This window comes from Podarcis pityusensis (genome assembly GCF_964106645.2).
Source record: "Podarcis pityusensis genome assembly, chromosome: 1".
Taxonomy (NCBI): domain Eukaryota; kingdom Metazoa; phylum Chordata; class Lepidosauria; order Squamata; family Lacertidae; genus Podarcis; species Podarcis pityusensis.
The window spans coordinates 1,037,112-1,109,200 of NC_138028.1; positions in this window are offsets into that span (position 1 = coordinate 1,037,112).

The window sequence follows — 72,089 nt, forward strand, 5'->3', positions numbered from 1 at the left end:
TTAGGACCCTGCTGTGCACTGTTGTAACAAGTCCACAGACTAAATGGTTGCAAGCGTAATTGCTTCCAAGTGAAGCTGGAAAATAAAATTCAAGTGGGGAAGAGGGAAGGAGAGGCCAGGTGGGATAGTTGCAAAGAAATACTTTGGTCATGGAGGCCGATGGCATCTCCTCTGGTGGGAAGGCTTCTGCAATTTGTGTGAGCTACACAGCTGGCTCCAGGGCAAGGGGAGTCAGCCCACTGGGTCTGGATTAAAGGCAGCTGAAGGCTGCCAGAAGGTACAATTACAACTGGGGAACACTGTCCTGTGAGCGCTCCAGTTGGAGAACAGCCTCTACCAAAGGTGTCATGGGCTTTGAAGACGCTCAAACTCAGGCCGAAAGGGAGAAACGTGCTGAGAGGAAGGCACGCTTGGCAAACCCTCACCGTGATCAACTCCCACCTGGAAACCAATGTCCCCATTGTGGAAGGACGTGTAGATCCAGAATTGGCCTCCACAGTCACTTACGGACTCATTGTTAAAGCCGTGTTTTTGGAAGACAATCTTACTCGGCTACGAGGGATCGCCAAAGAAGAAGAGAAGAAAGAAGGGAAGAAGAAGAAGAAGAAGAAGAAGAAGAAGAAGAAGAAGAAGAAGAAGAAGAAGAAGAAGAAGAAGAAAAGAAGAAGAAGTCGTTTTTGGATGCTGGACCAGGCTGTGAGGAAGAAGATTTGAGGAAGAGCGTAAGAACATAAGAAGGACCTGCTGGACTGGGCCAATGGCACATCTAAGCCTGCATCCTGTTCTCACAGTGGACAATGAAATATCCCAAAGGAAACCAGCAGGCAGGATTTGAGCACAAGAGCCTTCTCCCCTCCTGTGTTTTCCAGCAAGTGTTATTCAGAAGCGTTGTTGCCTCCAGCTTGGAAGGCAGAGCAGAGCCATTGGGCTCAGTAGCCACCAGTAGCAGCCTCTCCCCTTCCATGTATCTGTCTAATCTTCTTTGAAAACCATCCAGGGTGGTGGCCTTTGCTGCCTCCTGTGGGAGGGAGTTCCACCGTTTGACTAGGCACTGTGGGAAGAAGGATTTGTTTTTATCTGTTGCAAGACTCCCAACATTTAATTTCATGGGATGGCCATGATTTCTAGAGCTATGAGAATGAGAAAAGCTTTTCTCTATCTATTTTTTCTGTGCCATGCATAATTTTTTTAACTTTCATCAAGTTGCCTCTCCTTTCTGAACTTCTCATTCCTGTGATTATTTTGCTGAGGCCCCTTTCTTTACCCCAAGTAAAGAATCATGGCAAGAAAAATTGATGGACTATGCAGAACTGGCGAAACTGACACATAAGCTACGGGACAAGGATAACTGTGACTTTAAGGATGAATGGGAACCCTTTACAAAGTATCTGAAGACGCAACAAAGCGAACTGGACTCCTTGGCAGGTTTTGAATAAACATTCACAAACTTTTTATTGATAATATTCAGCTAAATAGTTTGAGGATCTATACAACTTTGTAACATGCAGAAAACAGCAGTCTCAGAGAAACCAAAGACTGGAACTGAGGGACGTCGGAGGGTGGGTTTTGTGTGGGAGGGGGGAGGGAGGAAAAATGGAGGGGAAAACAAGGATGATATGTTTTTGGATAATATGTCTTGTTATAATTTTGAATTAATTTAAAAAAAAAAAAAAATTCCTGGCCCCTTTCTGAGTCTTTTCCAACTCTGCAGCATCATTTGTGAGGTGAGGTGACCAGAACGGCACAGTCTTCCAAATGTGGTCACACCGTAGATTTGTATCATGGCACTATGATTTTGGCAGTTTTATTTTCAGTTCCTTCACTCATGAAAGCATCATCATAATCTTCGTTTTATTATTTGTACCCCAACCATCTGAATGGGTTGCCCCAGCCATTCTAGGTGGCTTCCAACATATATAAAAAACATTGCACATTCATGTGCATTGGAAAGATGTTCTCCGTCACAGACCATGCCATTCTATGCAGACATGCAATGCTGATTTTGTCTCCACTGAGCTACAATTTCCCTGCATCGCCTGTCACTTTGAAACTTTGGAAAAGACTCTGCAGACCTAGTAAGTCCCAGTATGTCTGGCAGAACTAATTATGTGCCTGTAGTGGCATGTTCAGCACCTTTGGACTGGACAGAAGAACCCCTGATCCAAAACTGATGAAAGGTTAAGCAGAGGAGGTGGGGAGGTCTCTTGATCAGGAGGCCACATTTGGTCTCCTGCACCCCTGAAAGGTCACCCTGTGCTGCTCTGTTGTTGCTCGGAGGGGCTGGCTGGTGATGAACTCCCATCTATCTCAGGACAGGCTTCATCAGCACAGTTCAGCAGCAGTTTCATAAATGTCAGCTGTGAAAGCTTACACAGGAACACTCAGCGGTGCAGTAAAGCAGTCAGCTGGCCTTTGGACAGGCAGCAGAGTATTACATCTGAAAGGTCAGAGGACACCGTTCCATTATTAGCGGGAGAGCAGGGAGGGCGGCCAGTCTGGAGGCAGCGCTTGAGTCAGCACCACATGGAGAAGAGAGGAAAGAAGGAAGGAAGGAAGGAAGGAAGGAAGGAAGGAAGGAAGGAAGGAAGGAAGGAAGGGTTGCAGTTTCAGAGAAGCAAATAAAGGCTGTCCCAGCGGAAATGCAAAAAGAAAAGAAAACCAACCCAGACTGCAATAACGTCTGGCTTTTTTAAAGGTTGCAACATTTGGGACTTTTTAGTTTAGGTAACAGGCGAAATGATAGACGTTTATAAAATTATGCAAGGCCTGGAGAAAGTGAAAAGAGTATCGGGATGCTCCCCTTCTGGCGGAGTCCCATATAAACATCGGCACACATCCAGTAAGATACGTGCATGCAGAATCAGCAGAGATCAGCAGAAGCAGCGTTGTGTTGGAATTGTAGCATCAAGCACTTTTATTTACAGCAAATAAATAAAAGCAACTGTCGTGTGAGCGGATTTCTCACACATCCTCTCTGTCGGAGAGGAAGAGCAAAGAGTGGAAATTTATCAGCCTGACTTCCGTTTACACAGACATCCATAACAAATTAAATCATCCGGTCATGTGACCTCTGCGACAGTAGCAGTGAAAATACTGACAAAGAGAAAAGTTTCTCTCCTTTTCTGTGGTGGCCCCCCGTCTGCGGAATGCTCTTCCCAGAGCGGCTCTCCTGGCGTCATCATTACATGTCTTCAGGATCTAGACAAAAACATTCCTCTTTAGAACTTCTGCTTCTTAATGTGACTGCATAGGAGGGTTATCAGCTGTGGGGGCGGGATTGTTATCTTGATTATTATTATTATTATTATTATGCTGTCTGTTATTATTTATTTTATTTATTCATTGAATTTATATACCGCCCTATACCCGGAGGCCTCAGGGTGGTTCCTTCTTATTATGCTTATTATTATTATTTTATTGATGCTCCGTAAAATGTGTTCTAAATGTTGTACACCACCCTGGGATCCACTGAGAAAGAGTGGCATACCCTAGAACTTGTGGACTTCCAGTGAAGATTCAGGACAGACAAAATAAAGTCCTTTTTCATGCAGTGCAAAGTTAGACTATGGAACTCGCTGCCACAGGAGGCAGCTATGACCACCAACTTGGATGGCTTTAAATGAGGATGGGACACATTCATGGAGGAGGAGAGGGCTACAGATGGCTCCTAGCCATGATGGTTCTGCTCTGCCTCCACAACCGGAGGCAGCAATGCTTCTGAATCCCAGCTGCTGGAAATTGCAGGAGGGGAGAGTTGCTCTTGGGCTCAAAACCTGCTTGCAAGTTTTCCCACAGGCATCTGAGAAAAGGATGCTGGACTCAACAGGCCAGGAGATTCTCCATTCATGTCTCCATCTCCAGATGCCCTCAGCATGACCACCTGAGACCTTTTTGCACAAGGCACAGTTTGCATCACACATAATTGTAGCCTTAGTTGTTTTGCGACTCTCTTTTTATTGTTTTGCAGCCCACCCTGGGGATGGCAAGCTGCCTGCTGAGGGGCAGAAAGAAATCACAGTTGCTCAGCAGGAGTTCTGTTATCACCTTAAGAATGAAACACGGCAGGCCTGTTGCCTTGAGCAAAGTTTGAGGGAACCTGGCTTGTTAAGCCTGAAGAAGCAAATACTGTAGACGGGGACATGGTAGTCTTTTTCCAGTACCCAAAGGGCTGCTCCATGGAACAAGAGGTCCAAGACCTCAGTTGATCATTAGAAGATATTCCTTGATGCTAAGAGAGGTTTGACCATGGAACTGATTCCCCGGAGGGAGGATGGTGGGCTCCCTCTCCTCAGTGGTCTTCAAGCCAAGGTGGACATTCATCTGTTGAGGATGCTCCATAATGAGCAAAGGGTGATGGGGATGGTCCAGTTGCCTTCTTCTAAAATTGAAAAATGTGAACCAGTCCTGGCAGGTTCTGTGAACTTTCTGACAGTAAGAACTGTTTGACAGTGGAAGAGATTCCCTCGGAAGGTGACAGACTCTCCTTCCTTGAGGGTTTGTGAGCAGAGGTTGGATGGCCAACTGTCAGGGTTGCTTAAGTTGGACGAGATGTCCCTCCACCTTCCTTCTGAAGAGTTGGGTGGTCACAGCAAGCAACCAGGGTCTGGCCAGGCACTGCTCTGGCTAGACTGGCTCTGTGAGGTTTTCCCACACCTGTGCTGGCATCTATGTGTCCTGGGAGACAGAGGGGCGATCAGAGCCAGCTCCACGTCAGGACGCACCAGACCACAAGACGCACCTAGTTTTTGGAGGAGGAAAACAAGAAAAAAAATATACCGTATTTTTTGCACCATAACACTCACTTTTTTCCTCCTAGAAAGTAAGGGGAAATGTCTGTGCGTGTTATGGAGCGAATGCCAAGGGATGGCGGGGGGGATCTGCTGCAGTCGTGAGCAGAGGATCCATGGTTCCCCTTCCTTCCCTCCTCCGTGGCTCGCTTTGAAACAGCAAAGCGGGAGAAGAGCCGCTGAGTGGGGAGGAGAGAGGGACAGAGAGCCTGCTTCTTTAAAGGAGCAAAGCGGGAGAGGAGAGGAGCCTTCTCCTCTTATACCCCTCTTCTGCATTATTAACAGCATCCTTCTCCACCCACCCCACATGTGTCCCTTGTCCCTTGAGTGCTTTTCCTTCCCTCCCCACTTAAAACGTGGTTACAAAGCACAGATCCACATGGATCCTCAGGATTTTTGCACTGGGTCACCCCAAATTCACCATCAGATCACATAGCATGTCCATGGCTACAGTTTGCACCAAAAAAATCATGCACCCACTGTTTCCTGGGGCCGCAGTGGTGCAAAAACGTGGTTACAAAGCATGGATCCACATGGATCCTCAGGATTTTTGCATTGGGCTACCCCAAACTCACCGTCAGATCACATGTCTGTGGCCACAGCATGAACCACAAAAATCATACATCCGCTGTTTCGTTTAGAATATTTTTTTTCTTGTTTTCCTCCTCTAAAAACTATGTGCGTGTTATGGTCGGGTGCGTGTTACAGAGCGAAAAATACGGTATTCTGAATCCCAGAAGCCAGAACAGCAAGAGGGATCGCTGCGCAGCGATCCCTCTTGCTATTCTGGCTTCTGGGATAGCTGTGCAGCCTGCATCCACTCCATAAGACGCACACACATTTCCCCTTACTTTTTAGGAGGGGAAAAGTGCGTCTTATAAAGCAAAAAATACAGTATTCTCACTCACCTCGCCAGAAGAGGGAGGCTCCTTACTGCCAACAGGAGGTGACAGAGTAAGGGTGTCAGATGTCCTAGTCCCAGAACAGTCCACTGGCCCTCTCTGGGATCTGGATTTCCACCCCTCGGGCCCCTGAGCTGCTTCCCAGGACCAGGCACCTTATTTGTGTTTTTCTTCACTGCATTTATAGCCCACATTTCCCTCCAAGGAACTCAAGGTGGCGTACATGGGTCTCCCCCTCCTCATTTAATCCCCACAGCTACCCTGTGAGGTAGGCTAGGCTGAGAGGCAGCGACAGGCCAAAGGTCACCCAGTGACCTCCATGGCCAGGTGGGAGATTTGAACCCTGGTCTCCCAGGTCCTAGTCCAACACTGCAACCACTACGCCGCACTGTCTCTTTCTGACTCCTTGAGGTCTCCATGCCAACTCCTCCATCCTGCTAGTACTCTCCTCGGGGTACTTCAGCTCCCCTCCATTCCTCTCCTGACTCTGAACAATTTAGTGTCATCTGTGGGATGTAACTGACCTGGAGCAGTCAAGTACAACATTCCTTGTTTTGCTAGAGTGGACATGCAAGGGAATGTTTGGTCCAGCCAGTTGAAACTTCCTGTTCCACCTGGCCTGGAGCATCCTTCCTTGCATGGGACTAGGGGGTGGGCATGACCTTTCCAGACCTGCTCAAAGGCCAAGTCATGCAGCCGCTTTCTCTCTTTTCCATCTTCCTTTCATCCTGCAAACTTCCTGTACTGCTGGCTGCCAGCCAAGCAGTCTCTCAGGTTAGCTCCCATACGGGGTAAACCTGTTTGTCCATGTTTGTAACTTTAAGACTTAAGCCTGCCTTCAGGGATCACACTGCGATCTGCCTGATTGTGAGTAAAACTACTTTTTGTTACTTATGAAATAGACTGTGGTGTCTTTATTGTTTTAGGAGGGATTCAAAAGGGGTCTTACCAGGAATATTAGAACATATCTCAATCTGGACAAGCCAGAATTGCCTGGATTGCTTATTGTCTTAAGAAACTCACACCAGTTTGCAACCAGCTTTCTGCTGCATAAGAAGGGGAATGTAAAGAGTTTGGATTTGATATCCCGCTTTATCACTCCCCTTCAGGAGTCTCAAAGCGGCTAACATTCTCCTTTCCCTTCCTCCCCCACAACAAACACTCTGTGAGGTGAGTGGGGCTGAGAGACTTCAGAGAAGTGTGACTGGCCCAAGGTCACCCAGCAGCTGCAGGTGGAGGAGTGAAGACACGAACCCGGTTCACCAGATTACGAGTCTACTGCTCTTAACCACTACACCACACTGGCTCTGCTAAGTGAAGAAACTCGCTAGCGTGAGTTAGGCAGGGTAATAATAATCAATATATCCTCTACTGCCACCCTCAGCATTCCCACATCATCCACCCGGCTCACTCGCAACTCTAGATCATTTATGACCAATTCAAAAAGCACAGGTTGTCATACCAAATTTTGTCAGCCTCCACTTGCTTTGTTGTTGTTGTTGTTGTTGTTGTTGTTTAGTTGTTTAGTCGTGTCCAACTCTTCGTGACCCCCTGGACCAGAGCACGCCAGGCACTCCTGTCTTCCACTGCCTCCCGCAGTTTGGTCAAACTCATGCTGGTAGCTTCGAGAACACTGTCCAACCATCTCGTCCTCTGTCGTCCCCTTCTCCTTGTGCCCTCCATCTTTCCCAGCATCAGGGTCTTTTTCAGGGAGTCTTCTCTTCTCAGGAGGTGGCCAAAGTCTTGGAGCCTCAGCATCAGGATCTGTCCTTCCAGGGAACACTCAGGGCTGATTTCCTTCAGAATGGAGAGGTCTGATCTTCTTGCAGTCCATGGGACTCTCAAGAGTCTCCTCCAGCACCAGAATTCAAAAGCATCAATTCTTCGGCAATCAGCTACCACTCTCCATTTGGCAAACTGTCAATTTATTCCTCCTCTCTGTTTCCTGCAGCTCCACCAGCTATTCTTACGGTCTCCAACAGGTAGCACAGCCAGGTGGTTTCTCAGGCAGCCTCTGATGGACCTTCTTGCTGGGCTTGGTGAGCTCCACTTCCAACTTTTGGAAAACAAGCCTGTTGCATTTGTTTTCCCAAACTTTCCTTGGGAAGTTTATTTTCCCCGAGAGAGAAGCGTGCTGCCCGCCTCTCCCTCCTGCACGGCCTGCCTTTTAACCTTGCTGCTGCAGGCAGAGCAGAGAGCTTGGCTTTGAGTGCCTTCCATTATGAGGGCTAAGCCCCCGAAAGGGGAAGTGATCAAGGCCGGCACTGGAGCAAGAGAGGACACTTTGAAGACCGGAGAGCTAAAAGCAGCGTAATGAAATACAATGAGTTGGAGCAGAGGGAGCTCAGCAGAGCGAGAAAAAGCATCGGAAGAGCCGATCGATACCTTGAGAAACAAACCCTCACGAGGGGGGGGGGGGTAAGGAAAGGGGCTAAACTGCATTTGGACAGCAAAGGGGGGGAGGAAAACAGAATCCAAGTGGGAATCCAAGTGGATGTTCTGTAGCTTTTGAAGAAGTGAAGGCGTATTATGAACCCAGAGTGAAACCTCCGAACAGCTTTGAATGCATGGGTGTGTCGTGCTTGGGATTTCTTATGTCCTGAAAATGCTTCTGTGCTCCTCTTCCATGCAGCATCCAGATGCTCAGAGATGCATTGTGGTGATGCGATGGAGCGCAAGGAAGCCTTCCTCTGTTTTTCAAACCACAGGTAATGATTCCTGTGGAGCACTAATATCTCTGACCAGCTAGGAGTGGCTGAGTGTTATTCAATAGGTGGAGAGGGTTGGATTTGCAGTTACTCTGATCTGGAGATTTCTGAGTCGATTCAATACTTGCATGGAGGGAGTTGCACATCATTAAAATTATATAATTCTGGAGTTGGAAGGGACCTCGAGGGTCGTCTGTACAATGCAATACAGGAATCAAAACTAAAGAATCCCCAGAAGGTGGCTGTCCAGCCTCTGCATAAAAACCTCCAAGGAAGGAGAACCCACCACTTCCCAAGGTCATCTGTTCCAGCATCAAACAGCTCTGACCCTCAGAAAGTTCTTCGCTGTGTTTAGGGCTGTATAGAAGTTTGATAAATAACTTTAATAAATAATAATAATAGTTGGAATCTCTTTCCTTGTAACTTGGTTCAGGTTCTCCCCTCTGAAAACATACTTGCTCCACCTTCCACGTCTTCTTCTTCGATCCCTCATAGCCAAGTAAGATTGTCTTCCATAAACACGGTTTTAACAATGACTCTGTAGGTGACTATGGAGGCCAATTCTGGATCCACACATCCTTCCACAGTGGGGACATTGATTTCCGGGCAGGAGATGATCATGGTGTGGATTTGCCAAGCGTGCCTTCCTCTTAGCATGTTTCTCCCTTTCGTTCTGAGTTTGAGGGTCTTCAAACCACATGACACCTTTGATCAAGGCTGTTCTCCAACTGGAGAGCTCACAGGCCAGTGTTTCCCGGTTGTCAGTGTTTATACTACATTTTTTTAGATTTGCCTTGAGACAGTCTTTAAACCTCTTTTGTTGACCACCAGCATTGCGCTTTCCATTTTAAAGTTCAGAATAGTTGCTTTGGAAGACAATAATCAGGCATCCGCACAACATGACCAGTCCAACAAAGTTGATGTGGAAGAATCATTGCTTCAACACTGGTGATCTTTGCTTCTTCCAGTACTCTGGCATTAGTTCACGTGTCTTCCCAAGTGATGTGTAAAATTTTTTGGAGACACCGTTGATGGAATCTTTCAAGGAGTTGGAGATGGCGTTTATAAGTGGTCTATGTTTCACAAGCACACAGTAAGGTTGGTAGTACATTCCACGTAAGAGCACCCCTTCAGCTATTTGCAGAAGGCTGCTGTATCTCCTCTCGACTTTCTCTTCTCAGGGCTAAACAACCCCCACCTCCCTCACCCGTTCTGTCTGATCCAGCTGGGCTTATGAAACTCCAGACACATTGTCAGTCCCCGAATGTGCAGTCTGCACATTCCGAAAGAGTCTGCAGCCCAGATTCCCGGAGATCTGGAGCCTGAAGGCCCCCCCCCCATGCTTCTGCAGTCGGAACATGTGCCCACTGGCCTTGGCTGTGCCCACTCATTAATCCGCCCCTCCTCCTTTGCCATGCACAGAGCACTTTCTGCTCTGCAAATCCTCTTCCCAAGCCCCTGTGCCACTGTTTGCTTTTCAAAGATTACCCGTGGATACAGACTCTTTTGGAGGCTTTGAGCCTGGGGCTACTTGGCAGGCTAAAGAGAGCCAGCCTTGCTATTTACTGACTCATAAACAGGCTTCAGAACAGGCACAAAAGTGGATTGATCTTCCTGGGAACTTTGGAGTTTATTAATGCTAACTGGAGGATGTTTCGACCGGCGTGTCACTCAGGTTTCAGGCCTTTGAGGAGAGGAGTGAATTAGCTCTTCCCTGCGTGGATTTGTCACAGGCACCTCTGCCTTTAAACAATCAATGGGAGCAAAATGAGGTAAATGATTTATAGAGCGAAGCAGGGCGCGTTGTGCGCTTCCAGCTTCCTGCTTGGGTTTTGCAAATGGACCTGGGAGAGATTCGGGGTCACCTCCAAAACCTGCTCTGTGCAGTTCATGCTGCTCTTAACTCTGGATTTTGCAGCCTGTGATTGATCCCATCCTCCTCCTCCTCCTCCTCCTCCTTTTCCAGTGGAGATCAAGAGAGTGAGGATAGAAGGGCCTTAACAGAAATGAGAATAAAAGGAGGAGAAAGTAGAGACAGCAGTGAATAGTATAAATGTGGGAACATTCCCCCATAGAATCCTCAAATTGTAGAGTTAGAAGGGACCCTAATCCCAAAAAATCTAAGAGAGGTATTTTTGTATGCAACCGCAGCGGCTCGTATACTTGTGGCCAAGGGATGGAAAGATCACGAGGCTCCAAAAATAACAGATTGGCAAATCAAAATACAGGAATTGGTGGAGACGGCTCAACTGACTAGTAAACTCAGAGGAAACTCAAAGCAAAAATTAGCAAAAAAATGGGATGTTTATAAAAAATATGTTCAAAAATACAATAATAGTTTTGACTCCGTGCTAGCATTTGAGTGATAAAGGAGATAGAAGGAGGTGGACTACAATTAAGGATTTATTATGTTTTCAGAATGTATTAGAAAAATTATATAGAAAGGTTTATTGTTTTGTGTACATTCGAATGTAAGATAAAACATATGCAAAGGGACTTGACAGGAAGTCAAAGCTGAAGAAAAGACTTTGGAAGATAAAAAGGGAAAAAATATTTACTTTCATTATTATCATTTTCTGTGCGGGTGTGGGTGTGTTGGTGTCTGCACATTTGTGTGTTGTTGCATGCAATGTTTGGGAGGAAATAAGACGGCAAAAAACAAATAACAAACTAAATATCGATGTATGTAATTTTTATTTTTATTTCTTAATTATATTTAGTGGTAGTATGGCTGTATTGTTTTTTGTAACATAAAACCATACAATAAAAAATATTTTTTTAAAAAATAGAAGGGATCCTAATCTGGTCCAACCCCTTGTAATGCAGAATTCATGGCTAAACAATCCCTGACAGATGGCCATCCTACCTGTGTTTAAAAATCTCCAAGGAATGAGAGTCCACCACCTTCTGAGCAGCTCCAGACATCTGAAAGTTCTCCCTGAGGTTCATCTGGAATCTCACTTGTTATTTGAAGCCTTTGGATTAAGTCCTCCCCTCCAGAGCAGGAGAAAACAAGCTTGCTCCCTCCTCCATGTGGCAGCCCTTAAGATATCTGAAGAGGGTTCTCATACCTCCTCTTGGTCTCCTCTTTTCCAGGCTAAACACACCCAGCTCCTTCAACCGTTCATCATAAGGCTTGGTTTCCAGACCCTTGACCGTCTTGGCTGCCCTCCTCTACATACCTTAGAATCATAGAATCCTAGAGTTGGAAGAGACCACAAGGGCCATCGAGTCCAACCCCCTGCCAAGCAGGAAACACCATCAGAGCACATATGGTTGTCAAGCCTCTGCTTAAAGACCTCCAAAGAAGGAGACTCCACCACACTCCACCTTCCAGCTTGTCAACATCCTTCTTAAATTGCACAGTATTCCAGATGTGGTCTGACCAAGGCAGAATAGTGTTACCTTGAAGGAAATCAGGCTTTCACCTTCTGGTTAAGGTAAAGGCTTGTTCAAGACTCTATTTCTGAAGACAAGGCAAATGCAGAGGAGAAGCCCAGTTCTCTGAACATCTTTTTATAGAGATGACAAAGTTATCACAAGCAGGCTAATGAGAAACCACAAGAAACTAGCTTTCCACACTTCCTTCACCCTTTCACCTTTTCTCCCACCTTCATGTTGTCTTTCTCTTTTTCCATCTAAGGGAAACAAGACTTTAAAATAGAAAATAGATCAGGACAGTCTAAGGACATTTCAGAACCCAGAACCAAACATTCCACTTCCACATATAAAAGTTGTGGTGTCCATGTTTTCTTAATGTGTTTTGGAGGGTCTCCAGGGAAATTTTAAAAAGAGAGAGAGAGAGAGAGATGATTTTTTTGTTTCATAAAATTTATATGACGCTTTCTTGTAAAAAGAAACCTCAAAGCAGTTTCCAAAGGATAAAACAGTAAAATCGAGAAAAATTCACAACTCTACATTAAAACATGCAAAGTTAAAATACTAAAACAGATTAAAATTGCCTCAACTGTCCAAGCATCTGGATTGGCTTTTCTAAAGAGGAATGTCTTTAGCCGGTGCCAAAAAGTAGTGATGTATGGAAGTGAGAGCTGGACCATCAAGAAGGCTGATCGCCGAAGAATTGATGCTTTTGAATTCTGGTGCTGGAGGAGACTCTGGAGAGTCCCATGGACTGCAAGAAGATCCAACCTCTCCATTCTGAAGGAAATCAGCCCTGAGTGCTCACTGGAAGGACAGATCCTGAAGCTGAGGCTCCAATACTTTGGCCACCTCATGAGAAGAGAAGACTCCCTGGAAAAGACCCTGATGTTGGGAAAGATGGAGGGCACAAGGAGAAGGGGACGACAGAGGACGAGATGGTGGGACAGTGTTCTCGAAGCTACAAACATGAGTCTGACCAAACTGCGGGAGGCAGTGGAAGACAGGAGTGCCTGGCGTGCTCTGGTCCAGGGGGTCACGAAGAGGCAGACACGACTAAACGACTAAACAACAACAACAACAACAAAAAGAGAACAGTGAAGGCACCTGCTTGATCTCAATAAGCAGGGAGTTCCAAAGGGTAGATGCTGCCACACTAAACATTTAAGTTCTTACAAATGTGGGGCGCATATTATGTGGCAGCTGTAGAGGTGCCAAAGTTAACAAACGTTCCCAAGTCTCTTTTCGGGGAGGTCACTTTGATGCTGCTAACAGCGGTTTGGCTTCACCCCATTGTCTCTTGACAGACAGATGCCAATGCATTTACAGTGGTAACTCTGGATGCGAACGGGATCTGTTCCGGAGCCCCATTCGCATCCTGAGTAGAACGCAACCCGCGACTGTGCATCTGCATGTGCGCAGGTCGCGTTTTGTCACTTCAGCGCATGCGCGTGACATCATTTTGGGCATCTGCGCATGCGCGAGCGGCGAAACCCAGAAGTAACATGCTCCGTTACTTCCGGGTCACCACAGAGCGTAACTTGAAAACGCTCAACCTGAAGCATATCTAACCCGAGGTATAACTGTATAGTTACAGGTAGGTAGCCATGTTGGTCTGTATCAAAACAAAATTTTAAAAATTCCTTCCAGTAGCACCTTCGAGGCCAACTAAGTTAGTTATTGGTATGAGCTTTCATATATCTGAAGAAGTGTGCATGCACACGAAAGTTCATACCAATAACTAACTTAGTAGGTCTCTAAGGTGCTACTGGAAGGGACGCGGGTGGCGCTGTGGGTTAAACCACAGAGCCTAGGACTTGCTGATCAGAAGGTCGGCGGTTCGAATCCCCACGACGGGGTGAGCTCCCGTTGCTCGGTCCCTGCTCCTGCCAACCTAGCAGTTGAAAAGCATGTCAAAGCGCAAGTAGATAAATAGGTACCACTGTGGTGGGAAGGTAAACGGCGTTTCCGTTCTCTGCTCTGGTTCGCCAGGAGCGGCTTAGTCATGCTGGACACATGACCCAGAAGCTGTACGCCAATAAAGAGAGATGAGCTCCACAACCCCAGAGTCGGTCACGACTGGACCTAATGGTGAGGGGTCCCTTTACCTTTAAGGTGCTACTGGAAGGAACATATTTATATTTATGCATGGGATATATTAACTTCATAAATATAAGCCAAAGCATTCTAAATCTAATCTATGTTATGCAGCACTATGTTATGTATTTTTTGGTTTTTATTTGATCAGGTGAAGGGCAATATAGAAACAACAACAACATTTCCATTGATTTAGGGCAGCAGAAAATTTCCCAGTTCAATATTTTCCAGAAAACCCACAATCACTGAAGGGGAGCCAGGCCACTGAATGGCATCAGTGAGGCTAAGGGGGGCATTATTGTCTGGCCAGCTCAGGACCTCCATGCTCACTGCCCAGGTTTGCACCCCAGGAAGTCACTTCATTGGGGATAACATAGCAGTTTGACTTCACCCCCAGAGGTGCACTCCAATGTCTCTCGAGACAGATGGATGCCAACCAGTGGGTCAGTCGCTTGTCAGAATAGCAGGCTGCTTCCACCTGTTTTCCCCAGAGGGGGCAGTTCCTTCCGCCTGCCCTATGCTCCAGCGGCTGCCTCCCCCCTCAGACTGTCAAGGGATGCTCTCGCGGGGGCCTCTCCTGCGCTCTGTTTGCGGCAGCTCCCACATTGCAGTCATTGCTTGTGACACGCTGCCACCTTGTATTAATCCATCACCTGTGCAAGAGGGAATCAGCAGCAGCAGCAGCAGCAGCGGTGAGAGACAGAGCGCCCCTCTCTCCGGCTCCTGGGGCAAGGTGGGGGTGATTGGCTAATGCACACCTGAAATTCAAGCCCCAGAATCTTGTCCCTGTCAGGCACTCCTCACGTCAGCTTCATTTTAAGCTGGGAGGGCAGGACGAGGCTAAAAATAGCCAGTGGAACAGGTGGGCACTCAGCGCCTCGGCTCGGAGATTGGATATTTGCGGTTGCCTTGGATCCCATTTCCCTTTAGCCATCAGCATCGAGGCCAAAACTCTGGGCTTAGAAGGCGACGGCAAGTTGGGAATCAGCAGGGGGGAGAATGCACCGCCTCTGACTTGCATAAAATTGCAGAGTTGGGAGGGTCCCTGAGGGTCATCTAGTCCAACCCCCTGCAATGCCGGAATCTCAGTTCAAGCATCCATGACAGGTGGCCATTCCATCTCTGCTGAAAAGTCTCCAACGAAGGAGAGTTCACAACCTCCCAAGGGAGTCCATTCCACTGACGAATGGCTTTTACCATCAGAAAGTTCTTTCTGAAGTTTAGTCGGAGTCTACTTTTTTGTAATTTGAAGCCACGGGTTCGAGTCCTACCCTCCAGAGTTGGAGAAAACAAGCTTGCTCCCTCTTCCATGGGACAGCCCTCACGGTATTTGGAGATGACTGTCATATCTCCTCCCAGTCTCCTCTTTTCCAGGCTAAACGCACACAGCTTTTTCAACCATTCCTCATCAGGCCTGGTTTCCAGACCCCTGATCCTCTGGGTCGCCCTCCTCTTCCAGCCTGTCGATATCCTTCTTAGACTGCAGTGCCTTTCTGTACCTCTTGAAAGGCATTGAACACAAGGAATAAGGTGGTGTCGGGTTGTGGTGCCTGAACTGCTCTTGAGTTATAAATCTATCCCTGGCAGGAAGATCCCAAGGCAAGCCTGAGGTGCATCAAGCCAAAATGTGGACTAATAGGTGCACCTCATGGGCGTTTCTGGGTGCCCAGTATCTCCCCGTCCCCTTTGCAGTCCTCCAGAGGAAGAGAAGGAGGAGTTTGGACTTGATATCCCACCTTTCATTCCCCTTAAAGGTAAAGGTAAAGGGACCCCTAACCGTTAGGTCCAGTCGCGGATGACTCTGGGGTTGTGGTGTTCATCTCGCTTTACTGGCTGAGGGAGCCGGCGTACAGCTTCCGGGTCATGTGGCCAGTATGACTAAGCCTCTTCTGGCGAACCAGAGCAGCGCACGGAAACGCCGTTTACCTTCCCGCTGGAGCAGTACCTATTTATCTACTTGCACACTGATGTGCTTTCAAACTGCTAGATGGGCAGGAGCTGGGACCGAACAACGGAAGCTCACCCCGTCGCGGGGATTTGAACCACCAACCTTCCGATCGGCAAGCCCTAGGCTCTGTGTTTTAGACCACAGTGCCACCCGCATCCCTTTCACTCCCCCTGAGGAGTCTCAAAGCAGCTCACAATCTCCTTTCCCTTCCTCCCCCCACAACAAACACTCTGTGAGGTGAGTGAGATTGAGAAGCTTCAGAGAAGTGTGACTGGCCCAAGGTCACCCAGCAGCTGCATCTGGAGGAGCGGGGAAGTGAACCCGGTTCACCGGATTACAAGTTCACCGCTCTTAACCACTACACCAAACAGCACAACCATGTCCTTTGATGAGTGGCAAGTGGACCTGCAACTGGGCTGCTGTTTCTGCCAACATTTTGTACATGCTCTGGAATGACATGACGCCCTTAGTTTCACATGAGCCCATAGTGTGATGCAGCAGCAAAAGAAGGCTAATGTTATTCTAGAGTTCATCAACAGAAGTTTAGTGTCCAGGTCAAGGGAAGTCACAGTCCTGCTCTATTCTGCCTTGGTCAGGCCACACCTGGAATACAGTGTCCAGTTCTGGGCACCACAATTTAAGAAGGATGTGGACAGCCTGGAAGGTGTGTAGAGAAGGTTGATCAAGAGGGATTCTTGGCTGTGATTCTTGCACTGCATGGGGGTTGGAAAAGATGACCCTCAGGACCCATTCCTGCTTCTGGTAAGGCAGGGCAAGAATGGAACTTAGCAATTATGCCAGATACTCTTTTAAGAGAATTGGAGAAAATAATGGAATAGAGGGCTACCAATGGCTACTTGCCACAATGATCTTTCTGCAATGCTTTTGCATACCAGTTCCTGAAGTTACTCTTGTGCTTGAATCCTGCTTGCTGGTTTCCCAGAAGAGGCATCTGGTTGGCTACTGTGAGAACAGGATCCTGGACTAGATGGGCCTCTGGCCTGATCCAAAAGGCTCCTCCTATGTTCATATATTCAGTTGTTCATTCAACTGTTAGATTTGGGGTTTTTTAAATTAGTCCTAATGATGTAGTGCCAGCTTTATTTTTGTTATCCACTCTGACCCTTGGGGAAAATATTTGTGGCGGATACCTTAATTCTGCCTCTTTGCTCTGCTTGCACAGATGGACAGACCACTCTGCTACGGGTCTGCATCCTTTTATGCGCCACTCGCTTCTAAGTCCAGATTAATTATCTGCATGGAAATTCTCGCTTAAGTGCAGGTTTCCGAACACATTTCTCTCCAAATATGCATTCCAAACCCTTTCCCTCTAACGTGTGCATTTTAAACACATTTTGATTATGATCATTATTGAGCCAAGAACTGCTTTGCAGTGTTCAGAGAAATGTGAAATCTGATTTCATAAGCTCTATTCCAACCCACCCTTGGAATACCAAAAATCCTTTCTTCAAGGTGCGTTCTTGGAACCAGCTGACCACACTCCAGAACCTGCCCTCCTTTCCCACCTCTGTCCAGGTAGCATGGGAAAAGGAACCGGCTCCTGAAAGCACCATCATATTTCAAGGCTGCTTGTTTGTTTTGAAAGAGAGTCCTCTTCCTCCCTTCCCCTCCCTCCTCCCCACACAGTGATGTTCTGGGGCCAGACGACATCACAGCAGAGCTGGGAATATTATATCAGCATTATATCACTGGGCTTTGTGACAGTTTGCATGAGTTCTGGTGATGCATCTCTTTGTCACTTCTTTCCACGGACAAAAATTGTCATTTGTTACTCTCTGTGACATCTGGCAAAGCTCTTGGGTGAAGCGCAGAGCTGGTGTGCTTGAGGAAATGTGTCAGATGCATCTGTGGTTTTGCATAAGAACAGCTTGCTGGATCAGGCCAATGGCCATCTATCCCAGCATCCAGATCTCACAGTAGCTGAACAGAAATCTTCAGGAGACCAGCAAGCAGGATTCGAGCCCAAGAGCCTTCTCCCCTCCTGTGGTTTCCAGCAACTGGCATTCAGAAGCATTACTCTCTCCAAATGTGGGGGCAGAGCAGAGCGTTCATCCTGGCTGGTAGCCGTGGACAACCCTCTCCTCCTCCACGAATTTGCCCAATCCTCTTTTAAAGCCATCCAGGTTTGTGGCCATCTCTGTCTCCCATGGGATGGAGTTCCCCACTTTGACAGTGGAAGGGGGCAGTGTTCGTGTCTTCTCTGGCTCAGGAGTTCAGGCAGCAGCCCCACTCAATCCAGGGTTGCTTGGGAGCAGCGGAGGAGCAAGCCGATCGGGCGCCTGGGGCAGAGCGCATGGCCTACGCCCAAGGACAGGGCCAGCCGCCCGCAGGGAGGGGCCAGCTGGGGCAGGGCGCTCTGTGGGGTCTCCTCCCACTCAGCCACCCTACAGCTGGCTGTAGGGTGCATACCGCTTGGGGCAGCACGGAGCCTGCGGGTGCCCAAGCCACCATGTCACTCCCATGAGAGACATGTGGCTCAGGTGCGCTGCAGTGAGTGCCACTCGGCATTTTGTCACCTCAGTGGTGACACCCAGGGTGCTCCACCCCCACTGCCAGTGCCAGATTTACGTATAAGCTAAACAAGCTCTAGCATAGGGCCCCACTCTCTTGGGGCCCCCCCAAAAAATCAAAGGGAAAAAAACCTGGATGTATATTTCCAAAATATAATATAAAAAACAAATAAAATAAAGCCTACATACAACAACAGTGTTTTGTGTTGTGTAGGCTCCTATGATGTCCGTCATGGGCCCCGCCTGCTAGCCTGCTCCCTCAAATATCACTGGTTTGCTCATTTCTATATATAGGGTGCCTACATTCTGCATGTGCAAATGACTTCAGATACCTATTGGGTCCATAAATTACCATATAGCATGTATTCAACACAAAAAAAACAGCAACAATTTGTTGTTGACAAAGGACAGCTGGACATAGAAAGGGCCCCGTTACCTTCAGTAGCTGAGGGCCACCTTCAAAGCTGAATCCGGCCCTGCCAACCGTACCCCCCCTTCCTCTGCCCCTGCTTGGAAGCTTCAAGATAAGAGCATTATGTCTGATTCATGGCACAACAGCTACAACCATTTCTGGACTGGCAAATCCTGGAGACAGCAGATCCTGCGCTGGCTACTTCAGTGACAAGGGAATGGTCTCCCTCAGGAAGCTGTGGACTCTTCTCATTGGAGGTTTTTAAGCAGAGGCTGGATGGCCATCCGCCAGGGATGCTTGAGCTGAGATTCTTGCATTGCAGAGGGTTGGACTGGATGACCCTCGGGGTCCCTTCCAACACTACAATTCTATTCTTCTAAAACGGGATTGCTGCAATGTTCCCTAGATGGAGCTTCCCTTCTGCCTGATCCAGAAGTTAGTGCAGAAAGATGCAGCACAATTGCTGACAGGAGGGAGGCCTTGCCACTATATAACGCCTGTGCTCAGAAACCAGCACTGACTGCTGAGTTGCTCCTGGGCCAAGTTCAAGATGTTACAATTTGTTGTTGAGTCGTTTAACCGTGTCCGACTCTTCGTGGCCCCCTGGACCAGAGCACGCCAGGCACTCCTGTCTTCCACTGCCTCCCGCAGTTCGGTCAAACTCATGTTTGTAGCTTCGAGAACACTGTCCCACCATCTCGTCCTCTGTCGTCCCCTTCTCCTTGTGCCCTCCATCTTTCCCAGCATCAGGGTCTTTTCCAGGGAGTCTTCTCTTCTCATGAGGTGGCCAAAGTATTGGAGCCTCAGCTTCAGGATCTGCCCTTCCAGTGAGCACTCAGGGCTGATTTCCTTCAGAATGGATCGGTTTGATCTTCTTGCAGTCCATGGGACTCTCAAGAGTCTCCTCCAGCACCATAATTCAAAAGCATCAATTCTTCGGCAATCAGCCTTCTTTATGGTCCAGCTCTCACTTCCATACATCACTACTGGGAAATCCATAGCACTAACTATACGGACCTTTGTTGGCAAGGTGATGTCTCTGCTTTTTAGGATGCTTTTTAAGATGAAGAAGAAAAATGTTACAATTAATGGCTTTAAAAAAGAATTGGACAAATTCATGGGGGAGGAGAGGACTGTTAGTGGCTACCAGCCAAGATGGCTGTGCTCTTCCTCCACAGCTGGAGGCAGTAATGCTTCTGAACTCCTTTTGGTCCGCCTTGGGTGTCACCTCTGAGGGGGTGACAAAATGCTGTGCTGCCCTCAACATCTGTGAGAGACACTTTGGCTTTGGTGCAATCAGGCTTCCCACTGCCTAAACAGTCCACTCCCCCTTAGCTGTAGGGTGGAGGGCAGACTCCTTGTCGGAAGGCATGCGATTGCCGTAAAAAAAAGTCAATAAATAACTTACGCTCTCCAAAAAGGCTCAAGAGCTCTAACTCTGGCTGCTCCCCCAAAATATGAAATAAAGTCCAACCATTTTTGCAGGCAAAAAAATAAGAATTTCAATGGGGGCGGGGATGTGACAAGAAATTTTCCTCACCGGGTACCACTTGACCTTGCTATGCCACTGGCCAGGATCCCCACTCTTCCAGCAGAGATTCCTTGCTGCAAACCTCCAGGCATTTCTCAAAGACTTTTCTGCGCCAACTGATGAATGCAGCTGTTTCCGATCAGCAAATCATTTTAAAGATTCTTGCGTTCTGTTTTTAATGACGTTTTATGCTCTTAATGCTGACATTGCAGTTTCTAAAAGGCAGGATAAAAATAACTTTTACAAATAAATATTTGCCTTCGACCTAACATGAGCAGCTTCAAATAATATGCTAAAGTAGAGCTCTTTGAGGAATCTGATCTTTGCCTCTGCACAGAAACTGCATGGACCACTGCAATACGCTCTATGTGGGGCTACCTTTGAAGGTGGCTTGGAAACTACAACTAATCCAGAATGCGGCAGCCAGACTGGTGACTGGGAGCGGCCGCCAAGACCACATAACACTGGTCTTGAAAGACCTACATTGGCTCCCAGTACATTTCTGAGCACAATAAAGTGTTGGTGCTGACCTTGAAAGTCCTAAACGGCTTCAGTTCAGTATACCTGAAGGAGCATCTCAACTCCCATCATTCAACCCGGACACTGAGGTCCAGCTCCGAGGGCCTTCTGGCGGTTCCCTCCCTGCAAGAAGTGAGGTTGCAGGGAACCAGGCAGAGGGCCTTCTCGGTGGTGGCGCCCGCCCTGTGGAATGCCCTCCCATCAGATGTCAAGGAAATAAGCAACTATTCGACTTTTAGAAGACATCTGAAGGCAGCCCTCTTTAGGGAAGCTTTTAATGTCTGTTGCTGTATTGTTTTTAATATTTGGTTGGAAGCTGCCCAGAGTGGCTGGGGAAACCCAACCAGATGGGCCGGGTATAAATAATAAATTATTATTGTTATTGTTGTTGTTGTTGTTGTTACTATTATAGAAACTGGGCCAAAAAGTAGTATAGGATCATAGAGTTGGGAGGAATCCCAAGGGTCATCCAGTCCAACCCCTGCAATGCAAGAATCCCAGCTAAGCATCCAAGACAGAGGGCCATCCAACCTCTGCTTAAAAACCTCCAAGGAAGGAGAATCTGTCCCCATCCAAGGGAGACCATTCCACTGTCAACCGATTCCACATTTCCGAAGTCACAGGAGGAGACCACCCCAGTTAACCCAACATTGCTTGTCATGTGAATGTTTGAAAGTTTTAGAGAAATTTATAGTATCCAAGTCTCTCCATCCCACCACCTTTAATCTACTCACAAATGTTCCCGACGGAGTCCGGATGCAAATAACACCAACGGGAACTAGAGATAGTTACAGAATTTTGATTTAAAATGCTGGTGGTTATATTAGCTTCCATGGAGGCGTTCTACTCTCTGTTCTGTTTCTCCAATACAGCAAAATGTTCTTGTAAGGTTTTATTATTATTATTATGATCTTAATTTCTAAATTTCAGGGGGATAACACGTCAGCCTTTGACTGCCCACATAATTTGATTTAAGGGAAATGAATTCCTGCCCTTGTAATTTGTATCCAGAGTCACTCATAGCAGCTTTGAAATCTTACCTCCCATTTAAGAGATCAGTGTGACACTGACATTCTCACCAGAATTAAAAATGAGCACCATGGAAACTTGGAAGGAAAGGGGGAAATCCATCCACTCTGCCGAACTTTTTCAGAACCGTCACCACCGTGTTGAGTATCCCACACTGCGGAGAACGGAGGAAATCGTTTGGGGAGAGCTGAACGAACGCAATCCGCCTCCATAAAACATGTCAGGGCAGAACATAAAATAACAGTGAAGTTGTGTCAATATTATTGACCTTTACTAGCAAACCCATGCTCAAGGCCAGTCTTGCAAGGGAGAACTTAGCAGGGTCAGAGTTGACTCCTACTTGACTGCTTAACAAAGCAGCTCAAAATACCGAGGCATCAAATCACACACAACGCGGCATTTTCTTTCTGATGCCAGGCGCGTTGAAGAGTAGGCCAGAGCTGTTGTGAGGCAGATGCCTCACGGAATCTGTAGAGCTGGAAGGGACCCCAAGGGACATCTAGTCCAACCCCCTGCAATGAAGGAATCCTGCTCACAGCACTCAAACCACCAACCTTCTGGTTCACAGTAAGCTGCACTAACCCATTGCAGTGGCAGAACTGTACAGAGGTGTCTGTGGGAAACCCACAAGCAGGATTTGAGGGCACCACAGTAAGTTCCTCCTCTGGTTCCAGCAACGTTGCCCCTGACTGTGGAGGAAGCAGGGCAGTTGTGACTAGGAGCAACCCATAGCCCTCTCCTCCTCCAAGGATTTGTCTAATCCTCTTTTTAAGCCATCTCAGTTGGTGGCCGGGATGCGGGTGGCGCTGTGGTCTAAACCACAGAGCCTAGGACTTGCCAATCAGAAAGTCGGCGGTTCGAATCCCCGCAATGGGGTGAGCTCCTGTTGCTCGGTCCCTGCTCCTGCCAACCCAGCAGTTTGAAAGCACAAAGTGCAAGTAGATAAATAGGCGCCACTCTAGCGGGAAGGTAAACGGCGTTTCCGTGTGCTGCTCTGGTTCGCCAGAAGCGGCTTAGTCATGCTGGCCACATGACCCGGAAGCTGTACGCCGGCTCCTTTGGCCTATAAAGCAAGATGAACGCCGCAACCCCAGAGTCGGCCATGACTGGACCTAATGGTCAGGGGTCCCTTTACCTTTACCTTTAAGTTGGTGGCCACCACTGCCTCCTACAAAGGCGAGTTCCACAGCTGAACACTGTGGACTTTCTTTTATCTGTCCTGAATCTTCCAACTTTCAGCTTCACTGGATGTCCCCAAGGAGTTCTATCATTAAGACACAGAGAGCAAAGGTTTTCTCCATGCCATGCATAACTTCTCTTGAAGCATTGCAGCTTGCGCCCAGTTCTCCAATCTGTTAAGGCCATTTTGGATTCTGAGTCTGTCTTCTGCAGCATTAGCTACCCTTCCCAGTTTGGTGTCATCTGCAAATTTGATGAGCATCCTCTCAATTCCTTCATCCAAGTCATTTATAAAGACATTGAACAACAACAGGCCCAGGACAGAGAACCCTGCGACACCCCACTTGCCACTTTTCCCCAGGATGAGGAGGAACCATTGATGAGTCCTCTTTGGGTTTGGTCAGTCAACCAGCTACAAATCCACCTAACAGTTACATCATTCAACCCACATTTTACCAGCTTCCTCGTGAGAATATCATGGGTGACTTTGTCAAAAGCCTTACTGAAATCAAGATACACTGTGTCTACAGCATTTCCCTGATTCACCAAGTTTATAATTTATCAAAAAAGAAATCAGATTGGTCTACGAGATAGAGCAGAAGAAGATATTGTCTTTGGGCTGCATAGGTTTTCTGAACCTTTGCAGTGGAGGCTGGAATGGATTCCTGGGTGCAGCCCAGTTCTGAGACCCAGCTGGGTGCTGAGGACTTGGCAGCAGGTGGGTGTTGAGCACTACCCCAGAAGTTCATGGACTTTTCCCTCATTGGAGGTTTCTAAACAGAGGTTGGACAGCCATCAGTCAGGGATTTTTGAGCTGTGGTTCTTGCATTGTAGAGGGTTGGACTAGATGGCCCTTGAGGTCGCTTCCAACTCTACTATTCTGATTCTATGAACCCCACTGTGCACACCCAGGTCTCATGAATGGAGAATGCCAATCCACATCATCCCACCAGGGGCCACTCAGCCTGCCTGCCTGCCTAGGGCTCTTGAGGGCAGGTGATAACCATCCATGACCATCCTCATCGAAAAGGAAGTGCAGAGAATTGCACGGCACCAAATCCTCCCAAGGGATGTGGAAAAGAACATAAGACGAACCTGCTGGATGAAGCCACTGCCCCCCTGTTCTCACAGGGGCTGACCAGATGCCAGTTAGGGGAAACCAGCAAGCAGAGTTGGGGCACAACTGTCCTCTTCCCTCCTGTTGTTTCCAGTGACTGGTATGAAGAAACATCTGAGTGTGGAGGCAGATTGTAGCCATCATGGCCAGTAGCCTCTGATGGTCTTCTTCTCCTTTATGTTTCTGTCCATTCCTCTTTCTAAGCCACCCAGATGGATGGCCATCCATGCCTCCTTTGGGAGCCAGTTCCACAATTTACCTATGCACTGTGTGAAGAAGGATTTGCTGAGGAATATTCTCTCAGGCGCCTCCAGTATTTTATCACCGCCACTTATGCAATGTTCCTCTGTGTACATTTATTTATACTGCAAGGGGAAGGCATTGTGTTGTGCCTCGGCTGAGGGCTTGCATAGCGCAATTTATTTATTTCACATTCTCTTTGGCCGACAGAGCAGCGGAGCGTGAATTACACGAGGACAAGAGGCAAAGGACAAGGATTTGCTCGGTAAATTACAGGCGGCCGGCTTTGCATCCCACCAGGGAGCCGTTGCGGCAGAGACGGACAACTTTTTCCTTGCGCGCTCCCTGCTGACTTGGCCCGGAGTTAAGAGCAGCTTTTGGCTCCATCAAATGGGAACACGGTCTGAACTTTTAAGGCAGAATGAGATCCTTGTCACAAGCTGCCTTGGAGGAGTGATAACCGCCGTCCTCCACAAAGGGAACTCTTTACACTGTGCCATAAATCCGGCGCAGTAAAATAAAGGAAAGCTGTTTGGCCTTTCCTGAGAAAGGAAATGGTGATGAAGATGATAATGATTAGTAAGGATAATCATAATTAATAATGCAAGCGTGCAAACCAAGCATTTTACAGAGCTAAAGATGGTCCCTGCCGGCATTCAGAAGCATAGCTGCCTGTGGCTGTGAAGGCAGAGCAGAACCATCATGGCTGGTAGCCATCAATGGCCGTCTCCTCCCCCATGAATCTGCCCAAACCTCTTTTAAAGCCATCCGAGTTTGTGGCCATCACTGCCTCCTGGATGAAGGGGCTGGGTATGTGTAGTCTGGAAAAGAGGAGATATGATTGCCACCTTCAACTATCTCAAGGGCTGTCACACGGAAGATGGAGCAAGCTTGTTTTCTGCTGCTCTGGAGGGTAGGACACGAACCAGTGGCTTCAAGTTACAAGAAATGAGATTCTGACTAAACGTACGGAAGAGCTTTCTGACAGTAAGAGCTTTTCGACAGTGGAACAGTCTCCCTCGGGAGGTGGTGGACTCTCCTTCCTTGGAGGTTTTTAAGCAGAAACTGGATGTCCATCAGCTATGAATGCCTCAGCTGAGATTCCTGCATTGCAGCAGGTTGAAGTAGATGATCTTTGGGTCCCTTCCAACTCCACAATTCTATGCTTCTATGGAATGAGTTCCATAATAACTCTATGCTGTGTGAAGAAGTCCTGTGTTCTAACCTTCCAACCTTCAATTTCATTGGATCTCCGTGAATTCTACCTTATGAGAGAGTGAGAAAACACTTTCTCCATGTCAGGCATCATTGTACAAGCTTCTCTCAAGCTTCTCTCACCCTTCAGATGAAGGGTGTGGGAATGTTCAGGGATGCAGGAGAGGCTATATTGTTTGATTATAGCCTTATCAACTTGTGTTAACAAGTTCACAATTTAGCAGAGTAACATTCCCCTTTTTAAACTCACAGCGGATGCGTTTGCTCAGGCTCGCTAAAGCCTCTATAACAACTGTTCTGGTATTTCCCCCTTATTCCCTCATAAAATATAAGAGACGACACAGTCTTCTATAAAAAATATTAAAAGGTTTACTCACACACCATTCTGTTCACAATCGGATCCCAGAAGGCAGACTTAGCTTAGAAAAGTTATATACACCTGGAAACTATCTCATAAGGAGACAGTCCCTCTGTCCTCTCTTGACTGGAGGCCAAGAGAGCATCTTTGGCTAAGCAGATGTTGCTTCTTCGATGCATGTAGTCAAAGAGAGAGAGATGGCTGCCCTGCCCCGTGCTTTTGTTGTTACCTGCACAGGTGAGGCCACGCCCACCTCTAGTCACATGCAGAGGAAGTCTGTCCCAGCCCAGAAGGAAACAGGAAGTTTACCTGCTGGCTGGACAAACATTTCTCCCCATGTGTAAACATGTTCACTCTAGGAATGTTGTACTTGACTGCTCTTCTGTTTCACATCCCACAAAGGGTGGTGTATGAATTTAATAAATGATGATGATGATACCATGTTTTCTCCTCTTACTAAGAGGCACACTCAGAACATCTTCGCCCAAACCTGGAACTAGCAGTGCATCTTAGGAAAACAGCCCTCTGGATGCTACTGTGAGCATCTCATTGCTCAGAAAAAGGGAATTGTGATTTAAGGAAGTAGCTCAGGTACCTGCCTGCAGCCCTTCAAGTTGGGGTTAGACTGGATGATCCTCAGGGTCCCTTCTAACGGCACAATTCTACGATTCTAAGGCGTTCCTCTTTCAAGAACCACCTTGAGTTCAAGCAAAACAAGGAGGCTTTGAGGCCAGCTTCAGGGGAAGACTAATTAGGCAGAAACCATTCATTCTGCTGAACAGCTACAGTGATGCACCAATTATTTCCAATTGATCCTGCTTTTGCCCAGGCTGACATGGGGAAAGTTTTTTTTGTCTTTGGTAGAAGAGTCTCCGTTTGCAAAGGAGAAAGATGGATTGGGGAAGCCAGGCTGTCACTCCGCTGAGGGCAAACACTGCTCTCGCTTCGACAGGCAGCCTGCCAGGGAAAAAAATATGTCCTCTTGGCATTTGCATCGATTAGGGACCATTAATGCAGGAAGAGGCAAGAAGAGTCCCTTGAGAGGTGACAGCTGATGTAGAGGCCAGGAGGAAAGATGGGGCAGGGGAGGGCCATTTCTTTTTTTAAAAAAAAAAAATATTTATTGATTTATTCACATCTCCCCACCTCTCTGATCCAGGAAAGCAGCCCTCATCCAGCCCCAGGAATTGTATAGGGTGACGGGACCTGTTCATCAGCAGGATCTGTGCGCAGCGACCATTAGTTATCTTCCAAATCTTTTCATCAGATCAGCCCAGCACTGCTTGTTAATTCACAATCCACATTAATGGATTTGTAAGGGGGATCTGTGTGCAGAAATGAGGTCTCATGTTTGAATCTAAGAACACGAGAATATCAGAATCGCCTGCTAGATTGGGCCTATGGACCTTCTCGGCCAGCCTCCTCTTCTCACAGTTGTTGTGCAACCCGTACAGCACATAGGCAACCATTATTCACACAATTAATATTCGTGTTCAAAAACCATGTTTCACCATTTATCAGATTTGTGAGAATGAGACAACTACGTACAAAGTGACATGAAAACTTATAAACTATCTAAAATAAAGCGAACTTGCAGTGTCAGTTTTTACTAAGTTCTTACAACTTCTTGACTCAATTTTTTGTTTTTTCTAGTTTTTTAGGTAAGTTCAAGAAGAAAATAGGTAAGTTCAACGATGTTCCCGGTAGCTGAGAAGTGCAGGTGGAAGACAGGGTGCCAGCAGTCTACCCCTGTTTCTCCCTAGCAGTCCATAAAGTTGAAGAGCTGCTATTTTGCCAATTTATTGGGGTTGGCTGATAGCCCACTCCCTGAGCAGAGTTTTCTGGGCTTCCTCAGTAGTCTTGAGCCATTACTGCAACTATTAGTGCTAACTAATAATAATTCAAACAAAATCTCATTAGAATCTTCATAATACGTTTCTAAATGTTCAGTTAAATACAATTAAATACAAAATCAGCACAAAGGTTCATAATTATATACTTACATGTGGTTATAGAAACAATTTCTTGGCTTAAGCATAAAGAACTGAATAGCTTAGCAAGGTAGCCATGTTTGATTACAAATATGTATACTCTCATTGTGGGCTTTTTAGCAGGTGTTTTACATTAACAAGGAGGAGAGGATGGAAATGATACTATCAATACCTACATCCCATATTGATACTCATTTCAGTACCCATTGCTGTAATTAAATAAAAACTGAAAGATCGAATTCGGGATTTAATCTAAGAACCTAAGAAGAGCTGGATCAGGCCCATCTAGTCCAGGCTCCTCTTCTCACAGTGGCAACCAGAGGACCATTATGGGAAGACCACAAGCAGGATCTGAGCACAAGAGCATCTCTCCCCTCCTGTGGTTCCCAGCAACTGGGATTCGAAAGCATTGCTGCCTCGGACTGTGGAGGCAGGGCATAGCCACCCTGGCTAGTAGCCATTGATAGACCTCTCCTCCTCCCTGATTTGTCTCCCCCTCTTTCAAAGCCATCCCAGCTGTTGGCCACCACTGTCTCCTGTGGGAGGGAGTTCCATAAGAACGCAAGACAAACCTGCTGGATCAGGCCAGTGGCCCATCTAGTCCAGCATCCTGTTCTCACAGTGGCTGACCAGATACTCCAAAGACCATAAGTAGGATTCGAGCACAGGACCCTTCTCCCCTCCTTTGGCATCCAGCAACTGAAGCACTGCTGCCTCTGGCTGTGGAGACGAGAGCAGAGCCACCAAGAGCCCTCTCCCCCAGGGATTTGGCCAATCCTCTTTTGAAGCCACCTGGGCTGGTGTCTTCCGTGGGAAGAAGCCGCATACTATAACTATGTTCTCCATGAGGAAGTAGCAGCACTGGCCCTCTTTTTGGAGGAGAAAGGGGGAGGTCTCTGCCTCCTTTGCTTCTCTCGAAGATGTTTAGGTTGATGTATGGAAGTGAGAGCTGGACCATAAAGAAGGCTGATCGCCGAAGAATTGATGTTTTTCAATTCTGGGGCTGGAGGAGACTCTTGAGAGTCCCATGGACTGCAAGAAGATCAAACCTCTCCATTCTGAAGGAAATAAGCCCTGAGTGTTCACTGGAAGGACAGATCCTGAAGCTGAGGCTCCAATACTTTGGCCACCTCATGAGAAGAGAAGACTCCCTGGAAAAGTCCCTGATGCTGGGAAAGATGGAGGGCACAAGAAGAAGGGGACGACAGAGGACGAGATGGTGGGACAGTGTTCTCGAAGCTACAAACATGAGTCTGACCAAACTGCGGGAGGCAGTGGAAGACAGGAGTGGCTGGCGTGCTCTGGTCCAGGGGGTCACGAAGAGGCGGACACGACTAAACGATTAAACAACAACAAAAACAAAGCAATTGCACAGGGACCATCTTAGCCCTTAAGGCTTTGGCCCTCTCATTTGGAAATCTTTGAAGGAATTGCCCTCTCGGGCTCAACAATGACCCACCCGCATCGTGTCGCCCACAGAAATCGACTCCATTTGTTTCTCCATTTGTTTCTCTTTTCCTGCAAAGAAAGAAAACCCCCAAAAAACCCTCATCTCACAGAATTCTAAACCTTCCCTAATATAACTGACAGCCTGACCTATTAAGCCTGTCTTTTTTGATTTGCTTCGTTACGACGATGGCTAATTAATTCTGTACATATTTCCGTGGATGTCTTGTTTGGGGGGAACAAATGAACTCCGTCTGAAATTTCTTTCATTAGAATGGCATCTTCAATTCTCGTCTCCTTTCTCAACTCTTTTCCCCTTCAGTTTTCTCCTCCCCCTTTTTCTTTTCATTTTAAGAATTCTCTCTTACCTGCAATCCCAGAATGCCATGCAGAGGCGCAACACAAATGTTCCTGTCTCTCTCTTCACCCTGACAACACATCGATTCCCCCTGCCCCCCGAGTTTCTAATTGCCCTGAAATGAACACAACCACCAGTTTGTATTCTCCCTGGTTTGTGTATCAATTTTACAGGTACACAAAGCTGGAGGGTGAGAACGGTTGCTCTGGTTGCTCTAGAGAAAGAAATCCAAGACGTGATCTTGCAGCCTGCCTAGCTCATTCCCACATGGAGAGAGACAGTCCCCATCTAGAATTATTATTATTTAATAACATTTATGCAGCACTTGATGCCAGAAAGCTCTTGCTAAGGTTTAGCCACCATCTCCTCTCCTGTCAACTGAATCCATTGGTTTGGGCCCTACTCTCTGGAACAGGAGAAAACAGGTTTGCTGGATCTTCCATGGAACAGCCCTTCAGATCGCTGGAGATTGGTATCACATCACCTCTTATTAATATTCTGTTGGGAGCCTCCCAGAGTGGATGGGGAAAGCCAGCCAGATGGACGGGGTATAAATAAATAATAATTAATAATAATACTAATACTAATAATAATAATAATAATAATATCCCCCTCCCCCCAAATTCAGTGGGAATTAATCAAGGAAAAATGCACAGGATTGAACGTCCAGCATTGGGGTGGATGGCTGAACCAATGTCATTTCTGCATATTTTTCTCAAGCATCCCTATGATGAAGCTACCTCATACCAGGGAATTTTGCACCACCAGACACCTGCTACATTTTTTAAAAAAAGAAGAAGTCTTCATTTAATTTTTTTCATAGAATTGGATGAAATTTGCCAACCTGAGGGGGATGATTCCTGCCAGATTCCAGAAGGATATCTGCCGTGACTTCCCTGCGAGGGCAGGCTTAGAGCCTTGAGGTGCTTAACGAAGGATTAATTTAATACCCCTATTGTTCTGTTGGAAATTGGTATGAAAATAGCAGACAGGAGAGAGGTCCCTTGGAAACCTGTCAGATTAAATGGTCCGGGGGATTTTTGTGCTCGGCACTTTCCCGGCGTGGATTTTGGGAGGGAGAACTAAAAGGGATTTCTTTCCCTCCCTGGGCAATGATTTTGTGAGGAGGAAGACAGAATACTGCAGAGGTGCACCCAGGAAAGTGATCTATGGTCTTTGAAAGCTGGCCAGGAAGTTGTGATGGGTTTTAAGAAAAGAGGTTCAGACATGCATGCGCTCTGCTCGATGGGCCCCAAAATCCAGATGAAGGTAGTGCAAAGCTTCTTTGACAGGAGCAGATCTGGGTGAACCAAGCAAGGGCTAGTTGCAGGAATAGCAAAGAGTGCAGAGCAGTCTAGCGGGCTGGACTAGAGGACCTTTGGGAATCCCTTCCAACTCTACAATATTCCAGGATTCTGTGATCAGAAAATTATTCTGAATGGCTTCAAGTTCCCAACCATGTTCCTGTCCCTATAGCTGAACCCCATGTGATGATTGGGGGTGACTTTAGCTGGAATTAGTTAGCTGGTTATTTAGATTTCGGGGCGGTTCACAGAATAAAACTGTAAATGAAAACAAGCCTCAAAGCAGTTTACAAAGAGAGACAATGAAATTGTCAAGAAAAGAATTACGACGATTGTTTAAAGCATGCAAGAAAATAATACTAAAAGGGGTTAGGATAGACACTGGCATTTCTTAGCACCTGAAAAGGCCTGTATAAACCAGGGTGTTTTTTGTAGGCGCCGAAAGAAATCCAGAGAAGGTGTTTGCTTGGTATCGATAGGCAGGGAGTTCCAAAGTGCGGCTGCTGCCACGAGAAATGATTTAGCTCATACAGATGTGGAACTGGGATTAAGCGGCGGCTGTACGGATGCCAGTTCTGTGGAACGTGGGGTATGGTCTAAATTTGGGGTTCCCCAGGAACCTCCTTGGACTCTCTCGAAATTTAGTATTTTCAATGCCGGGCAGACAGTATTGGGGTGGCTGTCCTATTTCCTTGGCCCGATAATCCACTGCAGATGGGAGGAGGAGGAGGAGGAGATCTGCTTGCGGAGACCAGAGCTGCGATCTGAGTCTTGCACACCCCGGAGATCAAACCAGGCCTCTTTGCGACTCCTGTTCCTTTGATCCGAGCAGCAGCTAACTAAGTGTTCAGACACGCTTCATTATCCAGCGCTATTTGTTCTGCTCTTTGCTCGCTTGTGTCCCCCCCCTTCTTTCTTTTTCCTTTCTTTTCTTTCCCCCCTTCCAAAAACAATTACCGATCACCAAGAGTGAAGAGAATCGCGGCGAGAGGGAATTGGCATCCTCTCGAAAACTCCGGCGAGAGCAATTACTCATATTTAAAAAGAGAGCCAGCCTCGGGCTACGAGAGTTGTAGCGGGAGCGCGTCGGGGCGCGCAGCGTCTCCGGCAATTTCGGGCACCAAGTGTTTGCGATGCGCCTCCTGCGCCGTTGCGCATTGATATGCGCCACACGCGGCCCTCGTGCCGTGTCAGAGGACGGGCGGGGGGGGAGAGAGGATTTGTCAGAAGCCAGGGGACTTCAACTTGTCACACATCCAGCCTGTCAATCAATTCCGGCTGCTGATGTTTCTCTCCCCCGCCCCGCTCCCCGCGCCTGTTTCTTTCCTAACTGCCCCCGGCCCAATTTGAATTCCTCCTGCTGTGGGGATTTCAGGAGATTTGATGTCAGATGCTCTTGACAAAAAACATGAGCTCTTCTGTTAGAAAACTCAGGGAAATCAGAGAGAGGCAGAGTAACCTCGAGAAAGATCCGGCTTGAGCGTCAGAAATACTTGGTCCTCTCCTGGGGTCACAAAGACAGAGATCGTGAATCTCTGCAATTATTGCTAATTATTTTTATTATAATTTCCCAACCTTCTCTTTAAGGTCCCAGGGCAGCTTAAAGCATTAAAAAGCAATGTTGAAAACACTTTACAGTCCCAGAAAAACAGTAAAACTAAGGAACTATGCAAAGAGAAAGTGGATAGAGAAAAGTCTTTCTCCATCTTTCCTAACACTAGAACTTGTGGACATCCAGTATTAATAATAAATAATAATAAATTTTATTTATATCCCGCCCTTCTCAGCTGAAGCCGGGCTCAGGGCGGCTAACAACAATAAAATAGTACAACAATGAAGATTATGTGGGAAAGTTAAGGAAGGTAGGAGAGGATCTATTGTTTTGATATTATCCCTCCTCACTCACGCTAGAGAGTAAACAGCAGAGAACATTCCCTTTGCAACTTATTGGAAGCAAGTGGATGATTTGTTAGAATCCTTTAATTAAGCAATCCAGTCTGGCTTGCCTTTATTTCCTTCTTTCTCCTTTATTTCCCTCTTAAAATAATAATAATGACACAACACAGTCTTTTTTAAAAGTAAGAATGAAGTTTGACTCACATTCAGTTCCCAGCAGTAAACTGAAGGCAGACTTTATCTTGCGGGGACCCACTTACCTACGGGACCGCCTCTCCTGGTCTGCCCTGCAGAGGACCTTAAGGTCCACAAATGACCTTAAGGCCTCATCAATAGGAGTATAGCATCTAGATCAAGGGAAGTAATAGTGCCACTGTATTCTGCTCTGGTCAGACCTCACCTGGAGCACTGTGTCCAGTTCTGGGCACCACAGTTCAAGAAGGACACTGACAAACTGGAACGTGTCCAGAGGAGGGCAACCAAAATGGTCAAAGGCCTGGAAACGATGCCTTATGAGGAACGGCTAAGGGAGCTGGGCATGTTTAGCCTGGAGAAGAGGAGGTTAAGGGGTGATATGATAGCCATGTTCAAATATATAAAAGGATGTCACATAGAGGAGGGAGAAAGGTTGTTTTCTGCTGCTCCAGAGAAGTGGACACGGAGCAATGGATCCAAACTACAAGAAAGAAGATTCCACCTAAACATTAGGAAGAACTTCCTGACAGTAAGAGCTGTTCGACAGTGGAATTTGCTGCCAAGGAGTGTGGTGGAGTCTCCTTCTTTGGAGGTCTTTAAGCAGAGGCTTGACAACCATATGTCAGGAGTCCTCTGATGGTGTTTCCTGCTTGGCAGGGGGTTGGACTCGGTGGCCCTTGTGGTCTCTTCCAACTCTATGATTCTATGATTCTATGACAACATTTTGGAGGTCCCAAGTCGCAAGGTGGTTAGATTGGTCTCAACTAGGGCCAGGGCCTTTTCAGTACTGGCCCTGACTTGATGGAACGCTCTGTCACAAGAGACCAGGGCCCTGCAGGACTTGACATCTCTCCACAAGGCCTGCAAGACAGAACTATTCCACCTGGCCTTTGGTTTGGACTCGGTCTGACCCTTATGTTTCCCTCCCCTTATGGTTTTGATTTATCACCTATTTTAAAATGAGGCTGCATTTTAAATTGCATTTTAACCTGTATTTTAAATTGGGTTTTTTCCCTATTATGTTTTTACTGTCATTTTACTGGTGTTAGCCACCCTGAGCCTGGCTCTGGCTGGGGAGGTGGGGTATAAATAATTTTTTTTATTATTATTATCTTGTGGTTACAGTGAAAAGAAGTCTGAGCTACATCTCAGACTTTCTGCTTGTGGGCTCTATCCTGTGTGAAGCTTGAGCCATGTGCTGGCTAAGAGCCAGGAGAGTGAGAGTCCAAGAGGGAGAGGAAGAGTCCAAGAGACCAAGAGGAAGATGGTTGCGTGGCCAGCCCTTTTATCTGGTCAGCTAGGGCCATTCCCACCCAACTGGTCACCCAGAGGGGGAGGAAGATCCAAAGCAGGTAGGACAGGAAGTCGTCCCTGTCTGGAGCCACATTCCCCCATGTGTCTGTTCTAGGCAACAGGAAAATGCTGTACTTGACTGCTCCAGTAATAAAACATCGCACAGTAAAAAGGAAGTGCAGTGCAGAGTTGTGGAGGCAGTGATGACCACCAGCCTAGAAGAAGATCAGACATATTCATGGAAAAGAGGGCTCTCAGTGGCTACTAGCCAAGGCGGCTCGGCTCTGCCTTTGGAGCTGGAGGCAGCAGTGCTGGAGACCATAGGAGGGGGAAGTTGCTCTTGTGCTTGAATCCTGCCTGATGGTTTCCTATTGGGGCATTGGGTTGGCCACTGTTCTGAGGCTGGATTAGATGGGTCTCCTTTTGGTCCAATCCAGCAGGTTCTATTTATGCTCTTATGTTCTTAAATAAGGTGGGTCCTAAAATATATGCCTGATGTGTCGATAGCAAAAGTAAAGAGGTACGTCTTCAGCATTCTTTGGAAGCTGTAAAATGAAGGTGTAGTGGGATGTAAAACACATAGCAGTCAAGTACAACATTCCTAGAGTGGTCATGCAATGGGATGCTTTGGACCAGCCAGTAGCAAACTTCCTGTTTCCTCCTGGGCTGGGACAAGACTTCCTCTGCATGTGACAAGAGGTGGGCGTGACCTTACCTGTGCAGGTAACAAAACCAAAAGGCACACAGCCCCCTTCCTCTTTTGGCTCTTCTCCATCTTGCTCTCAACATGTGAGCAGAAGTTACTGCCTGTCTGCAGTCACTTGGGACTTACTCCTTTATGGGATAGTTCCACATGTATATATACTTTTGTAACCTAAGTCTGCCTTCAGAGATCCAGCTGTGAACTGAATGAATGTGAGTAAACTACTTTTATACTTTTAACATAAGATCATCGTGTCTATTCTTTTTAAGAGGTGCAAGAAGGGATCTTGACAGGAATCTTATAGTCAGAAGCTCAAACGAGCTTGCAACAAGCTAACTGCTGTGCATTTAAAAGGGGGAATGCACTCTGCTAAGTAAAGGGACTTGCAATTGCAAGTTAGGGAAGGATATTATTAAACCATATAGCCTCTCCTGCCTCCCTGAACATTCCCACAGGTGTCAGGTGCACCTCTGTAGGGAGGGAGCACCTCAGTTTTGGAGCCGCCACAATGAAGGCCCTCTCCACCTGGGCCACCACCTCCTGAGCCTCTGAGAGCAGAGGAAGGACCAAGAGAACCTTTCTGCTTATCTCAGCACCCGAGGGGGTCTGAATGGAAGGAGGAAGACATACAGGTATTGTTGGAATCTCCGCTCTACCAAGCTACTCCTCCGGTCGAGGCCTTCGTTCTCTCCTCCGATGATAATTAACGACCTGAGCCTTTGATAAGCCTCCAGGCATGTTCCCCATTCAGCAGAGTATCAAAGCAGCAGAAGTGACGAGATTTATGAGCTAGATTGCAAGGTTTTATTTCTAACTACGCAGACAGAAAAGAAATATACATGCTCTCTCTGTGAAAGCAACTGGAACACAAAGGATCAGGAAACCAGTAACTTCACATCCGTCTCCTGTCTTCCGTGAGACTTCCAACAGCCTGGAATGTCTGGTATGCAAAACAGAGTCTCGTGACTCCAAGCCCTGCACAGTGGCAATAAACAGAAACCAACAGGTATTTGGGGCCTCTGTCACTTAGGACTTTAAGCACCAATGTGAGCACCTTAAATTGGGCCCAGAATTGGCAGGCAACCACTGATGAAGTTTGTTTGGCTCTTGAGGGCATCAAGCAATTGCCACAGTGAGTCAGAGGCTGATGGGTGGGATTCATTCCCAGGTGGAGACTTGGGGTGCAACTGAATCTGAGCTGCCCATTTGTGAAGCAATCCCATGGGGGCAGCACAGGAGAACTCCCCAGTGGGTGTTGGTAGGCAGGTTTTCACATCACGCCAGAGGAGATTTAGGGGGATTTCTGTCTTCTGAGCAATTCTTTGTTTCTGGGATCCCAGTGATGAATGGAAAAGAGCCTCCAGTCTATGCCCTCGGCCATAGTTGGAGGAAGCCATCACCAGATTCCCCCGTGAGGAGAGAGCTGGCCAATGTGGAGGTCACGTGACTGAGCATTTGCCCTACTAGTTCCTGGTTTGCCAAATCTACAAAAACTGAAGAGCAGCCTTGTTCAAAGTTTCAAATCTCCTAGCATGGAGATCAACTGGGAATTTGATTAACTTTTTATTAGGGAAGAGGTCCCCCTACACCTCTGGAAAAGAGGCCTGTTTAGCCTTTACAGCAGCACTTTTAAGGAAAAACATTTGTAGGAATGATAAGTGAAATTCTTCAAGGGAGCAAAGTCTTGTCTGGCAAACCATCTGGTTTTATTAATTATTTTTACAGTGTACTGTATTTTATTCTGTTTTTATTCTGTTTTATGCCTTTTGCCTTTGGTAATGGCATTCACCAGACAAAATGAATGAATGAATGCTGATTCCATGAGCCTGTTGATGCTTAGCAAACTCCTCATAAAGGAAGCGCATGTGTGTCCACTCAGCCACACGCAACAAACCCAACTCCCCTCAGGCGAGACTCTCTAAACTTGCCATCATGTCCCTTATTATTTCACGACCTCTGGGGGCAGCTCCTTCTCATTTGCCCATTTTGGCTTGCAGAGTCCAGGAAATGTGCCTGATCCGTTGTTGTGGGCAGGAGAAAAGCCACAGGGCCCAAGTCTTGCCTTTGAATGCCTTTATAAAAATTTGGGGATGCAACCCTTTGTGCTAGAGGAAGGAGATGCCTTTAATCATGGAATCACAGAACTGCAGAGTTGGAAGGGCACCCTCAAAGGCCATCTAGCCCAACCCCCTGCAATGCAGAAATCACAGCAAAAGCATCCGTGGCAAAGCCTTTGCTGGAGTCCTTGTTCTGAGGAATCCTCTCCCAGCAGGAGCTGCGCCTTCATGTGAGCAGGGAGGGAGAGCCTCTGCTTGGGAACCGTGGAGTGCAGATGCAGCTCTTTGAAACAAGCCTTTCTTTCCACTAATGAGGTGATCCAAGATGAGAACGGGATTTTGACTGAGCATTCTTTTTTGGTGTTAGCCTTGAAACCAGCAGAGGGGGGCAGGGATCCAATTCAGGCACGTGTGCAATGGGGGAGGGGGCTGCGTTTTTGCACTTCCACTAATGCGTTTGTATGACCAGGTGCATTTTGGTTCATTCAGCTTAAGAACATAAGGAGAGCTTGCTGGATAAGCCCAGTTGTGCCTCCAGTCCAGCCTCCTGTTCCCACAATGGCCAACCAGTTGCCCCAATGGGAAACCTGCAAGCAGGATCTGAGCACAAGACCCTTCTCCCCTTCTGCGGTTTCCAGAAACCGCCTCAGACCAATGGGGGAGACATATCCTGTCTGCTTTTAGGATTCCCACAGTATTTAGCCAGATTTAAGTTGGGAGGTGAGGGGGGGGGCACTGTGGGTTAAACCACTGAGCCTAGGACTTGCCGATCAGAAGGTCGGCGGTTCGAATCCCCGTGACAGGGTGAGCTCCCGTTGCTCGGTCCCTGCTCCTGCCAACCTAGCAGTTCGAAAGCACGTCAAAGTGCAAGTAGATAAATAGGTACCACTTCAGCGGGAAGGTAAATGGCGTTTCCGTGTGCTGCTCTGGTTCGCCAGAAGTGGCTTAGTCATGCTGGGCACATGACCTGGAAGCTGTATGCCGGCTCCCTTGGCCAATAAAACGAGATGAGCGCCACAACCCCAGAGTCGGTCACGACTGGACCTAATGGTCAGGGGTCCCTTTACCTTTAAGTTGGGGGGAGGTGCTAGGGCTTGGTTCTGTAGTTGGGCTGTCTTCAGAATCCTGACTTTGCTTCATCTCTGTCTGAGGATAGAAGTGTTTAAATACAAGCACATTTAAAGGTAATGAACTTGTGTCATCTACTTCCTGCTGCAGATGGTTGGGAAAACCCCAAGGGAGATTTGAGGGCATTCAGTGGTAGGCGATGTTCTACTGGACAAGCGGAAATCCTTGTGCAAGTCGGGCGACCTGATAGAATAGTAAAAAAGTAGAGGTGGAAGGAACCCCAAGGGTCATCTAGTCCATCTCCCTGCAGTGCAGGAATCACAACAAAAGAATCCCTGAAAGGTGGCCGCCCAACCTCCTCTTTAAAATCTCCAAGGAAGGAGAGTTTGAATTCATGCAGGAGGATCAGAGAGCAAAAGGCAGAAAATGAAGGAAAGGTTTCAGCCCTGTACATATTTATTCTCCTGAACTAAGTGGGGCTTACTTCTGAGTAAATATACACAGGACTTAGTTGCTTAACTCTTGGGAACTCTTGGGAACTGAAGGTGCAGACACACATTGATTCAATAAATAAATAAAGCAAAATATATGGGATGTGATATAGGCAAAGGTGCTTTGCGAATGTTGTATTCAATGATGTTCTTAGCACCTGGAAAGGTGACTTTAGCTGCGAAAAGAAACATTTAAAATGGTGATAAGAAGCAATTGTTAAGTGCCACCCCAGTCTCCGAGCAGTAAGAAGATCCTGGGTTTACTCAGGGTTCTGCTTCCTTGAAAGAAGGTCAGCTCTGGAGGGTAAAACATGAACCAAGAAAGGAGAATCTGACTAAACATCAGGGATAACTTTCTGATGGAAAGAGCCATTCAGCAATGGAAAGATCCCCTCAGAAGGTGGCCCTCCAACCTCTGCTTAAAGAACTCCAAGGAAGGAGAGTCCGCCACCTTCCAAAGAAGTCCCTTCCACTGTTGAACAGCTTATAGCTTCAGGAAGTTCTTCCTGACATTTTGATGGAATCTCCTTCCTTGTCATTTGATTCCATTGGTTCAGGTTCTCTTCCCTAGAAAACAAGCTGGTGCCATCTTCCCTGAGACAGCCCTTGAGATATTTGAAGGTGACTATCTTATCTCCTCTCAGACTTCTCTTTTCTAGGCTAAACATACCCAACTCCTTCAACCGTTCCTCATAAGGCTTGGTTTCCAGACCCTTGACCATCTTGGTCACCCTCCTCTGCACACCTTCCAGCTTGCCAACATCCTTCTTAAATTGTAGTGCCCAGAACTGGATCCAGTATTCCAGGTGAGGTCCAACCAAGGCAGAACAGAGTGGTACTGCTAATTCCCTTGATCTGGACACTATACGTCTGTTGACGCAGCCTAGAATAGCACCTGCTTTCTTTGCTGCTGCATCACACGGTTGACTCAGGTTAATCTGGTGGTCTACTAAGACCCCTGGATCCTTTTCACATATACTTCCTCCATCGGCAATCCTGTTCCAAACAGATGTGAGAAACCAGTCAATGTTCTCTTTTGCAAAGCTGCGACACTGCTGCCCACGCCTGGCCCCCATCAATTTCCTCATCCTCAAGATTCCCTGAGTACCTCCTCTGTCTCGGTGCCAGACAGTGGGGCATTAAAAATGGATGGCTCGTGGTATTCTGCTGCAAGCTGATAGCTATAATGACATTTTCCTCGGAAGCAGGCAAACTCCCTGGATGCAGAAGAGCGGAAAAGTTGGACAAAGATAAGTTGCTGATGGTGGAGGCTTGAAGCGATATAGATGCAGCCGGAGTTAAGGAGAAAGTATGTCTTGCAGCCGGGGGGGGGGGGGACCCAGTGTGTTTGCTTTCAAACACATAAAGTGAGAGCAGGTCTAACCTGGTTGCCGATTTGCTACTGAGCCAAGTTCAAGATGTTGTTAGTATTGTGGGAATGTTCAGGGATGCAGGAGAGGATATATTGTCTGATTAGAATCATAGAATCATAGAATCATAGAGTTGGAAGAGACCACAAGGGCCATCGAGTCCAACCCCCTGCCAAGCAGGAACACCATCAGAATTATCCTTATCCAACTTGTGTTAACAAGTTCCACAATTTTAGCAGAGTAACATTCCCCTTAATTTTAAGTTTGCAACGGATGCGTTTGCTCAGGCTCGCTAAAGTCTCTATAATAACTATTCTGGTATTTCCCCCTTATTCCCTCATAAAATATAAGAGACGACACAGTCTTTTACAAAAGTATAAAAAAAGTTTACTCACATTCTGTTCACAATCAGATCCCAGAAGGCAGACTTAGCTTAGAAAAGTAACATACACCTGGAAATGATCTCATAAGGAGACAGTCCCTTTGTCCTCTCATGGCTGGAAGCCAAAAGGGTATCTTTGGCTTAGTAGATGTTGTGTCTTCAATGCATGTGGTGAAAGAGAGAGAGATGGCTGCCCTGCCCTGTGCTTTTGTCGTTACCTGCACAGGTGAGGCCACGCCCACCTCTAGTCACATGCAGAGGAAGTCTGTCCCAGCCCAGAAGGAAACAGGAAGTTGACCTGCTGGCTGGACAAACATTCCTCCCCCTGTGTAAACATGTTCACTCTAGGAATGTTGTACTTGACTGCTCTTGTGTTTCACATCCCACAAGTATTAGTACCTTTCTTCTTCTTTGGTGACCCCTCGTAGCCGAGTAAGTCTTCCATAAACATGGTTTTAAAAGTGAGTCCGTAAGTGACTGTGGAGGCCAATTCTGGATCTACACGTCCTTCCACAGTGGGGACCTTGGTTTCTGGATGGGAGTTGATCATGGTGTGGATTTGCCAAGCGTGCCTTCCTCTTAACATGTTTCTCCCTTGCATCCTGAGTTTGAGTGTCTTCAAAGCCCATGACACCTTTGGCAAAGGCTGTTCTCTAATTTGAGCACTCACAGGCAAGTCATTCCCAACCGTTGGTGTTTATAACAGTTTGGGAATTGTTTTTCAGCATCAAAAAAGGCTAATGCAACTCTAGACTGCATCAACAACCCTGTGAGGCAGGTTAGGATGAGAGAAAGCAGTGACAAGGTCACACCGGTGAGGATTTGAACCTTGGTCTCTCCTGGGTCCTAGTCTGCACTACCACCGGCTCTCTTACTTGTTCTAAGGCACCTTGCTGTGTTTCTAGACCCAGAAATGATGCCTCAACAACTTCCACAAGTGCTGAGTCAGGAAGATGTTGGGCATCACATGGCAGGACAGAGTCTCCAGCCAAGGTGTGCTTCCTTAAGCCCACATCGTGTGCATGCCTGTCTCAGCCATGTCTACACTGGGTTGGTCATGTATGCAGAATGGAAGGTGGCAGGATCCCTAAGGAGCTGGCTTCAGGCGCCAGGCCCATTGGCAGACCAGCTTAGCGTTAGAAAGATGCCGGCAAACATGGCATGAAGGCTGGCATGCCAATCCCTTGCAGACGGCCTGGAGACAGACCATCAGGCTGTGCATCCACAGCATCACCACCATCATCATCATCATCACTTTTAATTTGTATACCGTCTTTCCACCTTGCAATACCCAAGGCGGTTTACAAGCTGAAGAAACAAGGAATGTACACCTGGTAACAATCTAATTCAGGCATAGGCAAACTCCAGCCCTCCAGATATTTGGGACTACAATCCTCATCATCCCTGACCACTGGTCCTGTTAGCTAGGGATGATGGGAATTGTAGTCCCAAACATCTGGAGGGCCGGAATTTGCCTACGCCTGATCTAATGCAATACAAAAATGTGATATTAAAACATAACTTTAAAATAAGCAACCTACATCAAAAATGTAACATTCAACAGTCATTTGAATATTCTAGAATAATAATATCAGCATACAGAAATTAAACAGAAATTCACTCTTAACAATGACAACAAATAATTTCTAAACTACAGTCGATAAAACAACGGCAAGCCACAGTGCATAAAATAATAAAATATAAATTGAGCAGCAGCGACACTAGAAGAAGAAGAAGAGTTTGGATTTGATATCTCACTTTATCACTTGCCCTTCCTCCCCCACAACAAACACTCTGTGAGGGGAGTGGGGCTGAGAGACTTCAGAGAAGTGTGACTGGCCCAAGGTCACCCAGCAGCTGCAGGTGGAGGAGCAGGGAATCGAACCCGGTTCACCAGATTACGAGTCCACCGCTCTTAACCACTACACCACACTGGCACCACACTAGAGGGTGTGGCAAGGCAGGTGGAAGAAGGCCTTGCCTGATGAAGCCTCTCCCCTCACAGCAGTGACCAGAGGAGGAATGGCAGCCGGGAGGAGCGCAGAGAGAAGAAACACCATGTTGCATCTGCAGCAGCACAACTGGACGCCTTTATCTGCCCCGGCTGCAACAAAACATGTCTCTCCCCTATCAGTTTCTGCAGCCACAGCAGGCGCTGTAACTCTCCAACATTTTGACTTCACCCGCAAAGGCGCACTCCTCCATTGCCTTCCCAGACAGATAGATACCAACCACAACAAAGAATTCCCTGCTTGGTTGTCTGAATGCTCAAAGAAGAGGAATTTCCATACAATTTACCTCGAGAAGAGTGGGAAGGAGTTGAGGCTCATCAAACCCACAAAATGGAAGGTGCTTGGCAAACTACCCGAATGCCCCCCAGGAAATATTGCGCAGAAGACAGCGGTAGTTGCAGAGGAGCGACCTCAAGACAGTCTCCAAGCAACAAGGTGTAATAAAAGGGCATTAATATTCTCTTGTAATCATATTAAGTTTGCTGATTTTGGAGGCGGTTTTTTTCCTGCCTTCAACAAATCATTACCTGTCAGTCACTGGGAACAGCAAAATGTTCAAAACTTCTCCAAAATGACACTTTAAAAGAGATGGTGATTTTGATAATGATTTATTGTTGCTGGTTTTTTGAAAAAATGAAAAGCTCTGCAACAAAGGGTTGAGTGAGTCAAAATTGTAAAGCAGCTTTCACCAGAAAGGCTGAGAGACGAGGAAGGAATTGCTCGAGTTTGTTTCTTTTTAAAAAAAAAAATCACAAATTTTCTTCCAAACATTTCTATTTATTATATATAATTTATTTCATAGAATTTATACACTCCTTGATTACACACAAAAAAAACCTCTCTTAAGACAAGTTGCAAAAAATAAAAATCAATCAATCAATATGAAGAACTAATAATCATTTAGGACTTTCAAAAAGTTAAAGTAACAATAGACGAAAAACAGATGAAAGCTCACATCCACTTTCCAAATGTCCAAACAAGAATGTTTTCAGTAGGCACCAAAAAGAGTACAGTCATGGCACCTGCCTGGAATCAATAGGCAGGGAGTTCCAAAGGGTAGCTGCTGCCACACTAAAAAACTGAGTTCTTAACAGAAGGGGGATAGTGAGGCACCTATAGCAGAGGCAGAGGAGAGGATCAAAAGGTCTGGAAACCGAACCTTAGGAGGAAACGTAGAGGGAGTTGGGGATATTTAAGCCTGGAGAAGAGGAGACTAAGAAATGATAGGATATCCGCCTTCAAAAGGATTTTGGACTCAAAGCTGTCCATGGAGGCGCAGGTTAATTCTGTGTCCAGGGCGGCTGTCTACCAGCTCCACCTGGTACGCAGGCTGAGACCCTACCTGCCTGCGCATTGTCTCACCGGAGTGGTGCATGGTCTGGTTATCTACCGCTTGGATTACTGCAATGTGCTCTACGTGGGGCTACCTTTGAAGGTGACCCGGAAACTACAACTAATCCAGAATATGGCAGCTAGACTGGTAACTGGGGGCGGCCGCCGAGACCACATAACACCGGTCCTGAGAGATCTGCATTGGCTCCCAGTACGTTTCCAAGCACAATTCAAAGTGTTGGTGCTGACCTTTAAAGCCCTAAATGGCCGAAGGTCCAGTATACCTGAAGGAGCGTCTCCACCCCCATCGTTCAGCTGAGGTCCAGTGCCAAGGGCCTTCTGGCAGTTCCCTCATTGTGAGAAGTGAGGTTACAGGGAACCAGACAGAGGGCCTTCTCGGTAGTGGCTCCCGCCCTGTGGAACACCCTCCCTTCAGATGTCAAGGAAATAAGCAGCTGTCTTATCTTTAAAAGACATCTGAAGGCAGCCCTGTTTAGGGAAGTTTTTAATATTTAATGCTGTATTGTTTTTAACATTAGATTGGGAGCCGCCCGGAGTGGCTGGGGAAACTCAGCCAGATGGGCGGGGTGTAAATAATAAATTATTATTATTATTATTATTATTATTATTATTATTATTATTATATTATAAGTCCCAATTCCTCACTTCTCAATTAGCATGACAAGGACTACAGACCGATCCTATCAGTGGCAAAGAGAGAGGTGGTCCATGAGGAATGGGAAGAGAATGTTGACCAAGGGGTGGAGAAACCGGACAGCCTTCTGTTAGAATTCCTGCTCCATGGTTGCAGTCATGGGATTGTTGTCTTTCACATGATTTGGTATGTTTTGACTCCACTGAGTGGGAAGTGACGGAGACAGGATGTTTGTGTTACTGTGTTCCGTGAAGTGGGACTGTTGTCCTTTGTTCTTTTTCTCTTTGCTGTCTGATGCTAGAGAGAGAGGGAGCCATGTTGCAGTGCTCCGTGTGTGTTGATATGTAAATAAAGTAGATTAGCCAAAATGCTGAGTTGCTGAGGTCTGTCACACGCCTGCTGCGCAAACTCTGCAGATCCCTAAGTGTGCCAATGTCTGTTGGCATCGGTCGCTGTGATGTTTGGGCTGAAGAAAGCTTTTGAAGCTCTGGAATGATCGACCAGGAGGGAGAGAACATGCCAGTTGGGCATGTGTCTATACAAGGGTCCTACTCGAGTGTAGGCTGAATTCCTGACACCTTCATGGTGATGCTTGGAAAGTGGAAGATGGAGCAAGCTTGTTTTCTCCTGCTCTGGAGGGGAGGACTCGAACCCATGGCTTCAAGTTACAAGAAAGGAGATTCCGACTCAACATCAGGAAGAACTTTCTGACTGTCAGAGCTGTCCAACAGTGAAACCGCCTCTCACAGGAGGTTGTGGACTCTCCTTCCTTGGAGGTTTTAAAGCAGAGGTCGGATGCCCATCTTTCATGGATGCTTCAGCTGAGATTCGTGCATCGTAGGGGGTTGAACTGATGACCTCTGGGTACCCTTCCAACTCTACTGTTCTATGATTCTGTTGTTAGTGGCTAATACCACTGATTGAACAAAAGGACATGGAGCTCAGTCCAAGCAAACTCTGAGCACCTCCCCCTTTGTGGAAATTATGCCTTCCTGTTTGTGATGAAGCTAAATACCCATCTTGGCTCTTCTCAAATTATCTACCAGCTGATGTGTTTAAATCATGGTCAATGAACCCATTTGATGCCCTCTTTGAGAGACAAGGAGCACAGTACTCTCTGCTTCTGTTTTCTCAGAAATTCCCCGTGCTTCTCATAAATGTCAGAGGTCAGAATTTTATGTGCTTCACAAATTTGGGGAAAAAAGAAGAAGATAAAAATTGATTTCCTTTCTCGAAACAGTGAGTGATGCAACGTCCTTTTTTAAAAAAATAAAAAATAAATAAAAAGCTTACCGTAAACTGTCAACCTCTGCTCAGGCTCCATAAAACAGAGCCTTTATTAAAGCAAAGCGGCGCGTAATGGTGTTTGTGAATAAAAGATTAATTAGTCAATTACAGTCCAGGGAGTTGCAATCTTTAATTAGTTGACAGCCACCCCTCGCCCTCCCCCGCACCAAATAATGCAAAATAAATCTTGAGTAAACAGGTCTGGAAATGGTTCCATTCTGGCAGGGAGCAGTTTTGCAGGACTTGAACCCGCAGCAGGTCCTGAACTGGCAGCATTTCAGGATCTGCATGCTCAGCAGCAGGAGAACAGGATCAGGCCAGTGGCCTATCTAGTCCAGCATCCTTTTGTCTCAGTGGCCACCTAGATGCTCATTAAGGGAAGCGCACCAGCAGGATTCGAACACAAGACCCCTCTCCCCTCCTGGGGTTTTCAGCGACTGGTGCTCAGAAGCTTGACTGCGTCAAACTGTGGAGGCAGAACAGAGCCATCAGTCTCTTTATCCTCCATGAATTTGTCCAGTCCTCTTTTAAAGCCATCTAGGTTTGTAGCCATCACAGCCTCCTGAAGGGAGTTCCATAGTTTAACCATGCACTGCTTAAAATAGGACTTTCTTTAGCTGCACATCACACGATGGCAACACGAGGTGTGATGAAAACACAAGGCCTTAGCTGAAAACATGATCCAAAGGATGCATGCATTGAATAGCACATGCTACGAAGATGATTTTATTGAAAACTTGTACCCCTTTATAAAATATTCTATTGAACACTCTGATGACTGGCATCCACCAAATTTGCAAGCAGGTTTATGGCAAGATTAAATAAAGTAAACTTCTGTTCCAAGGGGGAGGGCTGGAAACAGGGGGAGAATCTCTGAGTTTTATTTATACCTTGTTGAAAAATCAATAAAAAAATTCTTTAAAAAGAAGGACTTCCTTTAATCCAGCATGAATCTCCCAGCATTCAGCATCACTGGTTTCTGCAAGCTCTGCTGCTAAAAGATTTCTATCCACAGATTTTGCGCCGCATTATTATTTTCATTTTCATTATTATTCTCGTTCATGAATTATTTTCATTTAGGATTGCACATCAAAACGCTGCTTCCCATCCAATGCAGATCCCGAATGGGGAGCCAGTGCGTTCTTTGAACTCCTTTTCATGGAATCCTAGTTGGGAGGGTTGGGGTCACCTAGTCCAACCCCCCCCCCCCCCGCAACGCAGGAATTTCAGCAAAATGCCAGATTCAGATCAAAAAGGTCTTCATCCCTTTCCTGATGTGCCACAAACCTAAGATGTGTGTCCACGATCACATGCATTGAAAATCAAAATTATTTGTGGAACTCCTGAGATTTAGTCAGAAGGCTGAACACGAATTGACCCCTCTTTTGTTGCCTTTCCCCGTGCTCTTCAATAGCCGTGTTTGTGTGAAGGGTGCAAGTCTAGAGATCAGAGCCAAGAGAGCTGGAGCCACAGATTCTCCCTTGATGGCTCCTGGCACTCTCTGTTGTTTTATAATTGCCAGTTGCAAATTGCTGACGGCAAATACACTCTTTTTAAGGAGCAATTTATGGAAGTGACATTTCGATTAATCAGACAATGGAGCGCTCTGATCCCCCCCCCTTTTCCAGGACCTAATGGAAATCTCCTGCTTCTAGTACCCCCGCCTCCCCCCCCAACCCAATGCAGAGTGTTCAGTTTTGCAAAAGAGCTCTCAGAGGGTTTTTTAATTATGATTCGCTGTATATTGTTTAAAACTCCCAATGAGGAATTAAAAGGACATAAAGGGTGTTGCAAATCATTTATCAGCTCAGTGCTTCATGTGAAGAGAAAGCAACAAGTACCGGTTTGTTTGTTTTTTCATTTTTCTGGTTTGTGTGTGTGCAATTGTCATAGCGGCTGAATGGGATTACTAACCAGGCGGGCATGAATTTACTCCTAGCAACTTAATCTTGACTTTGAAAAATGAAATGCAGCTTGGTTAGCAGAGAAAAGGTCTTCTTCCCCTTCTCCTCTCATAGCACTAGAACTTGTTGAAGCTGAACGCTGGAAGATCCAGGGCAGAGAAAATCTGCCACATTGACTAAGTCACCATTACATCTTGAATTTCTGCATGTTCAAGTTGAGGGTGGCTTTATGCTTTTAAGAATTTTGATGACAATGTTGTGGGAATGTTCAGGGATGCAGGAGAGGATATATTGTTTGATTATAGCCTTTCCAACTTGTGTTAACAAGTTCACAATTTAGCAGAGTAACATTCCCCTTTTTAAACTCACAGCGGATGCGTTTGCTCAGGCTCGCTAAAGCCTCTGTAATAACTGTTCTGGTATTTTCCCCTTATTCTCTCATAAAAGATAAGACACAACACAGTCTTCTATAAAAGTATAAAAAGGTTTACTCACTCACATTCTGTTCACAATCGGATCCCAGAAGGCAGACTTAGCTTAGAAAAGTAACATACACCTGGAAACTATCTCATAAGGAGACAGTCCCTTTGTCCGCTCTTGACTGGAAGCCAAGGGCATCTTTGGCTAAGCAGATGTTGCTTCTTCGACGCATGTAGTGAAAGAGAGAGAGAGATGGCTGCCCTGCCCTGTGCTTTTGCCGTTACCTGCACAGGTGAGGCCACACCCACCTCTAGTCACATGCAGAGGAAGTCTGTCCCAGCCCAGAAGGAAACAGGAAGTTTACCTGCTGGCTGGACAGACATTCCTCCCCATGTGTAAACATGTTCACTCTAGGAATGTTGTACTTGACTGCTCTTCTGTTTCACATCCCACAAATGTCGCCCCTCATTTTTGTTTGTTCTGACTTGAAAAACTTCACAGAGTTGCTCTCTGTCCATTCACCAGGCTCTCCTCTCTCTTTTTGGCCAATTATTCAAGGGATGCTAATGAATCCCAAAGAGCTAAATGCCAGGGAACATTCTGGAAATGCTGCTTCTCAGGTCTGGTGTTTCCTGCAGATTCATCTCATCCTCTTTTAATAATAATAAATTTTATTTATACCCCCCCTCCCCGACCAGAGCGGGGCTCAGGGTGGCTAACACCAATAAAATCACAGTAAAAACAATAGGGGGGAAGGGGGGGACCCAATGTAAAATACAGGTTAAAATGCGGTTTAAAATACAGCCTCATTTTTAAAGTAGTCAATAAATCAAGACCATAAGGGGAGGGAAACAGAAGGGTCAAACTGAGTCCAAACCAAAGGCCAGGTTGGGACCCGTACTGAAAAGGCCCTGGCCCTAGTTGAGACCAATCTAAGCACCTTGCGACTTGGGACCTCAAAAATGTTATTATTTGTGGACCTTAAGGTCCTCCGCGGGGCAGACCAGGAGAGTAAAAGGCGAAAGATTTATACAATTGCCTGATCCTCTTTTAAAGCCCTTTTAGGCTGGGAGCTGGCTCCCTGGTTCTGCCGACATAAGAAGAATAAGAAGAACATGCTGGATGAGGCCAATGGCCCACTTGGTCCAGCCTTCTCTTCTCACAGTGGCCAACCAGGTGCCCCAGTGGGAAACCCATAAGCAAAATTCAAGCCCAAGAGCCTCTCCCCTCCTGTGGTTTTCAACAGCTGGCATTCAGAAGCAGCCATGAAGGCAGAACACCATAGGAACCAACTGCTAGGGGCCAAGGGGTCTTCAGCCCCCCCAATAAAATATTTGAAGGGGCCAGGCACCCCAAAAGCTTAAGGGCATTGCCACTCCAATAGGCCATGTCATACGATTGATTGTGCCAAGTGGGGCTAACCTGCCCCCCCCCCCAATATTTTATTATTCAAGTAGGCACCCCTGCAGAGCACAGCCATCCTGGATAGTAGACCCCGGTTGTCTTCTCCTCCCTCCGATGGTCCCTGTAATCCCAGATCACTATCCCAGATCACTCCAGCTGCTTTCACAAAAGCCACTCGAACGCCTGCGAATGCCCATCTTCTATCTACCTGATGATGAAACTGCACTTAGCCGTATTATGTATGCTCAGATGTTACTGTTATCATATCCCGAGGTTAGAAAAGTGATGGTTTTGCTCTGCTTTAGGGAGTCAAAGAATACAGAGAGATCTTTCGCTGCTTTTGTATCTGCTGGGACGGCCTTGCCTTGTTTTGTTATTTACAAAGGGATAAATACACTGGAGCTCCTTTTAGCTGCACAAGCAGATTTCCTCGTCATCTTCTCTTCCGCTGTCAGGAGGGAAAATTATACGTCTGAAATGCACAAACGATCCTTCCGCTTAGAAATGCCAAGAGCCCCCTTTCCTCTCCCCGCCTTCTGGGGCTGTGGGAAAACGGTGGCGTTATCTTCCCCATCCCCATTTAATCACTTGCTCAACTTTCTTTCTAAAAGCAATGTTCAAAGCTATGCAAAAGCTTCTCTGCCGCGCGAATTCATTACCTTTCATTTCAGCCAATTACAATGGGCCCATCTCCCTGGCATTGTGCCTGCCTGCCGGTGTTATCATTACAAAGTCCCTCGTCTCTCCGGGGCTTCGCAGCTGAGCTGTGAACATCCATCCTGGGCTGGAAACCTGATAATGCGCCGGAGGGACCCTGGGGTTTTGCTCCGCAGTGATGGATCCTTTCTCTGCAAGAACAGAAAGTTCAAGTTTGCCTCGTTTCCTTCCCTGCACAAAGCCAAAGAGAAATGAAACAAGAGTCAGTCTCTTTGCGTTCAGGGCAATCTCAATACTTTGTTTGCAACATTGCATTCTGTTCCTTTGCATGCTTTCCCCCTTTCCAACAATTCATTCATCATCTGCTTCATGGAGAGCAGCCCCACTCCTTCGATACTTTTGTTATTTCCATTTACTGCATTTATGTACCAACCTCTCCGCTTCCAAGCGGCTCAAGGTGGCGTATAATAATAATTTTTTATTATTATCATTATCATTATTATTATTAATCTATTTATTAATACCCCACCCATCTGGCTGGGTTTTCCCTCTCCCCATCTGATCCTCAAAACAACCCAATGTGGTAGATTAGGCTGAGAGAGGCAGGAATTGGCCCACCAAGGTCTGTGGGATGTATTGTTACCAGAGCAGTCAAGTACAGTGGTACCTCTGGTTGTGGACAGGATCCATTCCAGAGGCCCAGTTGAATCCCAAGGCTTCCACAACCTGAGGACCACTTCTGCGCATGCATGTGTGGTGAAACCCAGTAAAATACTTCCAGGTTTGCCGCGTAGACATCCCGAAGTTGGTACAACTGTACAACATTTTCCTTTTGCCTAGAGTGGACACCCAAGGGAATGTGGCTCCAGACATGGAATACTTCCTGTCCTACTTGCTCTGGAACTTCTTCCCCCTGTGTGAGACCAGGGAGATGGAAATGGCCCTAGCTGACCAGATAAAAGGGCTGGCCACGCAACCATCTCCCTCTTGGTCTCTTGGACTCTTCCTCTCCCTCTTGGACTCTCACTCTCCTGGCTCTCAGCCAGCACATGGCTCAACCTTCACACAGGATGGAGCCCACAAGCAGAAAGTCTGAGATGTAGCTCAGACTTCTTTTCACTGTAACCACAAGGTAAAGCCTGCCTTCTGATTACTGCTAGGAAATGAATGTGAATCAAACTTCATTCTTACTTTTAAAGAAGTCTGTGTTGTGTTGTTGTTATCATTTTAAGAGGGAAATAAAGGGGAAACTCACCAGGAACAATCCAGGCTGGGCAAGCCAGACTGGATTGCTTAATTAAAGGATTCTAACGAATCATCACCTTGCTTCCAATAAGTTGCAAAGGGAATGTGCTCTGCTGTTTACTCTCTAGCGTCAGTGAGGGGGGATAATATCAAAACAATAGATCTTCTCCTACCTTCCTTAATATTCCACAAGTTCACCCAGCAAGCTAAATGGCAGAGAAAAATTTTCCATGAAGGAGTCCACCGCCTTCTGAGGGATTCCTTCTTCTGCCAAATGGCTCTTAAGCTCTTACTAAGGTTTAGTCGGAATCTCTTTTCTTGACTTTGGAATCCATTGCTTTGGGTCCTATCATCTGGAACAGCCGAATAAAACAAGCTTCCTCCATCTTCCCTGGGCCAGCTCTTTAGATAGTTGAAGGTGGCTCTCAGATCACTTCTAAGTCTTCTCTTCCCCTGGCTGAAGATACCCAACTCAGAACTTCCTCCCACCTTGTTGTTTTTACCTAAAAGCATTTTCACAAGAGAAGCACCCAACAAATGGGCATCTTTTTATGATTGTTAATCAAACTTCTGAAAAACATGGCCATGTCAAAGGCGGCAGCGGCGGCAGCAACCACCACGGAGAGTCTCAAAACATTTAACCTCAGCTTTCCACCTTTGTCTATCAGAAGGACGAGGTTTTCTTCCCAGAGTATCTCAATAGGGATGCAAACCTCAGGAAGCCAAGTAGCATTTTGTCCTGGTGCAGAAGAGATGCACGTACACAAGAGAAGGAACTGTCCTATTTTAACTTTAATCTCCTTCCTCTGTTCTCCCAATCCACATCCCCTTTGAGAAGCTGCTGCATATTTCACTTTTAAAAACCTATTTGATTCCCAACTTATTGTCTCACCACGGGCTTCCCCAGTTAATATGCTTTATCTACGCACAGTGGGCCTGCTAATTTTATGGCTCAAGCAGTGTCTTTTATCCCTGCAGTTAGCAAAAGAATTTATTTTGCTAGCCATCAAAAGCGCCTTTTACAGAAGCAACGCTCTCCCCAGCCAGCGAGCCACTTAGCAGCACCCAGAATGAGAATTACTCAGGCTCGTTAGGGAGGAGAGTTCAGGTCCCCTCGTTGCAAAAAGGATATTGCAGAGTTGGAGAAGGTTCGGAAAACAGCAACCAAAATGGAGGGAGTCCCCTATGGATAGTGTCTGGGACTCTCTAGAGAAAAGGCAAGGACAAAGCAACGTGATAACAGTTTATAGAATTATGCCTGGCGTGGAGGAAGTAGGCAAAAAGTATTTCTGCCTCTCTTATAATGCTAGAATTCCTTATTCATACAGGGCAGAGTTAAACTGTGGAACTCACTCTTGCGTGGAGAGTTCCCGGCCCCCCCAGGTAGAAATAAAGACACATGACACAATTATTAAGGTTAATGGGCTAAATAAGGCCACAACTTTATTGGTTACAGGTGATGAGCGGTATTGGCTTAGGCATTGGTCCTAACCAACTATATCCGACTTCAGCCCATCCGCTTGAAGTCCAGGAAGGGTTAACCACCAGTAGGGGGAGTCCTGCTGATGCACATCAACTAGGAACTCCCCTGGGGTCACCAATAGGGGGCGTGCCTTAGGCCCTCACCTCCCTAGGCTTTGGACAGGGCCACGCCCCCCAGAATCCTTTATTGGACTATCCTTCAATATGTGGGGCAGGTGATGGCACTACCTCCCCCTTCCATCTACAGAGCAATACCAATGCCTAATCGCCAATACCAAGGAAGTTGTGTCGATTTGCTATGAGGTAAGCAAAAACCAAGTGGCTGGTGCCAATTTGCCAAGTGGAAAAATTCCTACCAGGCCCCTCAACGGTGACCAACCAAGGTCCATAGCAAGGTCAAGGAATGAAAACCTTAAAGGGCGGGAAAAACAGGAGCAGCTGGTAAGTGGGCAAAGAGGGAGATCCCCGGCTGCGTCCTGCCTTTTAAGGGGCAGGCCACACCCCCTGAGCAAGCCAATTTGTTGGCCAGGGGGTGACGCGACTGGGAATCCCCCCAATCGTCCAGGGGCTGGCCTCCCACCCCCTGAGCACGTGGTGGGGCCGTGAAACCCACAACCCCATCTCCTCCCTAAGGCAGAAGTGGCTGTCCAGGAGGCAGGGATGGCCACCAACTTGCGTGTGTTTAAAAGAGGATTAAGAGGAATTCATGGAGGATAAATGCTATCAGTGGCTCCTAGTCAGGTTGGCTCAGCCCTGCCCCTGCAGCTGGAGGCAGCGATGCTTCTGGAGGCCAGATTCTGGGAACCGCAGGAGGGGAGAGTTGCTCTTGCGCTCGACACCTGGTTGGCCACTGTGAAAATAGTATGCTGGACTAGATGGCTTGTTGGCCTGATCCAGCAAGTTCATCTTATGTTCTTAATGCTCCTAAACACGAGTGCAGTGGTACCTTGGTTCTCAAACTTAACGTGTTCTGGATATCCGTTCCAAAACCAAAGCGTTCCAAAACCAAAGTGCGCTTTCCCATAGAAAGTAATGCAAAACGGATTAATCCATTCCAGACTTTGAAAAACAACCCCTAAAACAGCAATTTAACATGACTTTTATTATCTAATGATACCACTTAGCCATAAAATGAAAGCAATAGTCAATGTACTGTACTATAAAATAAATAAAACAATATTGTAGATGATGAAAATAAAAATTTTAAAAAAATTCTTACCTGCATTGATGATAGTCATTGTTTGGATGGCGGGCTTTTATCCATTTCCGCAGTCATACAATCAATCAATCAATCAATCAATCAATCACTCAGTAGCTGAACTGGGATCTACACAGTCACAAAAACAAATTAACTGAAAAAGCCTCAAAACAAAAAACGCAAAATAAATAGCAAAATCGAAAGCACCAAATATAAGCCCAAATATCCCCTCAGAACACTGCAATTGGAAACGGAAGGCTTGAATTACAATGTGGGGTGGGGCGCAAATTAGCAGCGCAACAGGAAACACAGGGGGACTAAAAACAGAACACATTTGGCTTCCAGAAAAAAGTTTGAAAACCAGAACATCTACTTCTGGTTTTGCAGCGTTCGGGTCCCAAGTTGTCCGTGAACTAAGCTGTTTGAAAACCGAGGTACCACTGTAGGTGGAAACCGCCGGAGGGGAGAGCACTGCTCTGGTGCTTGGATCCTGCTTAGAAGTTTCCCTTGAGGGCATCTGGTTGGCCACTGCGAGAACAGGAGGCTGGACAAGATGCCCTTGGCCGGGTGCAGCAAGCCCTTCTTATGCTCTGATGTTCCACAAATGCAATTGCTTTTTGGAAACAGATTTCTGCAGATATGGAGTTGACCGCACAGCTTGCAGAGACATCTGTTGCCTGCGCAGGGAATGGACTGCAGCCCAGCAGCTCACCCACTGTTACCAACACAGGCTAACAGACAGCAGGCTGCGACCAGATATGTATATTACGCATTTGGCTGCTCGTCTCCATTCATTTGAAACTAAGGCTGTGTTTATCAACAGTCCTGATAGACCACTTCATTCTTTTTCTACTCAGTTCATTTGTCTCGCTGTCACAAGAGCACTTATGCAGTGGTTAGATAATAAAACTTTTAAAATATGTTTTCTCCCCTCTCAGGTACCCTGTGAAGCCATTATATCAAGTGGACACATTATTTCAGCTAGCTCAGGTGTCTGTAGCCACATGGGGTGGGGGGAAGCAGGAGATATTGTGAGAAAGGCACATCCATCCCTCTGAACGTTAACACCAAGCTGGAACTAGGCATGAACCCATAATTTGCCAGGTGATAAATCATTACCCACCTGTCAATCATCCTCTAAATATACCACAAAGATGTTTTGAAAACGAGTCTAGGAAAATATTCCAGGGATCAGACTCTGCCTGCGAACCACAGCAAGCAAAGCTGTAAATCTATTTATCCTCATTTTGAGAGGTAATGACCGGTCTCTGGTATTGTGCGATCTTTTCCAGGTGTGGAACTGAGAATGCCTAAATGTGTGTTGCTGGAAAGGTTTAACACGGGGATTTTCCATGGGGCTATATCAGGGGTCAGCAAGGTTTACCTCGCCTGGGCCGGTTCACTCCAGCAGAGATCCCTCTGTGGGCTGGATCGCGTGAGCGAGTGCGCCCACGATTTCCGGCATCTGCGTCGACACAGTTTTCAGCGTCTGCACATCCACAGACACAATTTTTGGCACCACAGAAGCGAGTCCCCATGCCGCGGCATGCCAGATTAGTGCAGCACATGAGGACTCGCTGAGCAGGCGGCTCGGTTCGGGGGTGGCCGGTTAAATGACCCCCATGGGCTTGTGGCCCATGGGCCTTAGGTTGCCTACCCTGGCCTATATTAATGCCAAGAAGAGCACTCTGAGCTGTTGCTGAGTTAATGATTATCTAATTGTTGTTCTCTGGTAGCTAACATGTAAGTGTTGTAACCTTTGATCATGTGATGAAGGTGCTAAGTTGCAAATTTGCCATCTTGAAAGGGTGGTGGCTGTTGGTCTCCCAAAATGCTACAGGGAGAACAATGCATATAAATGACTCTCCAAAAAGAGCTGAAACAGGGGAGACACATATTCATTTTTGGAGGTTTTTTTATTTTATTTCTAAGATATTGAGCCTGTGCTGGACAGCCCAAGTCATTGTGTGACAATTTGGATGTATCTTTGATGCTTATGTTCTGTTTTTAAAGAGTTCTGCAAGTGAAAGTTTGAATAATATTTTTATGGGCCTAGACAATGATTTCTTCCCAAAGGAGTCAGTTCTTATGCTTCCAGTCGCTTCAAACTGAGCAATATTAATATCTGCAACATGGAGTGACTCCCCTATGTGGGAAGGTTGCGGCATTTGGGACTTTTTGGTGCAGAGAAAAGGCAAGTAAAAGGTGGCATGATAGAAATGTAGGAAATGGTGCGCTGTGTAGAGAAAGTAGAGGGAGAAAAATTATCCTCCCTCTCTCCTATGACTAGATGTGCTGGTCCTGTGGGTTGCCTGAGAGGCGAGGTCCAAGTCCGGTCCGTGGTCAAAGGTGCAACAAGGAGGCAGTCTGTAGTAGCTGAAGCTGGGTGCAGGGCAGGGAGTCGGGTGAAGTCAGGAGCTCTGGCAGAAAAGCAGGACAGGGTTCCAGCAGGAACTGGCAACCAACAATGTTGCTCCCGCAACTTGGGACTGGGGCTGGGGCTGGCTTTTATCTGCCCTGAGGCATAGGGCGGCCCCGATCCTCAGGTGACTCGCCTCTCCTGGCCTGGAGGCAAGCACTCCTCCTGCGGGAACTTAGTTCCCTCCGCCTCTTTGCCCTGAGCCTCTGCAGCTCAGGAGAGGCTGGAGGGTTACCAGACCCAGAGGCAACCTCAGCTTCCTCTGACGGGGCTGGGAGTGGAGCACCTGCAGGCAATGGGTCCTCCATCACCTCAGGAGCCAGAGCAGACTCAGCTGATGCCTGCACCTGAGGACCCAGTACAGGTGGGGACCCTTCAGGCTCTGGCCCCAGCCCTGGCTCAGCTGGATCTGGAAGCGGGGACTCCTGTGCAGGCTGAGATCCCTCAGGTTCAGCATCCGAGTCTGAATCCCAGGCCATCACACTAGAGCTCAGTGGGGAGATCCAATGAAGATGAATGTTGGAAGATCCAGGATAGACAAAAGAAAGTCCTGCTTCCTGCAGCTCAGAGTCAAAATGCAGAGTTCAATCCTGCAACACGTACTTGTGGACATCATCTTGGGCATCTTTAAAAGGAGATGAGACTAATTAGCCATGATGCTCCAGAGGCAGTTGCTGGGATGAATCACAAATGTGAAGAGTTACTGTTACCCTCAGCTCCTGCTTCTGGGTATCTGGTGAGATACCCAGAGGTCAGAAGGCTGGACTAGATGGGTCCCCTTTGGCCTTGCCCAGCAGGGCTCTCCATGTGAAGGTCTACTGCGATAGCAGTACCTCCATGCTCAGGGACAGTCTACCTTTGAATACCTGATAATGGTATTGTGGGCTTCCCATTGGGACCTCTGCTTGGCCACTGTCAGAACAGGAGGCTGGACTAGGTGGTTCCCCTTGCATGGAATCCTGGGGTCATCTGGTCCAAACCCCTGCAATGAAGTCAACATCTATGGTCCAACCCATTAGGACTCTTCCCATGTACTTATGTCCTTGTAGTCTTCCCAAGCTTTCACCTGTCCATGGATTTTACCATCTTTTTCAAGATACTGTGTGATTAAGTAACTCGTTCCTTGGTGTGTTACTGACAAAAGAGCTTCAAATGTGTTAAAATTAATGATGGGAATCTTTTCTTCCCAGCGATGCTGCTCATTTCTATTAACATGCATTGGAGCCTTCCTTAAGTTCGATGAAATTATAATTCACTTTTTAAGGAAAAAAATATTCACAAGCAGCGTACAATGGTACAAACCAAAGCACAGATATCTAATTGACAGCATTCAAAATGTGCTCTAGGTGTGAGATTCCTTCCAATGCAAAGTGGGGGGGGGGAGCCCACCCCCCACTCCAGGGTTCCAGTTCAGATCAGGGCCCTGTGCCTCTATTGCCTTTGTGTTTTTAAAAAATGGATTCACCCAATTGCTAATGGGGTGGCATTGATTCCACCACCAACTCGATCTTTTTGCAGTTTCTCCATTTGCCTGTTGCCCTAAAGGACGCTCACCAGACCAAAGGTAAGGATAATGTTTGTATTGATTAATAGACTGACCCGGAGAAACTGAAAAGCAAATTGATCAACTTAACCAGATTCAGAAAGTACGGGCAGCTGAGGATTTTAGTTAATTCTGGGAGGGGACAGCCCTCCAGATCCAAACCAAGAAAGGAGATTCTGACTAAATATCGGGGGGGGGGGGACTTTCTGTCAGTAAGAGCTGTTTCAACAGTGGAATACTCTCCCTTGGGAGGTTGCAAACACTCCTTCCTTGGAGGTTTTTAGCAAAGGTTGTGTGGCCATCTGTCAGGGATGCTTTAGTTGAGATTCGTGTATTGCAGGGGGTGGACTAGATGACCCTTGGGGTCCCTTCCAACTCTACAATGCCATGCTTTTATGAATACTGCATTAGCAGTTTCTTAAAGGGTGCCTGTGGACATGGATCGTGCTGTGGTCTAAACCACAGAGCCTAGGACTTGCCGATCAGAAGGTCAGCGGTTCGAAATCCCCTCCACGGGGTGAGCTCCCATTGCTCAGTCCCAGCTCCTGCCCACCTAGCAGTTCGAAAGCACATCAAAGTGCAAGTAGGTAAATAGGTACTGCTCCGGCGGGAAGGTAAACGGCGTTTCTGTGTGCTCCTCAGGTTCACCAGAAGTGGCTTAGTCATGCTGGCCACATGACCCGGAAGCTGTACGCCGGCTCCCTCGGCCAATAAAGTGAGATGAGTGCCGCAACCCCAGAGTCATCCGCGACTGGACCTAATGGTCAGGGGTCCCTTTACCCTTTACCTTTAAAGGGTGCCCGTAACCCAATAATGCCTCTGTATAGTTGAAGTTTTTCTCCCCAACTGCCTTGCCTGCCCTGACTCACTGATCTCTGCTACTCCCTAGAATGCCAGTCAAATTATTCCCAGGACTGTGGGCTAGGCTGGAAAGGAAGGCATCCTTGAGGTCAATCAGTGAACTCCCTCCCCCCCCCAAAAAAAATCCTACTCAGCCGCTCCTGACAGGCAGCTAACAAAAGCCCACAGTGCACAGGGGAAGGGAAGGATCCTGCAAAGAGGATAAGCCACTCCTCAACTCCCCCTCTTCTGGAAGTCATTCTGCCCAGTTTTCTTGGAGGAAGGGTCTGGGGGAGGGAAAACGCACCCCTCTGCAAGAGCAGGAACAATATTTTCATTTAGAACGCTTCCTCTTCCAAGGCTCCTGGCTCGTACTCTCAAAAAAATAAAAATAAAAAAGCTCTAAATCTGAATCTTTTTAAATGCAAGATTTTATGGGTTTGCTGAAATCTTTAATGGGTCTGATTATAGAGCCAAATCATTCTTTAGGGGGATGTAATGGCAGGAATTAAGGGAGCTGAGCTGGAAAAGGCCAAGAAAGGGAAGCAGCCGGGGGCTGCTTGCTTTTCTGATGCTGGAAACATAGTGCTTTCTTCACCGATGTGCAGCATGTGCTCCAAACACCCCCTTGTGTCCCAGAAATGCCCCAGATCCTCCCACGGGGGGCATGAAAGGTTAAACTGTTAAAACCAGCTCTTTAAATTGTGCCCACAAAGACATGGAAAGCTAATGGAGAAGGTTAGAATCCCAGAGAGGATTCTACTGCTGAACTGGTGAGACAAGTTTATTTACCTTAGCTGGCCACTGGAGTGTCTTCATTCGCATCCCAAAAGAAGGAGCCAGGTTGCAAGAGCTGCAGCCAAGGGATGGGGCCCTCCAGGCTGAGGGGCGAACCTTTCCTCTCCCTGTCTCACCTTAATGTTCGGGAGGAGAACAAGAGACAGAGGTGTGTGTAAGCAGAGCTGGAAGAAGGCTGGAAGCTGGGCACACAGAGACCTGCTTGCTCTGAGCTCGATCCAAAGCTGGGACTACAGGAGAAGAGAGGTCTGTTTGGGTGTTGATGCTTCTAATAATATGTACATTACCCTTATCATCATTATCAAATCTTTGGGGACGGGTCATCATAGCTCATAGGTTCAGACTGGGAATCTTTTCTCCCTGAGACCCTGGAGAACCTAAGTTTTAGGCTCCTAATTAGTGTATTTTCATTTGTCTGAGCTTTTATTGGTTAGCAATGTTAATTTGATTGGCGGAGAACTTTTTACATGGGATCCTTCTTGGTTGTTTCATCTGGTTTTTACTCTGTTTGTCTTTGGTGTTCCTTTTCTTCTTCTGCTGCTGCTGCTTCTCTTTGTTTTAAATGTATTTCAGCATTTTCATTTATTTTCTACCACGAGCCACTTTGGACATTTATTTAAAATTCCAAAGCGAGACAGAGAACCTGGAAACAAATCAGATTAATGGCATCATCTGACGCGGAGGGCGTGGTGCTGTTTCGGGAACGGCTGTGCCCAGAAGGTCTTTGAGGCATCATTAAACACCGAGGCAGGCACGTTCTCGAGTCTGGAGTCCGCCCAGCTTAGATCAGCAGAAGGAGTGGAAAACAAAATCCATAAGAACCTCTGGAGTCCCACCAATTGCTGTCAGTGCCTCCTTTCAAAACAAATACAGTGGCACTTTGGATCTTTGCTGTGAGTCGTTTTCAGCCTTATTAAAAGCAGGTCGATATTTGCAGAATAAAGAGCAGGCAGTCCTCTAAGAAGAAGACAGCCTTCGCGAGGGCTTTGGCCCAAAGAGAGGAAATCACTGCAGACTGGCTTGCAGGAATATGCATCGTTTTGGATCTGGAATTGATTTCCAGTCCTTTAGAAAGAATCTGAGCAGTCAATAGGATGGGAATGGCAGGAATTAAAGGCTCATGTTTGGGGGGGGGGCAGGGGAGCGAGCTCCTTTCTTACAGAAATGCCATTTTTAGTCTGAAACCTTCTATGATGTGCTGTAAACACATTTTCAGTCGGTGGATCAATGGGCATCATTTGTAATTAATCTGAAAATGCAGCTAACAATCTGGCACATCCAGGACAAACAGAAGTTTAGAATCAAAGTAGGGAGGTGCTCAAGGTCTCATCCAGTCCGACCCAATGCGGTGATGGAATCACAGCTAAGTAATAAAACCAGACATATCGAGTTGATATATATTCATGACATTCATTTATACAGAGGCTGAGAGACACAACTCAAGACCCATTGGCAAGGCAAGATGGATCACCCTGGATCACCCAAGAACCTGCAACTCTTCTGAAGACTGTAGACATGAGAACATAAGAAGCACCTGCTGGATCAGGCCCCTCCAGGCCAGCATCCAACCGGTGGGAAACCCACAAGCCGGGCCAAGCACAAGACACCTCTCCTCTCCTACAGCTTCCCACACTGTTCTTTGACTAGTTTCCACATTTTGGGTATTATCTCTAGGCAAGAAGATTATCCACACTTAACTGTACAAATTAAAGCATTAAGCACCATCTCCCCATTCATCTGACATTCCATGCAGGTAAAGAATGTTTCTTTCTTTTTGTTAATAGGCATGATAGGATGAAGAACCTGAATGGGGAATTAGGCATACGTCAAGCGAAGCTACAAATGCAGGGACAATTTAAAAAACCAAAAAAAAGCCACGCATTTCAGCTCAAAGCAACACAATGAGGGGAAATGAATCCCGTCCTCTGTGGGGAGCCACTTCATCCCTTTGATTTGGACCATTTCCAGTCCTGCTCACCTCCAGGAGCCTATTGTGGAACTGGGAAAGGTTCAGAACTTGGTGTCCAAAAGGACAGAGAAATGAGCCTCATTGGTCCTTCCTGGGAGCCATGAGAAGGAGGCAGACAAAGGGATGCCCTCGCCTGCCTCTTTTATTCCCTTCCGATGGAAGATTTGGAGGCCGCATTCCTCTAATCTACATTTTATGACCTTAATCTCGGAACCTAATTGGAAAAAAAGACAGAAAATTACAAGTACACTTAGATGACTTAATAAGGTAATTCCACGGAGGGTCACAGAAGCTGCTTTGTTCTCGGTGACCTTGAGTTTCTAATTCCTTAAGTGATAATGAAATGGAACCGGTGCCATTTATAGCAGTGGGTATTGGGATGGGGGGGGGGCAGAGAAAGAGAGGCGATGAGCTCTTCCTCTGGCAAAACGCTGGCTGCAATTTAAGATATAACAACCGGAAAATGATCTTGGATTTCACACCTTGGCTTTTCTCTTGCAGCCTTTTGAGATATTATTGCTGAAAAACGATGCGGGTTGGGGGGGAGCTGTTTTTTTAATTACGCTTCCCCCTTTCATTCATATGCCGCAAGTACAGTTCAGAGCAGGCAAAGAAATAAGGGAAAATTAATTTTCAGTTCGGATCTGAGGGTGCTCAAGTTATCTCCTGCCCCTCCTCACTACAAGCTCACATCAATGTTCATGCACAACTACTTATGGGGTGAGACGGAATAAATCATAGAACCATAAATTTGTAGAATTGTATACTTGGAAGGGACTCAAAGGTCATCTAGCCCAACCCCCTGCAAAGCAGGAATCACATATGGGCTGTGCCGCAGAAGATGGAGGAAGCTTAGTTTCTGCTGCTCCAGGGATCAGGACCCCAACCAAAGGATTCAAATGGCAAGAAAGGAGATTCTGGCTAAACATCAGGAAGCACTTTCTGACAGCGAGAGCTGCTCAAGAGTGGAACCGTCTCCTTCAGAAGGTGGTGGTCTCTCCTTCCTTGGAGGTTTTTAAGCAGAGGTTGGATGGTCATATGAAAGGGACCCCTTAGCTGTGATTAAGGTCCATGAAGAACCATAGTTTAGAGGTCCTGGGCCCTAAGGAAGTCAGACTGCCCTCCACCAGGGCCAGGGCCTTCTCAGTGATGGCTCCAACCTGGTGGAATGCTCTGTCCCATGAGACCAGGGCCCTGCAGGATTTAACCTGCTCCAGGTGGATCATGTTTAGACAAAACTCTCCACTATGACCTGTCCATCTTGGGTGGCCCTGCACGGCATAGCTCATAGCTTCTCTGAGTTATTCAAGCCACTTCGCCATGGCAAGGCAGTGATCCATGAAGGGGCAGAGACATCACCTTGCCAACAAAGGTTCGTATAGTTAAAGCTATGGTTTCCCCGGTAGTGATGTATGGAAGTGAGAGCTGGACCATAAAGAAGGCTGATTGCCGAAGAATTGATGCTTTTGAATTATGGTGCTGGAGGAGACTCTTGAGAGTCCCATGGACTGCAAGAAGATCAAACCTCTCCATTCTGAAGGAAATCAGCCCTGAGTGCTCACTGGAAGGACAGATCCTGAAGCTGAGGCTCCAAGACTTTGGCCACCTCATGAGAAGAGAAGACTCCCTGGAAAAGACCCTGATGTTGGGAAAGATGGAGGGCACAAGGAGAAGGGGACGACAGAGGATGAGATGGTTGGATAGTGTTCTCGAAGCTACCAGCATGAGTTTGACCAAACTGCAGGAGGCAGTGGAAGACAGGAGGGCCTGGTGTGCTCTGGTCCAGGGGGTCACGGACAGTTGGACACAACTAAACGACTAAACAACAACACATTATTAATACCACTCTGTAACTGACTGAGCTATCCAGGCATGCTGCAATGGAAACCACAGGAGAGGAGAGTTGCATCTGTGCTCAAATCCTGCTTGTGGGTTTCACATTGGGGTATCTGGTTGGCCCCTTTGGCCTGATCATAGAATCATAGAACAGTAGAGTTGGAAGGGACCCTGGGGGTCATCTAGTCCAACCCCCTGCAAGGAAGGGATAAATGTGTGTTCTGAACGCAGCCTCTCTCCTCCAGCTGAAGCTGAAAACGAATTCTGCACACACCCTGCATTTCCTGCCTCCGCTCCTTGACGCTCATTGTCTTCGCCACTTGGGCGCCTGATGGCCCATGAACCCTCGAAATCCCTTCATCAGCTAATCAGGCCAGTCAGCTTTTAACAGCCTCGGCCGGCGCCAAGCGCACTGGCTCGGCTCTGCCTGCCTTCCGACACTCTGCCCTCCAGCTGCCAAGATCTCTGGGTTCGCATCTGTCAGTTTGTGGCTTGTCACTCTGAATTACCGCCTGCCACCACTGAGCATCCAAAAATGGCAGCCCAGTGGAGAAGAGTATAAATTGGACCTCTGGAAAGGCAGAGAGCCACTCGCTTGAGAGGACGGGGGAGGCAGGCAATTTGCTCTGCAAAGATTTTTTGGCAGATTTCGCTTTCAAGTGAATCCCAATGTATGAAGGCACTGCAAAATGGGACCAGGGGTTTTGAGGGAGGCTTCTGTGGTGGGAGGCAGCCAGGATTTCATGCACAAGTTGAAGGGGGAATGATGAGGATGAAATAATGGTGAAATAATGATGATGGATTACTACTACTAATAACATGAATTACTGTTTACGGATGTCTCAAGGTGATTTGCAAACATACCAATATGCCAGTATGGCCTAGGGAAATTTCAGTGGGTTAAATCCATAGAGATTTCATGGAATGATAGACTTGTAGAGTTGGAAGGGACCCTGAGGATCATCATGTAGTACAGGAATCTCAACTAAAGCATAACGGACAGGTGGCAATCCAACCTCTGCTTAAAAACCTCCAAGGAAGGAGAGTCCACCTCTGAGGGAGTCTGTTCTGCTGCTGAGTGGCTCTTACACTCAGGAAAGTCTTCCTGAGGTTTAGTCAGAATCTCCTTTCTTGTCAGTGGAAACCATTGGTTCAGGTCCTCCCCTCTGAAGCAGCAGAAAACAAGCTTGCTGCATCCTCCATCTGACAGCCCTCCAGATATCCAGCTCCTTCAACCATTCCTCATATGGCTTGGTTTCCAGAGCTTTGATCAACTTTGCTGCCCTCCTTTGCACTCTCTTGAGTGCGTCAATATTCTGATTAAACTGTGCTGCTAGAACTAAACGCAGGACAAACAAGCTCCTTGCACTGTCCACGGTCCTGAAATCTTTATGGTTGGCCCTCTTGCTTTTCTTCAACTACTCCTGGCCTGTCTCAGCTGTCTGTGGACATCATAAGAGTCTTTCTGTCTCCTTGGTCTGTCTCCTTTACTCAGGACAGACTGCTGGCCCAACTCCCTGCCTCTGAGGCCATCTGTGGGCTCGATTTGGGCCTAGGAACAGGACAGGGACCAGCCAATCTGAGAAAATATATGTGCCCACTTGACTCGGCACTTGGCAGCTCCTAATATCTTTCTCCTGCTGGGGAAAAGAAAACCCCCCCCAAACCAAGCAATGAATTCATTAGCATTCACAATGCGCATCGACCTCATAGCCTCTTAAAGATCGCAGAGCATTAACAAATTATTGTAATATTGTTGCTCACATAATGTATTTTAAATAGCTGGGAGTTGAGAGCAGATCTCTTTAAATGAGGAGAATGGCCTTTGGTGTAAATACAGGCACCGCTCCCCCCTTTCAGGAGTCTGCCTATTAGTGTCCTTCATTGCTTTTATTACTTTCCTGTTCATAGCCTCCTTCTTGGGAGATTTCCAATTAATAATGATTTTTTTTTTAATAGGGCACAGCATCATCCTGGGGCTGAGTTCTTAGCGAGGGAATAGCGATGATGGCTTGATGTGACTTGGATGGAAGGATAGGAGGCCATGCTCCAGAACAGGCTATCCCAACCTAGCGCCCTCTGGGTGTTCTGTACTACAACTCCCAACACCCAGTCAGCACGGCTAATGTTAGGGACGGAGGAGTGGTTCAATTAAGTTCACATTCAAAGATGAGGCTGCCTAATTTGCACCTCCTGAAAGTATCTGCCAAGCGAAACACACACCCTCTTCACAATTTGCATCTCTCCAAGTCTCACAGTTCAGTTCTTCAGCCAAGTCACATGCATACTGGGATAAATCCTACACAGAAATGCTTATATTAGTGAAAACAACATTCAAAAATGCCTTGTGTTCGGGAGAATTGCTTGGCAAAAAAATGTGCAAATTTGACAAAATGGTATATAAAAATGTGTAGATTTGGAGAAATTTGCACTACAAGGCTGACCAATTTTATTTTTAAAAAAGAATTTTGAAATTGGTGTGGAACTATGGAAAATGGAAGTCAATATTGGGAAAATGAGAAATGGAGATGGATACCTCCAACCATCGCTAGACAAGGGCAGGAATGTTTTGGTGTGAAACCTGCGCAGGGAGTGATGAGTTGGGAACGGCTGGTCTTGAAAGTGTGCCACTCACAGCAAGAGCAAGAAGCTCTCGTACAAAGTGAAGAGAACCAAGAAGAACGGAGCTGTGTGCAACACATGGCTGTCCTTGGATGTTCTGCCCGAGGATTTGGGAATGTATCCATTTCCTTGGAGGTTTTTAAGCAGAGGTTGAATGGCCCTCTGCCATGGATGCTTTAGCTGAGATGCCTGCATTGCAGGAATTTGGAATTTGGACCTTGGGGTCCCTTCCAGTTCTATGATTTGTGCAAAGCACACTCCCTGTGCCCTGGCCTGGGAGCCAGATGCATGTGCTCAGGGCTGAATGTGTAAACATAGGAAGACCCCCGCTGGATCAGGCCCATGGCCTATCTAGTCCAGCCTCCTGTTCTCACAGTGGCCCACCAGCTGCCCCAACGGGAAACCCACAAGCAAGATTTGAGCACAAGAGCATCTTCCAGCAAAGGGCATTCAGAAGCATTGCACACTTGGTTATTCTGGCTACCCTTTCCCCACATTCCAATATCCTTTTTGAGGTGAGGCTGCCAGAACTATGCACAGTATTCCAAAAATGAATCATAGAATCATAGAATCATAGAGTTGGAAGAGACCACAAGGGCCATCGAGTCCAACCCCCTGCCAAGCAGGAAACACCATCAGAGCACTCCTGACATATGGTTGTCAAGCCTCTGCTTAAAGACCTCCAAAGAAGGAGACTCCACCACACTCCTTGGCAGCAAATTCCACTGTCAAACAGCTCTTACTGTCAGGAAGTTCTTCCTAATGTTTAGGTGGAATCTTCTTTCTTGTAGTTTGGATCCATTGCTCTGTGTCCGCTTCTCTGGAGCAGCAGAAAACAACCTTTCTCCCTCCTCTATGTGACATCCTTTTATATATTTGAACATGGCTATCATATCACCCCTTAACCTCCTCTTCTCCAGGCTAAACATGCCCAGCTCCCTTAGCTGGGTGGAATCGGAAGATTTCTGCGGTGGGTGAAGGCAGCAAGGCCCTCTCCTCTCTCATTCAGAGTACTGACAGAGTTAAATTTCCATGACTGCTGTGTTTTTATTCTGCATTGCACACCAGAGTGGACTAGATGGCCTTTGGTGTACCTTCCAGCTCCACAATTCTATGATTCCTCCTAATCTCATTTCTTGCGAGGGTTTCTGGGGCATTCTGGAGAATTGTGCTGCAGCACTTTGTATGGACCACGGATGCAAAAGTTTCCTTTCCTTTCTGTGCCAGACCAGTGATGGGAAAGACTCCTCTGTGTGCCATTATTGTACACTACAGACAAGCCTGCTTAATATACTTATTATTACCACTATTATTAGAAGCTATTACCTGGCCTTCGCCCTAAGGTACCAGGGCTGCTTAGAACAATTAAAAACATCACCACTATCAAAACACAATATTAAAAACAGTGCAAGGCTACTCAAATTTACAAAAAAAAAACCCTGAGTCCTGAAAATATACTTCTCAAGGGGCAAAAGCCAAGGAAAACATCTCGGGGAATTGTAAATGTATAGAGTGCTGGGGGGGGGGGAGGCGGTAATGCAGGGGCCCAATCCACATACAGTGCCCCGGGCCCAAGAAACCATGTTGGTACTCTGGTACGGGTGCCATCCTGGCCACCTCTCCCCTAGATTCTTCCAGGGGAGAGCACCAAAGATCTGATTTGCTGGGAAGAAATGAGGGTTTGGTTTCTTCTCTTTGTTTCCCCCTTTGTTTAAAATAGCAAGATAGTGCTATATCTTGCTATACAAAAAGAAAAGGGGAAAAGTGAGGCTTAAACAGTAATTAAACACCCATACAAGAAAATAAACGGACCTGGGGAAATCCACAGGCAGGCTATTTCAACAGGGAAATTACTCTCTAATTCTCCAGTCAAGGTCAAAAGGAAGGAATAAAACCAACTGAACCCGCAAACAAGACGAGAGCTTCATTTACAGGGACAACAGTCCAGGAAGGCTTTAATAACAGCATTTTCTCTGGCCAGGCAGAGTTGAAAATGCATCATTCCCTTTCGTTCCCAAGAATGGAGAATGAGTACCATGAATTATGAAGCCAGAACAGCACCACCCACAGGGAGAGGGAAGTCAGACTGTGGAATCTCAGGAGACAGAGGTGGGCAACATCTTGGATGGTTCTAAAAGAGGAGAGAGAACAGTAGGCTCATTTTTATGTTCTTAAGTATTGTTGGGGTTGGGGAAAACCTCAATGGTTGCAGAAGTACAAAATATTCAGGAAAAGGAGTGCAAGACAGACACACACACAACCTCGCAAACAACAGCAGAATCCCTCAAAGAGGACTGCTCACAATCCATGGCCATTTAATGCAGCCTGAGTCGTAGTAGGAATAGGGACGTGGGTGGAGCTGTGGTCTAAACCACTGAGCCTCTTAGGCTTGCTGATCAAAAGGTTGGTGGGGGTGAGCTCCTGTTGCTCGGACCCAGCTCCTGCCAGCCTAGCAGTTTGAAAGCACACCAGTGCAAGTAGATAAAGAGGTACTGCTGTGGCGGGAAGGTAAATGGTGTTTCCATGCGCTCTGGTTTCCATCACGGTGTCCCGTTGCGCCAGAAGCAGTTTAGTCATGCTGCCCACATGACCCAGAAAGCTGTCTGTGGACAAACACTGGCTCCCTCGGCCTGAAAGCTAGATGAGCGCTGCAACGCCAGAGTCGCCTTTGACTGGACTTAACTGTCCAAGGGTCCTTTACCTTTACCTGGGAATAGAATGGAATAGAGTGTCCTGGACAAGGGATTGGCTGTCTGGCTGGTATAGAAACTGTAGGGTCATCTGCTCAAATGCCCTGTTTAGAAGAGTGACTAGTGGGGTGCCACAGGGTTCTGTCTTGGGCCCGGTCTTATTCAACATCTTTATCAACGACTTGGATGATGGACTCAAGGGCATCCTGATCAAATTTGCAGATGACACCAAACTGGGAGGGGTGGCTAACACCCCAGAGGACAGGATCACACTTCAAAACGACCTTGACAGATTAGAGAACTGGGCCAAAACAAACAAGATGAATTTTAACAGGGAGAAATGTAAAGTATTGCACTTGGGCAAAAAAAATGAGAGGCACAAATACAAGATGGGGGACACCTGGCTTGAGAGCAGTACATGTGAAAAGGATCTAGGAGTCTTGGTTGACCACAAACTTGACATGAGCCAACAGTGTGACGCGGCAGCTAAAAAAGCCAATGCAATTCTGGGCTGCATCAATAGGAGTATAGCATCTAGATCAAGGGAAGTAATAGTGCCACTGTATTCTGCTCTGGTCAGACCTCACCTGGAGTACTGTGTCCAGTTCTGGGCACCACAGTTCAAGAAGGACACTGACAAACTGGAACGTGTCCAGAGGAGGGCAACCAAAATGGTCAAAGGCCTGGAAACGATGCCTTATGAGGAACGGCTAAGGGAGCTGGGCATGTTTAGCCTGGAGAAGAGGAGGTTAAGGGGTGATATGATAGCCATGTTCAAATATATAAAAGGATGTCACATAGAGGAGGGAGAAAGGTTGTTTTCTGCTGCTCCAGAGAAGCGGACATGGAGCAATGGATCCAAACTACAAGAAAGAAGATTCCACCTAAACATTAGGAAGAACTTCCTGACAATAAGAGCTGTTTGACAGTGGAATTTGCTGCCAAGGAGTGTGGTGGAGTCTCCTTCTTTGGAGGTCTTTAAGCAGAGGCTTGACAACCATATGTCAGGAGTGCTCTGATGGTGTTTCCTGCTTGGCAGGGGGTTGGACTCGATGGCCCTTGTGGTCTCTTCCAACTCTAGGATTCTATGATTCTATGATTTTTTTTAAAAAAGTAATCTCTACAATATGATGGAAACCAAGAAAGTCTATGACTTTGGAACACCACCTGGAGTTCTGTTTCCAGTTCTGCATACCACAATTTAAAAAGGATGTTGACAAGCTAGAAGATGTGCAGAGGAGGGCAACCAAGATGATCAAGGGTCTGGAAACCAAGCCATATGAGGAGTGGTTGAAGGAGCTGGGTATGTTTAGCTGGGGAAAGAGGAGACTGAGAGGAGATATGAGAGTCATCTCCAAATATCTAAAGAGCCACATGGAAGATGGATCAAGCTTGTTTTTGGATGCTTCAGAAGGGAAAACTCAAGCCAATGGTTTCCATTGACAAGGAAGGAGATGAGGGGTGAGGTCAAGCTGCTGGAAGGTTGCAGTGCCTGCTGTGGCTGTAGAGACCAATGCTGGAGAGACATGTTTTGCTGCAGCGGGGGCAGATGAAGGCGTCCAGTTATGTTGCTGCAGATGCACCAGGATGTTTCTTCTCTCTGCGCTTCTCCCAGTGGCCAGTTCTCCTCTGGTCGCTAATATGGATACACAATTGGGCTGCCTGTCTCCAGGCACTGCGGTCATCTGCAAGTGAGAGGTTGAATGGCCATCTGTCAGAGATCCTGTAGTTGTGATTCCTGTATTGCAGGGGGGCTGGACTAGATGATCCTTGGAACCCCTTCCAACTCTACAATTCTGTCATTCTATGAACGGAACCCTAGTGCCAAATAAAAGCAGCTGAAGACTAATCTGTAGACTGTCAGACAGGCATGGAGACCAAAAGCTCTCCAAGGCTATCCCAGAGCCTTCCATGTTTAAAATATGATCTGGTGCTTTAATGTAGAACAAAGGGATGAGTCACTGATGGACAGAGACATTGCTCAGTCGAGGGCTTTGTTCTGGGAAGCTCTTTCCTCCATTTCAATAGCTCAATTTCTGCCAAATCTCCATTCTCTGTAAAGCAAGGTGGATTTCGCTCTGTCTCCCAGTGGACTACTATGTTAATTTCCTAATATGATGGGACAATCAGGATTTATACAGGCATAATAAATCCAGGCTGCTCATCAGGAGCCACATGGCACCCCCATCTCTGAAATCTGAGCCACCGGACTCATTATGTGGTGGAGACGGAGCAGCCTCTTAAATCTTGCAGTGCCCAGATATAATGGGAAAGATGTAATGAGATCGAAGGGGCTCAGCGCTGAGGGAAGAGGGAACAACTGAGCAGGCTGGGTAATTAAATCCTGGACGTGCTTCTGAGGAGGACTGACAGACTTCAGGATCACAGAACTGTGGGGTTGGAAGGGGTTCCAGGGATCACAGAGCTTCACCCCCTGCAATGCAGGAATCATTGCTAAATGGCCCCTGACAGGCAGCCTTCCAACCTCCAAAGGTAAAGGTAAAGGGACCCCTGACCATTAGGTCCAGTCCCAGACGACTCTGGGGTTGCGGTGCTCATCTCGCTCTATAGGCCGAGGGAGCCGGCGTACAGCTTCCGGGTCATGTGGCCAGCACGACTAAGCCGCTTCTGGCGAACCAGAGCAGCGCAAAGAAACACCGTTTACCTTCCCGCTGGAGCGGTACCTATTTATCTACTTGCACTTTGACGTGCTTTCGAACTGCTAGGTTGGCAGGAGCTGGGACCGAGCAACGGGAGCTCACCGCTTCACAGGGATTTGAACCGCTGACCTTCTGATCGGCAAGTCCTAGGCTCCTAGCGCCACCCGCGTCCAGCCTCTACTTAGATGTAAAAGCCACTGTGGACAAAATGAGCTTCACAGGATAACATGGGGGCAGATGTACTATAGGGATATAGGAAATTGCCTTCTATGGTGTCAGAACATTGGGATCCATCTATTTCAGCATTCTCTGCACTGACTGGCAGTAGTGCAGATGGGGACGTTCCCAGTCCTCCTTGGAGAGGCCATTGGGGGTCAAACATAGGATCTTCTGCTTGCAAGGCAGATGTTCTACCATTAAGCTACAGCCCTTCTCCCTATCAAGAGCTCCTTGGAGGAAGGGATAAAAGGGTAATAAACAAAGGAGTGAGGTTCTTCTTCTGGTTATAGACCTCTTTTTTCTTTCCTTTTTCCTTCTTCCCTGGATGTTCCTTTTTCACTTGATGGGGTCCTGGACTGAACCAGAAGATCAAATGGAGGTCAGAATCTTGT